The sequence below is a fragment of the Anolis carolinensis genome, chromosome 4 (genome assembly GCF_035594765.1).
Source record: "Anolis carolinensis isolate JA03-04 chromosome 4, rAnoCar3.1.pri, whole genome shotgun sequence".
Taxonomy (NCBI): Eukaryota; Metazoa; Chordata; class Lepidosauria; order Squamata; family Dactyloidae; genus Anolis; species Anolis carolinensis.
Window position 1 is genome coordinate 46261888 of NC_085844.1, and position 60948 is coordinate 46322835.

At 38.3% G+C, this 60948-nt stretch overlaps 4 protein-coding genes across 4 annotated transcripts in view; all 4 read left to right on the forward strand.

The window, feature by feature from the left end:
• LOC100556351 (epidermal retinol dehydrogenase 2) overlaps positions 1 to 2368 on the forward strand; it is an 11972-nt gene extending 9604 nt beyond the window's left edge. The window contains exon 6 of the mRNA XM_016998027.2: positions 908 to 2368. Coding sequence (XP_016853516.1) covers positions 908 to 959 — 52 coding nt within the window. The 3' untranslated portion in view covers positions 960 to 2368. The remainder of the gene's footprint in view (positions 1 to 907) is intronic.
• A 12409-nt stretch (positions 2369 to 14777) lies between these two features.
• LOC100557526 (epidermal retinol dehydrogenase 2) lies at positions 14778 to 25733 on the forward strand. The gene is made up of 6 exons (XM_008122187.3): positions 14778 to 15388; positions 17393 to 17524; positions 18020 to 18119; positions 20557 to 20701; positions 21581 to 21700; positions 25458 to 25733. Exons 1-6 carry the CDS (start codon positions 15062 to 15064, stop codon positions 25558 to 25560), a joined length of 927 nt encoding a protein of 308 aa, XP_008120394.2. The 5' UTR covers positions 14778 to 15061; the 3' UTR covers positions 25561 to 25733.
• Positions 25734 to 31934: 6201 nt separating this feature from the next.
• On the forward strand, positions 31935 to 42854 carry LOC100555957 (epidermal retinol dehydrogenase 2). The gene is made up of 7 exons (XM_016998028.2): positions 31935 to 32321; positions 34386 to 34517; positions 35726 to 35825; positions 36980 to 37124; positions 38359 to 38481; positions 41299 to 41416; positions 42523 to 42854. The coding sequence occupies exons 1-6, from the start codon at positions 31935 to 31937 to the stop codon at positions 41405 to 41407; spliced, it is 996 nt and encodes a 331-aa protein (XP_016853517.1). The 3' UTR covers positions 41408 to 41416; positions 42523 to 42854.
• Positions 42855 to 48677: 5823 nt separating this feature from the next.
• LOC100556742 (epidermal retinol dehydrogenase 2) lies at positions 48678 to 60436 on the forward strand. The gene is made up of 7 exons (XM_016998018.2): positions 48678 to 49073; positions 49787 to 49918; positions 52039 to 52138; positions 52963 to 53107; positions 55090 to 55212; positions 57640 to 57773; positions 60215 to 60436. The coding sequence occupies exons 1-6, from the start codon at positions 48687 to 48689 to the stop codon at positions 57749 to 57751; spliced, it is 999 nt and encodes a 332-aa protein (XP_016853507.1). The 5' UTR covers positions 48678 to 48686; the 3' UTR covers positions 57752 to 57773; positions 60215 to 60436.
• The last annotated feature ends 512 nt before the right edge of the window (positions 60437 to 60948 follow it).

A 60948-nucleotide genomic window follows, 5' to 3' on the forward strand; every position in this document is an offset into this window, starting at 1 on the left:
CTCTCACCTGTCTCACCAAAGGTGGATCTAAACTGACCCATAATCTACGCATGATCCTGAGTATAGTTACCATACCAACCCCAGCCACCCTCCATACTGCAGTGGCCTGCAGCCACAATACAAGTCCTGCTTGTCTGCCATCCTATACAGTGATATCAGCTGGACAATGGGGCATCAAGAGAGGAGGATTTCCACAGATATGCTTCCTTGTTTGAAAACTCATTTCAATTACTAAGCACATGATGTTGCTGTGTGCCTAAAGCTGACTCTGATTTATGGCCATCTTATTATAAGGGTTTCTGGGCAATATTTTTGCAAAGAAAGTTTCCTCTAATAATCTTATATAGCAGGTTTCCATGGCTAAGTAGAATCCCAGAATTTTAGTTCACTACTCAAATCACTTAAGCACACTTATCAAAGTGGTGAACATAGAACAGTGAAATATGTACATTAATGTGTTACAGGTGTTGTATGTGGGGATTTACATATTCTTTTTGGAAATTCAGCCATCAAGGATTTTACATAGTCCTCCTCAAGACTTGTTAGAAAAGACAATAATGCTCATCAATATAGAAGGTAATAAGAAAATAGGAAGACCATATCCTATCAAAGACATTTCCTTAGGTCAAAGGCTGCCAGACCTTCCAAACCACCAATATTTCATGTTGGGTGGGTTACAATGGAAGCAGCTATTTAAAACAAAGGGGAATAAGAAGGGGAAGCAAAAAAAGAAAACACAAATATCTTCCTGGACCAAGTTATTTTATGTTTTTCTTCTAAAATGCATGAAGTACTTCCTTAATTCCTCCAGCCTGAGGACTGGGCCAAGAATGTGGGGAAGTAATTAAGACCAGTTCTTAGAATATTCCAGAACTAATCAGAAATGTTTTGCTTGCTTCGTCCACAGATTTCTTCCTAAAAAAGTGGGTTTTCTTATTAATCAGTATCTCAGACCATAATGAGATGAGTTCAGAAGTCTGATTAGAAGAGGATATAAAGCAGCTGACTAAATAGATCCTGTACTACAAACTACAGCATTCTTCTTCTTTGGTATATTCCATCCTCATTGATCTACTTCATGTATTTCTGAGCATCATATTTTGTATGTCCTTCACATATATATATATATATATATATATATATATATATATATACACACATACATACATACAAACAGGAGTCAGAAAACTGTTGATATAATAATTGAGCAAATAAAACATTGTGTTGGCCATAAATGTCTTAGTATCCTTGGAATGATGCAATTCATACCCAGTTCTTATTTATACATAGATTGGGAATATATGTAAGATATTGGTTCCCACAGACAGCACAGCCTTTTCTCTTCTGCAGCTCAGGCAGTCTCTCAACTGTCTTAACTATTTATATAAAAATGGCAATAGATGTCTTAATCATAATGTAATCCAGGAGTTCTCACACTTTTTCAGCCTCAAAGCACCTTTTGAAGTAAAAGCTTCTCGTGGAGCCCCGAGAAAAAATTATATATTATATATTACCCCTCAGTATGCTTTGAAGAGCTCCAAGGGCTTCGCAGAGCACACTTTGAGAACCTCTGAAATCATACTAATTTGTTACAGATTTTTAATAAAAATATATACACAAATTTAGGTTGCTACTTTATTTGCACTTATCATTAAACTTAATTGCCTTCAGACCACAGGGTTATGCTCAGAAGGCAAGTGAGTTTAATAACATGTACATAAACTTGGTAAACAGTTGCTTCAGGCACCTGCTGGGCAGAGCAAGCCATCTGAAGCAGATGCTACGATTAGAGTTCAGCCGAGTACACCACCAAAGATGGAAGAACTTCCAGTTGAGTGGAGGTGTTTATCAAAGCATGCAAGTGTTACCTTGCACCTATATGTCTTTCTCCCAAATCAGAAGCAACACACTCAGCATCCAATAACAACCAAGGACAGAAGTTGGTTTAATTCTCCATGCAGTTCCACCCTTTGACATAGACAGTCGAATCACCACCTGAGATTCTGCTCTGACAAGTTGTAAACAGGTGGGGGAAAGAATGCCTTTTTTCTGGATTCTTAACACAACTTCTCTTAGTGGATATATGTCAATGTAGCACAGGCGGAAATGGGGTCTTTCCTCTCTAAATACAAATCCTGCCCCTGTCAGTGAAACTTTCAGTCGGTCCCCAAATTTCTAACAAAGCAGTAACTTAAAACTTTAGTTGAACTTTCAAAAGTACAGCTTTCTAAGGAAATGGGAGGTGAAAGGTGAGTAAAGGAATGTGAGCACAACAAACAGAAAGGTTTTCAATGTGCATAGTGTTCAAAGTCTCCCTCTCTGCAATGTGAAGAATTTATCAGCTTGCGGAGAGTTAATTCCCACTGAATGCTCCACTTTTGGCAAAAAATAATATATGATATTCAGCCAAGAATTGTAAAGGAGTGACAGAACCTCACCTTTTAAAATACTTAGGTGTAGGGAAAGGCATAAACAGCTGAACTTGAATATCTTGTCATATATCTGTGTAGGTCATGAGCATATCCCTGCATAATCTCTTGTCTGAATATTGTCTGTATAGTGAAACCTAATATCTTGTTATATATCTGTGTAAATGGAATTGGGAAACAGATCACATTAAATTTTGCATGTCTTGGCACGATTCTTGTTTTCTGGGACATTGATGAGGAAGATAACAAAAAAAAGCAAAGCTTGCCAAAGCCAATGGAGCTCTAGCTGTCTTCCTTTATACACACATCAAGTGTGATGTGGGCATAAGGAAAGAAATCTATGCAGATCAGATAAATATGGGGGATGTTACATTTTGAAACTATCATATATGATAACAAGTACTTAATCAAAGTATTTTTAGAAAATTGTATTGTGAAAATGGTGTAATTGTTGCAGAGGTTTAGGAAAGTTTAAAGAAAGACACAGCCAGTTTACAATCAGGTAAGACAAAATGTTTGGGTTCAATTCATTTTAGGGAAAGCTTAGAATCATAGAATCATAGAATTGTAGAGTTGGAAGAGACCTCACGGGCCATCCAGTCCAATCCCCTGCAAGAAGCAGGAAAATCTCATTCAAAGCACCCCCGACAGATGGCCATCCAGCCTCTGCTTAAAAGTCTCCAAAGAAGGAGTCTTGGAATGTGGAAAGGATTTTCTTCATGTTCCATACCAGTTCTTCAGTATTTGTACTTTACAAATGTTCATGGTGCTTCTCTCGGAGCAAAATAATGTTTTTGAATATACAGACCTTGGAGAAAGTCTCATATAACAATACCTCCTTTGCTGAAAAATGTACAAAATAGCTGGTCAAACAGTTGGAACTAACTATCTTGAGTAAGCATCCAACTAAAATGTAGAAATAAATGTACAGAACTTCTTTCAAATCATGGAATGGACAACATGAGCCACACAGATATTTGAACACAAAGTGACACACGAAAAGGTAAAAGAAACAGAAAATTAGAGAAACAAAAATTGATATATTTCTTCATTCCCAGTTGGAAACCAAATTTGCTGCTCAAAGTGGACAAACAATTTTTTAGGTTTTTTCTTTTCCATTGCATTTCCCATCCTCCAAAATCGGGGATGTGGGAGACTTGGAGGGTATGCATCCCAAAGGGTTAGCACTTAAATAATGAAAAGCACTGACCCATCATCTTTTCTAGAGATGGAATCTTCCAAAGTATCTTTGCTGATTTCACAAAGGGAAGCAAACTCTTGTGAAGTAATTTAACATTAGTTAAATTAAAATGTTATTAAGACAGCTTGGGACTAATTGTCAGGCTCCTATGGTGGTGAACATGGGTTCCCAGACTATGCTATCTCAAGGCAAAAGGGGTTGGATTGGATGGCCCATAAGGTCTCTTCCAACTCTATGATTCTATGATTCTAAGTGTTACTGTAAATATGCAAACCTTTTAAATTCTTGGTATGTTTAAAATAATTAAAGGCCATTTAGAGCTACAAGTATGCACACACACACAATAAATATTTTCAACTTCCTCAAAGTTCATTTCCAAGAATTTTAATGAGTAGACTGGAAGTAGATTAAAAGGTCGAGGTTTATATCTTAATCATTAATATTTACAACGTTTTGGGTGGGTGTGTCTGTTTTCACAGATTTACAGTAGATAAGAACAAGCTTTATAACAACCTGTTCACATTTATGTCTAAAACATCAAAACACTAGAATCAAGGTAGAGCTGGTTAGACTTGAATATCTTGTCACACATCCACATTAGTTTTGTATATAAAGCTTTTTAATTAAAACTACAATCTTTTTTCAATATTGTCTGTATAATAAAAATCTAATCATAAATTGGAGGAGTAGCTTAATTAGATTCTCATGTAACATTCTTAAATATGCAGAGTGCTTTGAAATATTTATCCCCACAATAGATTGGATAATGCATTTTCTTATTGGGAGGATGCGATAGAAGGTTCAACTCTAAAGTTTTAGAAAGAAAATTAGGAAACCTTTCAGGAAACAAACGATATGGCTTGTATTGAAATTACCAGATTTTTGTCTAATGTTTAAATTAGAAAATACATTCAAAAGAATCATGTTTATACAAAATAGCTTGGATACCATTGAATTTGTGATTTTGTTTATCTATTACTGTTTTGAAGCTTTCATTTTAATGTTTTCTTGTTTTCGAAAAAACGTTGCTGGCAAAATAGTGCTTATCACAGGATCAGCAAATGGAATTGGAAAACAGATTGCATTAAATTTTACATGTCTTGGCACAATTCTCGTTCTGTGGGACATTGATGAGGAAGGTAACAAAAAAAACCAGCAGAGCTTGTCAAAGCCAATGTGGCTGTAGCTGCTTATACCTACAGGTGTGATGTAATGGAAGAGATCTATGCAGTGGCAGATCAGGTAAACATTGTGGGGAGACATTTTACATTTTGGAAACGTCAGATATAACAGCAATTATTTAACCCAAAGTATCCTTAGAAAACTGAATAGTGGAAATGATGTGATTGTTGCATGGATAAAAGAAAGAATAAAGAAAGACACAACCAATTTACAATGATATAAAACAGAATGCCTGAACTGGCGAGATTTTATGCAGCAGTCATAAGGATTGGATTTAGGGCATAGGGATGATTATCTTCATTTCCCATTTTGATAGAATGTGTTTCAAATCACTGTGGGAACTGGAACATATAAAATATTTGTTCTGAACGAATGGTTGAACTTTATTAAAGCATTTGTATTTTGTTAAAAGTATTTATACTTTGTGGAAGATCATGATTTATCACCATATAAAATGTTTTTGAATGTTCAGACATTAGAGAAAGAAAGGGACAAAATGCAAACATTGGTGGAAAAGAAGACAAAACTGCTTTTCAAAGCACTGACAAGATTGTGTCCCTTTATATGAACAGCTTGATCGACCTTAGTATAGATTCAGACTATTATCAATCTGTTTGTTTTTTCGAGTGTTTGGACAAAAAAAAAACCTTAGGTATGGACTCCAGGACAATTAAAACTGAATGTTTTTTCCCTTAATAGCAAATCTTTTTCCTCCCATTACCACAATCAGAAAATCAGCTGGTCTCCACTATGTCCATGTGCTGGTTATTGGGGGTTTCTCTCGTACACAAATGCAGTTGAACATCTTGTTTCAATACAATAATAATTTCAGCAAGAATATCAAACAGAAAAGGGAATGGAGTACATCTAGGTTTATGAAACAGAAAATATTTTGTGTGTTTATATCTAATAGAACTAGAAGTCTATGAAAACACACTTTAGGCTATATTGATAAATCAAATTGTGCATTTCCCATAATATTTCAAGGTTTCCTTTTCACTGCAGGATAAAAAAGTAGGAGATGTACATATTCTAATCAATGATGCAGCTATATTCAGTCAGAAGAATTTAATTGATCATTGTGATTCTGATATAGAAGAAACAATAGAGGTCAACACTAAAGCACATTTTTGGGTAATTATTCTTTTGTGGGGATAACTATGATGGTGCTGGAATATTTAAATATTTATTTAGCTGAAAATCAAATGGTTTGGATTTGACTTCATTTGGAAACTCAATAAATGGGTAGTAATTATTTCCTTTTTATCCATCTGTTCACTCCTTTTTCTTAATTAAATCCTTCAATAAAGAATAGATATGCAGTAAAGAAAATATAAAGTTCACTATTTTCTCCAAAGTACCTAATTGTTTCAGTCTAGTTATTCAAGAGGTAAATTGCTGTAAAGATCCAAAATAATACTACTTCCTATTATAATTATTATAGCAACATATAGTAATGTAGTTTAACTTCTTGCTTTGATGGAGCAAATATGGGAATTATATAGAAAAAGCAGAATACTAATGAAAATTTACCAATCATATTATAGACTTGCAAAACTTTTCTGCTAGCCATGATTGCCCAAAACCAGGGACATTTGGTTACTATTGCAAGTCTAGCATCAGTGCTTGGAGGCAAAGAAGTTATAGGTCAATAAATGTGTTCATTTATTATCCATTTATTGTCAATCCAAGTATAGCAGAGATTTAAGGAATGTTGCATCAGAACCAGCATGCAAAAGAAACCCCCCTCATTTGTGGAGTAGACACTTGGAATCTGAGGAAGCTTGGTATGTCAACACATAGATAAGATCTAGTGACTCAAAGAATCTAGTTGCCTTGGGACAAGAAAAACAGCTGCTGAAGCACATAAGATTGAAAAGAGAGGGACCACAAACATGGCAAATTATTAAATAAAAATATGGCCACCTCATTTATTTATATCAGCTGTTAGAGTCTTAGCATGAATCATTGCATCAAGTAAGTCACAAGTGAGGAAGCTCTTTTCCACAGTCATTGTAAACAATGTGCTGGTGGGAAATAGGTCATACAGAGCCATACACTGTGAGAGCTCTCCATTGTCAGCAAATAGACTCAACAACCTGTTTGCTCTGTTTGGTTCACCCTAAGGCAGAGATTTCCAAACTGTGTGTCACAACAAGTTAGTGTTTCAACTGCAGTGTGCAGATGTGTTATGCAAGCCTAATGAGAAATGACAAAAATCTTGCAAGTGTTGTGTTATCTTACAAATCATATTTTTTAAAAATATGAATAAAAGGTTTCAATGAGATATGTTGTCTCCCCACATATTCTGTTATTACAATTGATGCATGTGTTAACATCTCATATTGGAGTCAGTTTAATTCAGTTTGCCATGAAAACTGAATTAATGTGTCGCAAAAATCGTGCGTGTCTAAAAAGTGCATCACCAATATGAAGTCTGGAAAGTTCTGTTTTAAGGGGATCCCTTAATGCATGCCCCTTTCCAAACCTGTGCTTGAAAATACTAATAGTAAAGAAATCCTTGTAATCAAACTAACCCTTGGGAAAGAAAGTGGAACAAAACGGGGGGGGGGGGTGGCACACTTGATCGTGGGACTGCATGAAAAACACGTGATAAAAAGATTTGCACAAAATCTGATATCAAGCAAAAAATGTGCTGCTACAGAGCACTGTATGTCTTAGTGCTTCCAAAATAACTAGACTTTCTTGCTGTATGCTAGTTAGACTGGTCCAGCACTTATCCTCATTTTGAAATCCTGAAACAGCTGACAGAGGAATTTAAACAGATGGAGCCACAGACACACAGGTGGCTAAATGGAAGCATGGGAGGAAAGCAATTTTCATGAGACATTTCTCCAACCATTACATATTTGTGAAAGGAAACAGAGCTTGAACTTAAACAGTGGGCACCAGCATGGTAGACAAGTGACCCCAAAGGGAAATAGTGTCCAATTCTCCCCCAACCACTGGAGGTGGACTGACATGTTCCCCTCCCACTGACCAGATCCTGACCACACAAAATTTGTATAAAAGCACAGTTGAACTTTCACACATGAAGACACAGCAGCACAGTAGCAAGAAAGGAGATCATTGATGAGATTTTTTTGTGTTAATAAAGACAAATCAAATCACATGGAAGAAGAACAGAAAAGAAATGACATCACTTGATAAGCTCCAACCAAACATTCTATCATCCTGATGTAATTGCAGCATACTGGCATCATGTCCAGAGTTTCGTAATGCCTCTACAATATAGCTATTTAAAGTCACTTAATGTATACTATGTATACTATGAAAGAGGCCTCTGCCCATAGTTAATTGTTTAAGGACCACATCACATTGAGGTCCAAATCTGTGGGGCAGCACGGGAAAAACATTACCCTGTGCTCTGCATCATCCACTGCACCTCTCACCTCAGGCCACAGAAGGAAGAGTCACTGCAATTCTTCTCTATGGAACACGGGAAGCCATCTGTGTTCCCAGGGAAGCGTCCAAGCATGCTGCCAGGATGCTTCCTCTACGGAGCCTCACCAGAAGTAGGGATGGCATTTGGGGGGGGGGGGGGGGTCCATGAAGGAAACATCCTAGATGCAAATTTCTCTCCATGTGATGAAGTGGTAACTCTTTGCATATGTTTTTAATTATATTGCAATCATTTGAATTTGAAATCCCCTGAGATTTCTAGGACCTCATCATACAGATGCCCGCTACCATAACTTGTTCCATTTTGCCAGGATCATCAGTGAAATGGAAGGTGCAGGTTTTGCCTCGCAATGACCCACATATCCTCCCTCTTTCCCTCATCACATGGGGACATCAGGACAAGGTGTGTCAGTGTTCTGTCCCTTCCCCCATCAAACAGGGGAAATTGTGGCAACACGCAACGCCGCATTGCCGTTTCCACTATCAGATGGAGGAAAGGCCGAAAACAGCAGGTAAACTTAATTTATCTACCATTGTTGGTGCGGAACCCGGCCATCAATGGGGTGGGACTATGGCCTATGTCATGTCATGGTGCTCAGCAGGATCCATGGCCAAAGAGGAGTAAGGGGTCCAAAACCCCTTGTGTGATGAGGTGACAAGACTTGGGGAAAAACTTAGGGAATAGACAGATAATTTTGTTATTCTTTGCGAGCATCTAAAATGTAATGCAATTCAACTCAATCAGGATTCAGTTGAGCTCATCCATAATTGGTGGAAGTTGGACACACTTAAGATGAAGGAAAGAAATGTGATTGGCTCTCTTTAAAGAGGAAGAAAATTAGGAAGTGAGCTTTTAGCAAATGGGCGAGGCTGGAAGACATACATCTTCAAACTCTTATTTAGTTAAGTAATGCTGTGGTCTTCTAGCTGAATAGTCAACTGTGTAACCAAAAGACTGGAATTCTGACTATAGTAACTAAATATAGGGGGACTTACCTCTGATATTTTTGTAGGCTCTCAAGAAGTCAGCCTGAGGCAGTAAGTATGAATCTTGTGGTTCATACTGCTATTGAGATGTGGCCATTGTTCCTCCTTCTCATTTGGAATATCATGCCAGACTTGACCAATATTCAGTTCACACAGTGACCTGCCAGATCACTATGTGTCGCCCATATACTAAACAAGTGGAATGTTTTTATTGATATTATTATTATTAAATTTATATGTTCTTTTACATTAATAAAAACACAGAGTAGGGCACTTCTGACAGATGGATGGCCATCTGCCAGGGGGTGCTTTGATTGTGTATTTCTGCACACAGTGGGTTGGACTTTATTTATATACCTCCCTATCTCCTCAAGAGACTCAGAGTGGTTTTCAACATTAAAAAACATACAGTCAGTTAAAATACAGCAATTTAAAACATTGGACACAATAACAGATGTGTGTAATAAATAATCAAGAAAACATGTAATCCACCATTTAAAACATAATAACAGATCTCCATCAATGAGTCCAAATACAGTGGCCAAGATTTAGCGTTGGAATGGCCAACTATAAAGTGCTAATTGTGCTACGTATTCCAATACCGGGTAGGCAAGGGTGGATAAAAAGCTAAACAAAGGCATAGCTGGAGGGTCTAAGGGCTCTATTCAAAAATTTGCTTAAACCACCAGGTTTTCAGTTCTTTACGGAATGAGAGCAAAGTGGAGGCTTGCCTAATCCCTCTAGGGAGGGCATTCCAGAGCCAGGGAGCTGCTACCGAGAAGGCCCACTTAGATCTCCAGCAACAGCTATAGAGAAATATAAAATAGATAGGATATTTTAGAAGGTAAAAAAATGACCGGGCTTTTTTCTTGGTTTCTTTTTACATTTTTTTTAGTCTAGCATCCATTCTGAAACTCCATCTGTAAGCACAAATCAGCAGCAAATTTCCTGATAAAGCATATCTGAATTTTGAACACTAGGTGGTGGAAGAACACATTTTACACTCAGGTTCACAGCTCACTAAAGTACATTCATTGCTCATTTGGAATAGTGTAATGATAAAAGGTCTGTTCTGATTTTTTACATGCAGAGAAAGCAGATGCAGTGTATTCATCTACAGGAAAAATAGCTAGATGCTTCTTCCTGCTCTGCAACAAAATAGAAGATCCTTTTGGAGGGACTGCACCACTTATAAGGTGCCTGGGTGGAGGGAGTTTGAATAAAATCCCGAACAACCATTTTTATTGCGATTGTATTAAGTCAGAGATAGTGTTGTGTGATATTTCTGGCATACAGTGAACCTCTCCCAGGGTTTTCTTGGGAAGATTTGTTCAAAGATGGGTTTTCCTTTTGCCTTTCCTTGGACTAATGTCATCCACTGAATTTCCATAACCCAACAAAGATATGTCATAGTACTGTGTTCAAACCAATTCCACATAATGCCTCCCAAAATCTGAGTTTTGCCATCCTAATAAATCAATAAAATCAATAAAATTCTTACTACTCTAGGGTTGTTGTATGTCTTGTTCCAGAAGTATTTTCTCCTGATGTTTCACCCACATCTATGGCAGGCATCCTCAGAGGCTGTGTGGCAGGCATCCACACAGCCTCTGAGGATGCCTGCCATAGATGTGGGCGAAACGTCAGGAGAAAGACACAACCCGAAAGACATACAACCACCCTATGAGCCCGGCCATGAAAGCCTTCAACAACACATTCTTACTACTCTCTTAGCTTTTAGTTTTCCCCTTCATATAGACTATACAATAAACAAAGTTGTGCTTCAGATATTTATGATAAACATAACTCTATTAGATATATTTTATAATTTAAATGTTATATAATATTTTAGTAATATTAATGTATATTGTAATTATTTTTTCTGGAAACATTTAGTTTTTGCAAGTCGCTTCTGGTGTGAGAGAATTGGCCGTCTGCAAGGATGTTGCCCAGGGTACACCCAGATGTTTTGATGTTTTTACCATCCTTGTCGGAGGCTTCTCTCATGTCCCCGCATGGAGCTGGAGCTAATAGAGGGAGCTAATCCGTGCTCTCCTGGGTTGGATTCGAGCCTGGCAGCCTTCAGGTCAGCAACCCAACCTTCATGTCACAAGGCTTTAACCCACTGTGCCACCAGGGGCTCCTATCTTTAGTAATTCTCTTTCTAAAACTTGATCCTTCTGTGTCAACCTTCAGCTACTGTCTAATTGGTTATGGGCATATATATTTCAAAGCACACAGTGAGTTCCATTTGTCCTTATACTTACGATTAGGTTCATTACACAGACAATATTGAGACTTTAATTTAGTAGGATTGGTTGTGCACTTTAGCAGCACAAAAAAGTGTTTTCAGACCAAAAGAGAGACACTCCTTGAAGATATTATCAAACTGACGTGGCACACCCCGAACCGCGAAGAGGAAGCTGTGGATGTTTGTAGTACAATTCAACCTTACCTGAAGGATTTACTTTTAAGTTGTATGTCAAAGGTAGAGTGTTCAATGCTAGGTGCGATGATTGTCACATGTCTGTATTTCATCATCTAATAAAATACCTTCTTCTACACAACCATTAAAGAGATAGATGCCCTTTCCAGGTTTCAATCTGGCAACTATTTATCTATGTTTGGAATTGAAATTCCATCTTTTTCAAGTACTTTCAGGGAAAGAGGAAATTTCTTGGTCCATAGATTTAAAAACTTCATATCACAAATTGTCAACAGAGAGAATACCATATTTAATCTCTGCTTTAGAACTTTCCTAGTTGCCACCTTGGATACAACTCACTTTTTTCTGAGCAAGTGAAGATGGTAATATTCAAAATGTCTTGCCAAATAATAATTTGAAACATCTTATTATGGCACTAAAATGGACAGAATGTAATGCAGTTCCAGTTCCATTGACAATACTGAAGCAAACCACCTCTGAAATCTCATGCCTCATCTCATGAGAGACCATCAGTGTCTTCCTTAGGTGGATCTGTAAATGACTGTGAAAACATATTCTGGATCTCCACAGTCTTTCACTTTGAGGACATAGATTTCCAGATAGAAGGTGGCCACAAGGGTTCACTTGATGTGCCTTTGTCTTGGCATATTTCTTCCTTTTGTCCTGCATTCGTGCCTTTTCAAAATCCATAGCTCTCTTGGTAACAGGTGACCTCCTATTACAATGCTTGAGTGCCAGGGCTTCTCAGTTCTTGGTGTCTATGCTGCTGCTCAGTCTTTTAATAGTCTCCGACTCTTCGTGACCTCATGGACCAGTCCACGCCAGAGCTCCGTCAGTCGTCACCGCCCCCAGTTCCTTCAAGGTCAACCCAGTCACTTCAAGGATACCGTCCATCCATCTTGCCCTTGGTCGGCCTCTCTTCCTTTTTCCTTCCATTTTCCCCAGCATCGTGATCTTTTCCAAGCTTTCTTGTCTCCTCATGATGTGGCCAAAATACTTCAGTTTTGCCTCTAATATCCTTCCCTCCAGTGAGCAGCCGGGCATTATTTCCTGGAGGACGGACTGGTTGGATCTTTTTGCGGTCCAAGGCACTCTCAGGATTTTCCTCCAGCACCACAGTTCAAAAGTGTCTATCTTCCTTCACTCAGCCTTCCTTATGGTCCAGCTCTCGCATCCATAGGTTACTATGGGGAATACCATTGCTTTGACTATGCGGACCTTCGTTGCCTGTGTGATGTCTCTGCTCTTCACTATTTTATCGAGGTTGGCCATTGCTCTCCTCCCAAGAAGTAAACGTCTTCTGATTTCCTGGCTGCAGTCTGCATCTACAGTGATCTTCGTGCCTAGAAATACAAAGTCTGTCACTGCCTCCACGTTTTCTCCCTCTATTTGCCAGTTATCAATAGGTGTAGTTGCTATGATCTTGGTTTTCTTGACGTTTAACTGCAACCCAGCTTTTGCACTTTCTTCTTTGGTGTCTATACCATATTTTAAAGGTTAACTTTAAGCCCATTTTAATTTTTTTTTGTTCACTGACAACAATAGCACTTTTGAAGTGCACAGCAATATTGTTTTTAACACAATTAATATTAAATGAAGGTCTAATAATAAAACTGCATGATCTAACAGGGACTGAATTCTTCTAATTTTGAATAAATAATGAAGCTGGATTTCTGGCAAGGGGTAGGTTGCATTTCTCAGTAGTTGATAGAAAGGTTTTTGTTACTAATGTACAAAGCATGGAAAACAAATAAAATCACCAAATCACTAAAGAAGAATTGATATGAATAGCAAGTATCTGTAGGGATAAAGTCAGAAAAGCCAGACTTCAGGATAATCTTGAGTTTGAATTTAGACTAGGATTGTGGATATGAAGGGTCCTTCCTGGTAAGCATTCATTCTAACAGTCCAAAGTTACAGATTAGAGAAAACACTCCCCTCCCTGATTAGACAGCAGAGAAACTGGTCTGAAGCAGTGCCCTGACTGGATGGCACTTTAGTTATGTAGCCACCTCCAGGCAAGGATTCTCCGGTGGAGGGGAGGAAATGAAGGACTGGCTGGGAGGGCCAATCAGCTTGGGGGGCAGCTCTTCCAAGAGGAGGTGAGCCCCCGAAAGTTCATGCCCATATTGGGAACTGTAAATTAGTCCTTGATTGGTTTTAATTGTTTAGTCCTTGGTGATGAGAAAATATTCTGGGGGGAAAACAGGAGCAAGTGATCTTGAATCAAAAGGCAATTATCTCATGTAATCAAACTTTGGATGTCAAATAAAGGAATTCAAATGGGAATGCATATTGTGAGTCCCTGTTTCTGCTGCTAGGAATTTCTCAACCTAGCTTAGGCAATCAACTGAGCAAATATCAGCGAGTGTTATCAGATCAGGGGCAGAAACTGCCAGTTGATTCACACATGAACACAATAGGTTTTAATTGTCCCCTTTGTCTAGGGTTATTGGAGAACTTGAGTAGCCCCATAAATCCAGGAAATTCCAGCAGGATCAGCAAGGAGGTGAGGACCCCTGTGGCTAGCTTAGACAGACATCTTATGTTTGATACATAATTTGATACAAGGGCAAAGCAGGGCAGCAAACATCAGAATGGCACCAAGGGACATCCTTGGGAATTCTCTGGAGCTCCATAGCCACAGCTACAACCATATTTTGAGATTGCTTGGATTATGTTTTTTGCATGACAGGCAGTTGAACTGAATGTCCTTATAGTATCTTAACTCTGACAGTGTGATTCATCCTAATAATGAAGATAATTATGTCAAATTCAAAGCAGATTATATCTACCTTGATATTCTGGGTTATATGGCTGTTTGGAAGAGTCTTCAGATGCTTCTTCCAACAATTCCACCACAAGCTACTGTAGCTTCCTCTTTGATGTCCCTAACATTAAGGTGTGCCAAGGCAATCTGAAAACATAATCCAGGATTTATGTAAGATTCTGTCTCCTTTTTTGCTTTCAAATCACACATCCAGCTTGTCAAGTGCAATCCTGCTAAATTAAAGCCATAGTCCAACCTTTGTTTGAGTACCATCTGTGTAAGAAAATGCAAGTTGAAGAGGACAAACAGGTGAGGACAAACAATACAAGTGAATTAGTACATATTCCTCTAGGGCTGGGTGGAGGGGGGAAGGGGGCATGCACCTGCCTGGCTACCTAAGGAAAGCTTACCTAGCACTGAATGCTCTACTCTTGGCATGAAATGTAACATTAATTTTTGTAATTATTTTGATGCATTTTTTTCAGGAGCTGCAGGATCTTCCCTTCTGAAGTACTTAAGTATAGGGCAAGGAAGGGCCAGCTGGACTTGAATAAGAGTGTGTCTACCACTCTCTTCCTCTGTGTATTTTCTCTTTTAAATTAGAAAATATATTCAAAAACATCATGTTTCCAATAATAAATATTTTGGACACCATTGAATTTATCATTTTATTTATTTATTATTGCTTTGAAGCATTTATTTTAATGTTTTTTAATTATCGAAAAAATGTTGCTGGGAAAATAGTACTTGTCACAGGATCTGCAAATGGAATTGGAAAAGAAATTGCCAAAAATTTTGCACTTCTTGGCTCAATCCTTGTTCTCTTGGACATTGACGAAGAAGGTAACAGTGAAACAGCAGAGCTTGCCAAAGCCAATGGAGCCCTAGCCGTTTATACCTACAAGTGTGATTTGCGCAAAAGAGAAGAAATATACGCAGTGGCAGATCAGGTAAGCCTTTGCTTGTGGTTCAAAAAGGTTGCCTACAATGGTTGCCCTTTAAGGAAGAAAGAGGGTTTTTTTTCCAGACTGAACTGAATGTTATTTAACTGTTTTGTGAGCCCAATAAAATTTACAAGTTAAGTAAGAGATAGCATTTGGATTTAAATAATTTTGGATGGGTTCATAAAGTTTAAAGTTTGGGAAAAATTTCAATCATTGCATGGTTTAATAATAATTTATCAAACGTACACTTTCCTTAATAGGAATACAATGGATTAGAATAGCCTCAGTATCTGCACATAATAGAATTTTTCAGTACAATTTTGAAAATTCAATATCTTTGCAACAATTCTTACATTAGAGCAAGGTAAATACTGACAGGTCTCAATCAATTTCCCTCTCTGCAATTTTTAAACAAAATATTTCAAAATGTGTATTTTCATTAAAATATGAAGCATGCCTATCTTTACAGGAGAATTGTGCTTTCTGGAATTTTCCAGGATTATATTAGTTCTTCTTGCATATATATGAACCAAAATACCTTTGAGTCTTCTTTTCATATTTAAGAACCAATCTTTCTTTCATTAAGAGATATGAATATAAATTTGAATGGAGTAGATGTGATAAGTTAGAGACTTCAGCTTGGTAAAGTCTATGAATGATGATGATGATAATAATAATAATAATAATAATTTATTTCTAACCCAGTCTTTCTCCCCAAAGGGACTCAGTGTGGTTTACACATATAAAAGGCAAATATTCAACGCTGTATACAATAATAAAAACAGAAGCAAATATATATAAATACATAACACAATAAACGATAAAATACAGATCATAATTAAAAGCACATATAAAATAAGCTCTATTGGAGAGGTGACATTTGAGCCTATGTTTATCACTACTATAATTACCATATATGTAACTGCTATATATTGCCATATGTAATCAATAGAAGTTGATCTCATGTATAAGTTATGGACAGGTTTGAGGGTCAAATTTTGGGATTTGATATAACTTGCCTCTATCTGCCACTACTGCCAATTTCCTGTTCATGGATTCAAAAAGGTCTAGTATAATGCTATGTATTTATTACTTCTGTTGTTTACTTGTGTCTTTGCTGACGCTTTTCTCACAGGATGTACTAAGATACCTGCCTTCTGGATTGCTCAGAGCTGGGAGGGTAATTTATTCATGAGAAAGAAAGAGAAACATCGCTTTGCCCCTTTTTGCCCAGGCTGTTTCCCATCTCAACCATTGGTGCCATCACTGCTCTCTCTCTCTCTTCAGCTGGCGAAGGCCTGCACTCATCTCCTATATCAACTTCTTCTCTGGTTCTGGTGGTGATGTGCTCTCCTCCTCTGCCTCTTGGCTACCTGTTATGCCATAGGGTGGCTCCAGAACCATCACCACTTTGGCCATATTGCTGATCAGGAACTGAAGGAAAGGAGCATACAGCTGCTATTGCAACAGATCTAGATCAGGAGTGCAAGCACAGAGCCTCATCAGCCAAACAGGAAATCGCAGCAGTGGCCACAGCAGCCACAATGGCTGAGATGGTTGGTGGCCTGGCAAAGGGGGAAACCAAGTAAACCACCCCTTCCCCAATCAGAGCAGCTCAGAAGAAAGGCAACTTAGTCCATCCCCATCTGCTCTCTGACATGAAGGGAAGTACCAAAGAGCCACAACCACAAGGCCAGAAGTGGTGACACAGCAGGCAAAGGTGTTGCATTAACTCATTTATAAACTGATCCAGCCAATTTTCTTGTAAAAATGTTTTCATTTATACATGAATATGTATGATAAATTTGATTTTATACAAATATAATATTCCAGGGTTTGAAGGGATACATGTATTCTCTGCCCCAGTTCACTGGGGTCCTGCAGAAAACCACAACTTGGCTTTCAGGATCCTATGGAATCCTCTATCCATATTTTGCCCGTTCCTTTTCTAAGCTGTGTCAGAGCATGTATTGGAGATAACATCGTAAGTTTTCTTTTTTACTTCTGTAGGTTAAAAAAGAAGTAGGAGATCCAGAGATGCTAATCAATAATGCAGGTATAGTAAAGGGAATGATCTTTGAGGATCTTACTGACTCGGATATACAAGAAACACTGGAAGTCAATACTGAAGCCCATTTCTGGGTAATCATTTTTTTTCTTGTAATCATAAAACAATCTTGAATTTGTGTTTTAAAAAACTGATATATTTTAATTTAAGCATATCTGAGAAATCAAGGTGCTGCTAGTGTTAGAAAATAAAAGTCCACAAATTCTCTGTTTTCATTAGCATTGTCATACTAAGTAATGTATAACAACATTTTTGTGGTTATGATTAGTAATGACGGAACTGGTTTCTCTGCTGTTTTTTTCCTTGAGGTGTAGAATAGCAAGCCCAAGTATTGGGAATACACTTAGGGTCCCCATCAACACCAACGGAGACACTGAGCACTTTTAGTCAAAAATCAAGGGTCTATATGAGGATTGCTAACAAGTTCTGGATCAATCTTTATAAAAACCTGACTAATACCAGCATATGTCCTTTAACTGCAATGATTTGTCTCATGATTCTGCTAAATCGAATATGGAAGTGACATGAAGCATACCTGCTATTAATGATGATTTACAATTATACCACAGACCTGCAAAGCCTTTCTTCCAGCTATGATTGCCAACAACCAAGGCCATTTGGTTACTATTTCTAGTTTATCAGCCTTATTTGGGGCCACGAAACTCACAGGTCAGTAAACTATATATCTATTCATTTTATGTACAGTTATAAGTATATGTTAAAAGATAATTGTGATAATTTGATTGGAATCAGTGCAAGCCAAGCATCTTGCCACCTCTTCGCACAAAGCTTTTTTGCCCCGTTTTGCTGCTTGCTTCACAGCAAGGACGAGGCCTGCCATGCGCCATCACATGATGCATGGCAGGCCCCACCCACTTTCCTCCCAAAGTCAGGGGAAGGGCAGAAAGGTGCTTTCCCCATGACTATGGGGAGGAAAGTGTATTTTGGGTAGCTCCAATGGAGCTACATGCACTTTCCCTTCCATTTCCCCGTGTGATGGAGGAAAGGGCAGCAGGGCAACACTTCTTGCCACATGTTGCCTCCCTTTCTGCCATCTGATGGTGTAATGGGAAAGAGACACAAAGCACCCTCCCCTGTCCCATGTGATAATGGGAGGAGGGAGGGTGCCTTGGGCGCCACAAGCCACCCCACATGCCTTCCCTTTCACCGGCAATTGCCAGCACAACGTCACAGCCCAAAAGGGTCACATGAAGAGGTCCTTAATTTGTAAAAGTAGTTACTAGAGGAAGGAGTTAATTTGGTAAAGAATTGGGAGAGTATATCTGTATATATATGGGGGTGTAATATTCCTTTTTGATAATAAAAACATTTTAATCAGCATATATTAGGACAGGGAGCACCGAACATCTATTAAAAGCAAAAAAAGCACAATCATAAATCAATAAAAGGCAGTAATATAATCATGAAGCCAGTGGAAATCCCCAATCAAGTGATCCAGTTCAATTACAAGTTTGGTAACAGTTACACCTTTGTAGAGATAATATTTAAGAAATAGTTAGCAAGCATACTATAAATAAAAGGTGTTGTGAGATTCCTAGTGAGAATAATCTGATCCCATTTCCCTACACATATTAATGTTCTAGCAGAGACATTCTGTGCTACTTGAAATACGTAGTTATTTTTAACACAAATTACATTTTGGTATTAGATGTACTTGAGAGTAAACTCCTTCATAAAAATGACAGTTACACCTGACTGGTGATGCAATAGATCTCAATTGTTATCAAACAAGCAAACTTGCATTCTAGATCCAATGTGCTCCAAATTCTACAGCACCCATTCCTGCACTCTGTCAGTGTGCTGAGAGACATCAATTGGCATCCTGTTGGCTAGTCCTAACCAGAGTAGACCAATGGAATCAATATTTGAAAGGCAAGTCAACACATAGATAAAACCAAATTATTTAATGAGACTTCCCTAGTCAGGCCTAATAGGATTTAGGCCAGGGGTTCTTAACCAGGGAATCATGGGCCCCTTGGGGATGCATGGAAAGATTCCAGAGAGTCCGTGAAATTGAACCAAAAAAGAAAATCAACTTATTATCTTTATTTTCTCTGATCTCTAACTAAAATCTTGCATTTCCTTCAATTATGAGTGCATGCAATAATTTGCAGTAGTATTCATTTCATTTCACATTACAGTACATGTCTCAAAAATCGTTTATGCTCATCTATGCTTTGAAATTACAGTATTTGTTAGAACCAACACTAGATTACATGTGATCAGAATCCTGCTGTGTGCACAATCTATTGTGCAATATAGTTGGCCAACAACCTTGCAACCGAGAATAGTATCACGTTCCCTCTTCACTTGTGGCACAGAGCCCACTGGCTCGCATCTCACTTTCAGCAATGCTCTGTGGCTCTTCATTTAGGCCATTAATTTGATACATAAATTCCCTACAAAAAGAAACTAACAATAATGTATGCACAGAAAGGTTAGTATGCTATATTTTTGGCAATCCTCTCCCCAGGTGGAACAAATTTTAAAGTGGTAGGAGTTAACACAGAATAACATTCAAACATATCTATGCAGGAAAAGTTAAGTCACACATGACCCCTGAACATCTGAAGAAATCCTCAGATACTCAACACATGAAAGAAAGGGAATGCTAACTGTCTATGTCCCACTTGTATTCCTCAAAAGCTTTCAATCAGGGCATGAAAATAGATCCAGCCCACCATTGTTCTCAGTTTCTGGTACTAGGATAGTGTCTATAGATCATTATCATCATCATCTTTATTTCTATCCTGCTCCATCTCCCTGAAAAGACTCGGGGTGGCTCACAACATAAATAAAACACAGTAAACAATATATACAAAGTAAATAACAAATTAAAAAGGAAAACAAATAAAACAAAATAACAATTAAAGAGTAATATATACATAGAAGTTTCCCTTCGCTCTTATAGCCATTAGTCAGCATACTGTCTGTTGTTTAATCTTTTTTAAAGGCTATCTGCGACATTTTTAAAAAGTCTGTCTGGAAGCAAATTTTATAAATGAATCTGATTCTATATTTTTCATAATATTTCTATACGTATCATGTATATTCATTCTTTTTTTCTCCTTCCTGCATTTTTCAGATTATTGTGCTAGTAAATGTGCAGCATCTGGGTTTTTGGAATCTCTTGCTTTTGAAATGACAGCTGCGGGAAAGAAAGGTATTAAAGCCACCATTGTCATTCCTTCTTTTGTGGAAACAGGATTCGTTACTGGGGTAAAAGCCAGGTAAGCACTGTATTTTGAAGTAACTTATAATTGTGGATGTTTACATAGAATTCAATAGCTATTCACAGTGTTTGGCTGTATATGAAAGGAATTAAAATACTGTATCTTAATTTCTAAATAGATTTGCTATGATCATGAGATTCCCCTTCTCAAGCAACAAAAGTAAAAAGTGACATGGATGTACAGAGTCCTTGTGGGTTTTGACTTTGAATATCAAATGTGTAGATGACACCAAACTGGAAGAGGGAAGCAAATTTTGTCCAAGATCACAATTTACAACAATTTTGATAGATTGGATGCTGAGCCAAAAGTAACAAAAGTCTCTGCTGATGTTAGCACAGGGCTCTCACAATGGCCAGGATCACACACAGATCTGTGCTGATGTTAGCACAGGGCTCTCACAATGGCCAGGATCACACACAGATCTCTGCAGACATTTAAGAGTTGTGGTGGCCATGGCCTGGGCACTGTCCATCTGTAATACCTGCACTGATGAGCACAGAGAAAAGGCAATGGTAGCAGTGTCCTATTTGGGCAGTGGACTTGTCTGAATCAAATTCAGTCCTGTTATCCATACTGCCCCAAAGATGCAAGGTTACCCTGGAGTTACAAGCAAACTCTGGACTTTACCCCGGAGTTTCAAGCAAACATGCTCTGACTTTTTCTAATGCCAACTAAACCAGATTAAACTGTTTTAACTCATGTTTTACCAAAAATTGTGAAACACTGAGGAGACAGCCAGAACGGAGCTCAGTGTGAGTCTAGATTAGCCATAGGAGTTCCCTGTCAGCCATAGGAGTTCCCTGTCAGACCTATGTATTTTTATAGATATGGGAAATTTTCAGATTATTGAGTGAATTTTTTAATATCTTTCTCCAGCAGGCCACAGCTGTTTCCTGTCTCGGTAAACTATGTGGTAAAGAAGATTGTGGATGGTATTCTGAAAGAGAAACTTTACGTGGTCCTGCCATCATATGCAAGACTAAATGTTTTGAAACTGTAAGAACGTATTCCTCTTGACACTTGTTTTCTTTACGTTCAAATACAAAGATGATATGGTGTAATGATACAGCAGGGTTTCATAACTGAAGCATTGGACTGTGACTCCAGGATTTGAATGCCTGCTCAGCCAGGGAATCCCACTGTGTGATCTTGAGCAAATCGTACTCTCTCAGCCTCAGAGAATGGACAAGGATTTTTTTTTAAATTCCTAACTAAGCACAGAATTATGAATAGCCTAAACCTAACCAAATTGACAAGAAAAAAATGTTTTCTTTCTTTCAGAAATAGTGTTTTATGGATTTATAGTCCATAAAGCCCATGTTTATATTTTAGAAATACAGCAAACAGGGTTGTTGTGTGTTTTCCAGGCTGTATGGCCATGTTCCAGAAGTATTCTCTCCTGATGTTTCACCCACATCTATGGCAGGCATCCTCAGGTTGTGAGGTATAGACGTGGGTGAAACGTCAGGAGAGAATACTTCTGGAACATGGCCATACAGCCCGGAAAACACACAACAACCCTGTGATTCTGCCCATGAAAGCCTTCGACAACACAATGCAGCAAACCTTTTTAACCTGAATATATGGTTCAAATTATGGACTACATATACAGTTACCATATTTTTGACAAAACTGCTTTGCCAAGTGGTTAAAGATGTCTGTCTATCATAACATGTGGTTTTCCTTAAAATATTCATCCTTAATTTTGGATTTGATCCCTAGATGTGAAATTGAGGCTTCAATGGCAAGTCTGATTGCTGAAATGTCTATTTCTGAGGAAATCACATTGTGAAAGGGAAATGGGGCAACTACACTCTTCCTTTCACTACTAAATTGACACATTCACTGCCCTAGAAAATTACACAACTCTGCACTCCATAAGCAGTTAAAGTGGAATAGTTAGTGTTATAATTATGAAAAGGAAAGAGTCTTGAGCATTTTTGTACAAATTTTACTAATTGTGGAGGGCGGTTTGAACAAAACACTTTGTTCTTATGAAAAATTCCAAAGCTTTGAACAAAGCCTTTATTTTTTGCCAAATATTTAGCATAATATTTTAACTGCAGTCCTACCTCCAAACTTGTATCTCATGCCACAACTCTTGTTCCCTTTCACAGTGGAGGGTTATAGCACTACATTGGATGCCATGGACAGCCCTATAGATTCGTGGATTTTACAGTGTAGGGAGAGGTGTTTTTTTTTTTTTTTTGCCCAAAAGCTCTGCCTGATCAAATTATAAATCTGAAGAATCTGTGAGATGCAGTTTTGGCAGTCAAACCATAATGCTATTGCTATGTATTTTATCACATATCTCTGTCATAAGATTTCTTGAAGTTTTGCTGACTTGTTGTTTTTTTTCTATTTCTCTGCCAAATGATACACCCCCTAGACATATAAGAATACAATTACATGTTTTCCACCTACAGGAAAAAGATGAAAGGATTCTGCTACTTATTACCCAAAAGAGAAAACCTTCAGGAGCCAGTCTGAAAAATTACTTGAAGCTACCTATGGCTAATATCATTAACGACAGTTGTCTTATAATCATAGGGTTACACAGAACATCTAGTTTATGTCTTATGACAAATTACATTCTGTGTGAAAATTGTTCAAGGATGGGAATAACGATGTTAGTCTGATGCAGCACAAATAACAAAGAGTCATAGGGAATCCTAAAAATTAATCAGTGTTCTTTGGAATAAATATTGCAAGGCTTCAGGTTGCATTCTACTTGCCTAATATGATTATATTATGTATGGATGTAAGTATGATAAGCAAGTGGCCACTTTAAGTGCTTCATCATAACTTTCTTTTTCATTGGCAACATTATTTGATACCATAGAACTGTCACAATTGTTGTATGAACTTATGTGTAAGTCAACCTCATGTATAAGTTGAGGGAGGGTTTTAGGGCCAAAATTATGGTGTGTTAAAGCGCTGAGCTGCTGAACTAGCGGACCAAAAGGTGCCAGGTTCAAATCCCGGGAGCGGAATGAGCGCCCACTGTTAGCCCCAGCTCCTGCCAACCTAGCAGTTCGAAAACATGCAAATGTGAGTAGATCAATAGGTACTGCTCCGGCGGGAAGGTAACAGCACTCCATGCAGTCATGCCAGCCACATGACCTTGGAGATGTCTATGGACAATGCTGGCTCTTCGGCCTAGAAATGGAGATGAGCACCAACCCCCAGAGTCGGTCACGACTGAACTTAACGCCAGGGGAAAACCTTTACCTTTACTATGACTCATGAAGCTAAGGGTAAAACTTAGTCAAGGGTAAAATTCCATTTAAAAATGCATAGAGGGGGCATTATTTAGGAAGAGCTAATGAAAAGGAGAAGATCTGTTTATTTGAAGACATGCAATGGGGGAGTTGCCTGAGTGAAGAGTAGAGGCATCACATGGCAATGAAGGTCCACATAGTAAAAGCAATGGTATTCCCCGTAGTAACCTATGGATGTGAGAGCTGGACCATAAGGAAGGCTGAGTGAAAGAAGATAGATGCTTTTGAACTGTGGTGTTGGAGGAAAATTCTGAGACTGCCTTGGACTGCAAGAAAATCAAACCAGTCCATACTCCAGGAAATAATGTCTGACTACTCACTGGAAGGAAGGATATTAGAGGCAAAGATGAAGAGGGGCCGACCAAGGGCAAGTTGTTATCCTTGAAGTAACTGGCTTGACCTTGAAGGAGCTGGGGGTAGCAACGGCTGAAAGGGAGCTCTGGCATGGGCTGGTCCATGAGGTCATGAAGAATAAGAAGTGACTGAACGAATAAACAACAAACAATGGGGGAGTGTTGTTTTCATTGTTGGTCTTAAGTTGTCTGCATCTATACAACTACAGAGAAGGAAAGGACTATAAAGAGGAAGAAGAGTGAAAATACAGCCTGAAAAAAGGGGGAGGAAGAAGACCACAGAAAGCCACCTGCCTCTATAAGGGACCCAACAAGAAGGCAGTGACAAGAGGGAAAGGTGAGAGGCTAATGCTTCAATAGCCCTCTCTTGCTCAAAGGGGAGGGAAAAAACAGCCCTCCTTCCTCCCCTCTTTCCTTCCCTTCTTTTTTCAAACTGAGCAAAATTCATCCTCAATCTCATTTTGGGCACTTGAGAAGAGGAGGAGCAATGGTGGTCATTTTAATAAGTGCTTTCTTCATAACTTTCTCTCTTTTAAAATAAAGGGGCTGATCTTTTGTTGTGTAGAATGGAATACAGCAACACAATCAGTGATAATTCTTTTTAAAAAGAAACAAAACACTTTTCCATTATTTAAGTAATTTTTGGAAGAGAGTTTCCTACAGTGGCCTTATTCCTCTTCTTTCGATAGTTACCTCATCTTGCATTGTGTTTCCTCTTCAAATGGACAGTCTTGACGGAAAAAGATACCAGTCCCCCAAAGACACATGTACTGTTTATAGCAGCACCATAGCAACACTACAAAAAATAAATTGGAAATATCTAAAAACAAAAGGACACTGTGCTTCTTCTCTAGTTATAAAAATATGATTTGGAGCTAGAAAGAGTAAGAGTTTTTTTAATGGAACAATGTGATTATTCCACTGGTTCTTGCTACTGGAAACTTAAATTAGTCATCCTGGGAAGGTACCTGAAATTCTCCAGTTTATCCTCTAATATGCAAATGTGATTTCTTACTTTCACAGCCTGGGATCAGGAATGGAATGAGCAACTTCCTGGCCTGTTCTACAAATAACTTCTTTTTTCCAGAGCTGATCAGAAATATTGTATTTTCTCCCCAGATTTCTGCCTACAAAGGTGGTTTTCCTTATTGCAGAGTTTTACGGACGTTTCAAGAACTTAGATAACTACAAAGGCAGTGTTCGAAGAGGAACAAAGGATTGAGAAATGGTGCACAATCTCCTACATTAGAATTCCTCTTCTTGGTAATTAATGGACTTGATAGCTGTATGATTGGCTGCTTCAGATGCTTCCTCCAGACCAGCTTTTGTCTTTCACTTATCCTATAGATGTGTAACGTCAAATGATTAAAACAATTAAAATGTACTATTAATAACATTTGACTTCATTTCTTTATAAAAGGTTGACATCCAATCTCTTTATATGTACAGCTGGGATTTTCTTTGCCACTGATTCATCATTTCCCACTTGTTTTCACTTAATTTTCACTTTTTTATATCCCATCTCCATAGTTTATTAAGATCCTTTTGGAACACTTTACAATATATTTTTGTTATTGATACCCTAAATATTTTATTTTCACTGCCTAACATGACTTCACTAGACATTCCTAAAACCAATGTTTGTGTCAGTCTTAGCAGATACATGTTTTACATTCTTAGTGTATCCTCCCATTACCCCCCAGCTAGTGTGGCAGGGGTGATGGGAACCACATTCAAGCAATTCAACAAGCTTTCTATGATTGCCACCACACTCATTACTCATAACATTTTTCCAAAGGGTTTTGTGTTGTTACCACATTGTTAGCAAAGAGAAGATTCTTAGCATATGTATGTTAGCATGAAATTTTGTTTGTATTCCACCCCTTATTATGACTAATGTTATGAGACTTATAAATGGTAGACTAATGGAGACATTAAACAGTAGTTTTTCATGGAGTTGCAGTGTGGATGGAAAAAAGGATTCCTCAGCTGAATCTCATCCCTCCACACTGCATTCTCAGGCAAAGAATCCTGAGCAGTAGTATAATAACATGAAGGGCTAAACATCTGGGACTATTCTTACTGTACGGCCATGCCATTGAGCCATATGTGGAGGAGACAAGCCTTGCCTACCCCTTCATCTCCTTTCATGGTCCCCGCTCTATGCTTCAATTCAAGCCACAGATACATAGAAGAAAGGACAGAAGGGTTGCAGAGACAAGTGGAATAAGGGGAGGCTGGTACTCATGGGGAGCAAGGTATCCATGGCAGGCACCCAAGGAAAAAAAAGAAACCAAATGCTGGGTCTCAAAGTCCACCGTTCATGGTGGTACCCCTTCTTTCCCTTTAGGCATATTCCTGCTACCACTTGTCCCACATGGCTTCCTACAGGGGCTTGCTTGCATACACTACAGTAAATTCAAACAACTTTCAGGTGTACAGTTTAGGCCTTGAATGACAGTGAGGGTGAAAAGTTACTAAGGGAATGTGAACACAGCAAGCAGAGTTCTCTGCAGTGCTAAGTATATGGAGACTTGAAGGAAGAGAACACTTCTGGGAAAGAGGCAGAATTCTTATCTGGATGGCATTTTCCTGATTTTACAATGTCACACTTTTCTGCAGGCTCACCTCTGGGTGTTTCCAATTGAATCCCAAACTATGTGTGTCTTTAGAGCAGGCATTTTCAAAGTGCAGCCCTCCAGCTGTTTTGGCCTCCAGTTCCTAGAAGCCTTAGCCAGCTTGTTCAATGGTCAGGAGTTCTGGGAGCTGGAGGTTCAAACAGCTGGAGGACTGCAGTTTGAGGACGTCTGCTTTAGAGCTTGTGAGAGTGAACAAAAAGTAAATGGCAGCCATAGGTTGAAAAATTCCCTTTTCAAAACATTTCCAGATGGGATTACTGATTATGGAAAATTGTGAGGGGAAGCAAGGGAACCTCTGGAACATAAGCAGATTCACTATCCTAAGGTCATTCAGTTTTGGAATGAGATCATTACCAAATTATTCAAACTATAGGGCAAGATAGACAGTTTTGAGATACTTTAATAAATTATGTTGACATTGTTGCAGACAATAAAGGTTTACCACATAGAGTATTCATCTCTATAATGCTTGGTGCTGCTTGAGCAGAGGTGTCAAGAGTGTCTATGAATTATGAGATTGATAGACAGCCCTGATGAAAAGAAAAATTAACCTTTCATGGTCACATAAACAAAGGAGAATTTTTTTAAAAGACAGCCCATTCATCAACTACACTACAGATTATCACTCAATACAAGGTCCACCATCAACTCCTTTTAAATATGGGGAACAACAGGCTATGAACTCTAGTTAATTTTAGACTCTAGACCCAGCATTTGGTTTTCTCTGTGTGTGATGACGGATAACTGAAGTTTATTATAAGCAGGGATATAAAGGGGATTGGGGGAGAGGGAGGTACATATGTGTGTGTGTGTGTGTGTGTGCGTGTGTATATATATAGGGCTAATAGCAGGGGTCCCCAAACTAAGGCCCGGGGGCCGGATGCGGCCCACTGAAGCCATTTATCCGGCCCCCACGGCACAAGGGCAGAAGGGGGTTGGGCTAAATGACCCAAGGGTTCTCTTCTTCTCTTACAACCACTATTATTATTATTATTATTATTATTATTATTATTATTATTATTATTAACATTAAGGCTGGGTGGCCATCTGTCAGGGGTGCTTTGCTTGTGTTTTTGGTCCGCAGAGGCAGAAGGGAGTTGGACAAAATGGCCCAAGGGGTCTCTTCCAACCCTCTTTATTATTATTATTATTATTATTATTATTATTATTATTATTATTATTATTATTATTTATTAACATTGAGGTTGGGTGGCCATCTGTCAGGGGTGCTTTGCTTGTGCTTTCGGTGCACAAAGGCAGAAGGGGATTGGATTCAATGGCCCAAAGGGTCTCTTCCAACCCTCTTTATTATTATTATTATTATTGCTGTTGTTGTTGTTGTTGTTGTTGTTGTTATTAACATTGAGGCTGGGTGGCCATCTGTCAGGGGTGCTTTGCTTGTGCTTTCGGTGCACAAAAGCAGAAGAGGATTGGATTCAATGGCCCAAAGGGTCTCTTCCAACCCTCTTTATTATTATTATTGCTGTTGTTGTTGTTGTTGTTGTTGTTGTTATTTTATTATGACACAGCAAACAAGATAGATATGCTAGATTTCATATCACAAAATCACAAGTCGAACACTTCCCAAGTGTCTAGGACTGTGTGATTATTATTATTATTATTATTATTATTATTATTATTATTAACATTGAGGCTGGGTGGCCATCTGTCAGGGGTGCTTTGCTTGTGCTTTCGGTGCACAAAGGCAGAAGGGGATTGGACTCAATGGCCCAAAGGATCTCTTCCAACTCTCTTTTTATTATTATTGCTGTTGTTGTTGTTGTTGTTGTTGTTGTTGTTGTTATTATTATTGCTCGGTGGCCAACTATAGTCCGGCCCTCCAATGGTCCGAAGGATTGTGAACTGGCCCCCTGTTTTAAAAGTTTGGGGACCCCTGGCTAATAGGGTTACTACCACTGTGGCGTTTGATTTTCTGTCTGTGGCCATGTTCAGAAGATTTCACCTCACATTCTGTCCCTGTGATCATTGGATTTGGAAAAAAAATGGCTTGTTGTGAAAACAAGGATTAGTGATTAAGCTTCAGTGGAGACACCTTTTCCCCATGACAACTCTTTCAGGAGTACATTTTATTAAGGTACATGGGCTAAGTTCCTACAGGATTACTACTATGTATGTGTTGAAAAGGAAAAAAAACACCTTGATTAATCACAATTCTCAGGTTGTGTAATTGGACTAACTATCTGGTTGTGGGTCACTTCCTAAGGGTATAATTGCAGAGTGTTTCGTATGTAACACTAGGCTTACTGAAGGTTTGCTCCAGGGTGGAAGCTCTTGACTTGCTGCCCATTTTGAAACTGCAAGCATTGCCTTCTCTGGACAAGAAAGAAGATATACTCTTGTGATGGACAGCATATGCATGAAGTAATGCAAAGGACTATGTGTAAGTGTCCACAGGAAGACTTTGACTGTTTATGCTGAAGTTGCTGTATTCATATTTTGGGACTCTGATACTCAAGAGTTAATTTTTAAATTCTTCATCTATTTTGTGTTGCTCAATTTTCTTTTGGATTAAGTTTTCTTCTTGTTTGTTCGCTGGCCTGCACGCATACACAAACTGCAACAATTTTCCCTATCCCTTTGTGTTGTCTCATCCCCTTTCTTAACTATGAGTCATTTGTAAATTAGTTGTTTGTAACTCAGGGACTGCCTTTATGGCTAATTTTTCTTTACAAAAAAGATGCAGAGAAGGGATGGTGGTATAATTATTGTATTTCCACTGGAAGGGCTAACTAGATGCCATCTTTGTGAGATGGATATTTATGGGTGTATTTATAAAACACAGGGCCCTAGACTCAGGGCCTTCCATACAGCCATATAATCCAGAATATCAAGGCAAAATCCTACAATATCTGTTTGAGTGGGGTTATCTGAGTTCACACGGCCATATATTCCAAATCAAAGCAGAAAATGTAGGATTTTATTCAGCTGTGTGAAAAGGGCCTCAGGCAGCTTGGAGAAGAGAAATGGCACTTCCAGTCTCCCTCTCCCTGCCCCCCATTTTCCTCTCAATTTACTGAAGGAAGGCTCTGACTGAAGCCTGAAGCATTTTTCCCTCTCCCTCGAACAGCTAACAAAGTGCCTTGGAGGAGGAATCCCTCTTCCCCTCCCCAAACAACACCTAAGGGTTATCTACCCATGGAACACCCTGAAAATGTTGAGGAACACTGGAATAAACTGAAGACCTCTATCATTACAGCCTGTGAATAAATCATTGGATACCAAACTAAAAAAAAAAATCAAGATTAGTTAGCTGAGAATTATAATGAGATACAACAAATAAAATATAAGAAAAGGAAAACCTTCAAAATATTGCAAAGAGACATTAACTGTTCCGCTAAGAAAAAAGATCTATGCTCGTGCAAAAGCTGAAATACAAAGAAGAACTAGAGAACTGGTGACCAAAAAAAAAAAAAGTTCCAGAAACTCAGCACTTTGCAGTTGTTCACAATGCACAAGGATTTTTAAAAGCCACAAAGGTCATTTATGGTCCATCAAATCATGGCATATAGCCTCTATGTTCATTTGTTATACTTTAGAACCAAAATTCTAAAGAACAAAAAAATCAATGCACTATATTGGAAATATTATTACCATCACCTCCTTACTCACAGTTCCAGTGTGGCTGAAGAGTTTTGTTCACAAATCCCACAACAACAAACCAGGGATAAGCTTGTAGCAGTAGTTTGAAAAAGGTCAGTAAAGCCATTTAGTAATTTAAAAATAACAAAGCTAGCAGACCTGATGGAATCCCTTCTTTCTATAGCCCAAGCTGGCACAAGAACTCCATAACCTTAGTGAAAAAATGTGGATCACCACGAAGATCACAGCAGACTTCAGGGATGTCATTCCCTGGAGGACAGACTGTGAGAACTATTGAGGTATCTCCTCTTTACCCTTCATCAGAAAAAATCCTTGCAAGCCTTCTGCCTCTTTCATAGGACATACTCCCTGAATCCCAAAATGACTTCTGCCCCTCCAGAGGAACAATTGATATGATTTTCATTGCATGACTTCTCCAAGAAAAATGTAGAGAATATGGACAAGCCTTGTTCATGGCATTCATTGACATTGCAAAGGCCTTCGACATGGTGAATCATAATGTCTCTGGACCATCCTCTTGATAATCAGATGCCCTGATAAATTTGTGAACACCCTGTGGCAACACCACAAAGACATGGTGGCGGCAGTTTTAGACAGCAACAGTTCCTGAAGAGACCCATTTAAAATGTGATCAGGTGTCAAACAGGGATGCGTGATTGCCCCAACATTATTTTCTATCTTCATCACATGATTCAACATCTATATGTGCGAACAAACTTGCAGCTACCTGTACACGTAGATTAGGTGCCTTAGCAGTATTGTAAAGAACTACATTGTAGTTTTGCCAGTTCAGTAACTATTCAACATGTGAATATTTTAATTGCTTTCTCCTGCACCAGTATAGGTCAATTAGCAGAACTATTTCTATAACAGATGGGAAAGGAGGAAGGGAGAGGTCACACACCTGAATTCCTACCTGGGGAGATCTAATCCAGGATATAATACTCTGCTTTCATATAAAATGTAATATGAAATTCAGCAAATGACTCTGAGGCTTTTCCTCTTTATTTATAAGGAGTGGCAGGACTATCCTTTTGGAGGCACTTAAGTGCAGAATAAGACAGGGCCAGCTTGAATATCTTGTCACAAATCCATGTGCATAAATCCTGCTAAATTATAGTCTCAACCCATTGTTTGAATGTTGTCTTTATAATGAAATCTAATTGTAAGTGGGAGGAGAAAAAATGGGTTTCCTAAGGACATTCTCAAATAAGTGGTGCTTGAAATATTTGTCACCGCACCAGATTGACAGTAACAGCTCATACTGAGAAGCCGAGTCCAAAGAGTCAACTGCAAAGTTCTTATGAAAGCAAACTTTTCAAGAATAAAATAATTAATGCTAATATTACTAGTTAATTATCTAATTTTTAAATTAGAGAATAGATTCAACAGAGTCATGTTAATCATAAGAAGTATCTTGGACACCATTGAATTTCTGATTTTATTTTGCTATTACTGTTTGGAGGCATTCATTTTAATGTTTTTTTGTCTTCGGAAAAATGTTGCTGGGAAAATAGTGCTTGTCACAGGATCTGCAAATGGAATTGGAAGAGAGATTTCCATAAATTTGGCACGTCTTGGTTCCATCCTCATTCTCTGGGATATTGACGAAGAAGGTAACAGTAAAACAGCAGATCTTGCCAAAGCCAATGGAGCTCTGGCTGTTTATACCTACAAGTGTGACCTGCGCAAAAGAGAAGAAATATACACAGTGGCAGAACAGGTAAAGCTTTATTTATGGTTCAAAAATGGCATGTATAACTATTGCACTTTTAATCAAACACGTGTTTGGAAAATTGAACTGGGGAAATTATTTGATTATTCTTTCAGTCAGGGATGCCTCCAGTTGATAAGACAGGTAAGAGAAAGAACGTATATGTAAAACATATTAGGCTGCAGCCATAATAACTAGCTTTTGGAAGATTTCATTTCATTTCACTTCCCATTTTGATGACAATTTATCCAATGTGCCAAATATTATGTGGATTCAAATGCAAACATTTTTGGAGGCTTTTGGATAATTGTAATAATGAATATAACAAAGCTTGGTAAATAAAAGGTTATTTGCCCAGTGACAAAATTCCAGTTCCACAACAGGGTGTGGCTTTTGTGATTATTTTAAACAATAAAATAAGACATTTTAATAATTGGGCAGTTTTTACATCCTTTGTTCATCTTCCTTCCTCCTATACACATAGTTTCAAACTTTATTCAGTTTCTCCTTCTCTCCGCCGCCCTTCTGCCTTAAATAGCCCTTTATGGAAAAAGGAAATGCAAAATTCATTTAACAAAACAAATGAAGTCTGTATGTTAACTAACACCTTTGAAAAATGTTCATATATACTCTACACATGTACAGGCAGTCCCCTAGTTACAAACATCTGATGTACAAATGACTCATTGTTACAAACAGGGGTGAGACAACAGGAACTGAGAGAAATCTACCCCTCAGAAAGGGAAATTCACTTCTGAAAGAGTTATCATGGGTAAGATGTGTCGCCACTGAAGCTCTTTCACCAATCCTTATTTCTACAACAAGCCTTTTTTTCAGAATCCAATGATCACATGAATAGAAAGTGAGGTGCAATCTTCTGAACAGGGCACAGACAGCAAAACAAACAACACGTGGGTATTAACCCTTCCATATTCTATCCAAAGCTAAAGAATATATATTTTGGCTGAAGTTCACTTTAAAATTGTTTCAATTTACAAACAAATTCTACTTAAAAACAACCAGTAGCTCACCTTGACATCAGACAGGCATTGAAGGAGGAGAACCTATCTTGTTCCTATCTAATTTGGAAATTGCCTGTTTATAGTTGGGCATCTGAAGGTAAGGTCTGTGTCATCTAAATTGATAATTCTTCATACGAACGTAACTTTTGAATGAAGTAGATCATGGCCTCATCTACACTGATCCCTGCTTCAGAGTTGATCTGGTGTGCTAGATGCTGGATGCTGAATTGGACTCAAAAGGATTCCCCCAGGTGGGAGATGGGAGGGAATCCCCACTAACCAATGTTGCCAAACAGGGTTCGGCGCCACTAGGGGGAAACCTTACACTTCTTTTCCTTGGCCCCTGTGTCATAATGGTGTCCAACTATCACACACCACTTACCTTTTCTCAGTAGCTCACCTTGACATCAGACAGGCACTGAAGGAGGAGAAGAGACAGAGAGGAGAAAATCCCCCCTACTGTCATGGTTGCTGTCAAGGTGAATAACAGGAAAAAGATAGGTGTCATCTCATGACTGGAGACTGTCACACCAAGGGAGGTGAAGGGGCAGAGATGGCCATCTGTTTCACAGGCCATCTGAATGTAGGGAAAGTGGGGTGGCAGTCAGGACAATTACAGCCACTTCTGGTTTAGAAATGTCTCATCTGTCCTTATTGCCAATAAGTCAGCAGAAAACCCAAATTCTGGAGCAAGATTTCAAATTTCCCCCAACTTTGGATAACATTAGCGTGGCCGTGCCCAACATTACCATAGATCAGCAATATGCTGTTTCACTTCTATACCAATCAAAAGTGGAAAGTGTAGATGTACCCAAATTGTGTAAAGTTTTTGAATTTGGTAAAGCCAAAAATTGATGTCATTTGTGTTTAATACAATTGTTTATGCCGGATTAAGCAACCTCCAGGGGTCATTAGTGCTGTCTCACAAGACCCCATAGAAGACTCCTAGGGACTCAGTGCTACTCTTTACCTTACCCTTGTATAGGCTACTTTAATAAATCAGGGTAAGTATTGAACATGACTACTCAATATTTCCTTTTTATTTTTTTAGGTTAAAAGGGAAGTGGGTGATGTAGAAATCTTAATCAACAATGCAGGTGTTCTGAAAGGAAAGACTTTTGTTGATCTTCTTGACTCAGATATGGAAGAAACATTAGAAGTGAACACTGCTGCTCATTTCTGGGTAATTTTTTCCCCTTTAAAACTACATAGGATTGTTTTACCAGTAAATATGTGGTTGAAGTTTGGCATTTGGCATAGTGGTTTGAGTATAAGACTATAATTCTGGATTATTGGACTTTGATTTCATGGCGAATTCCCACATTGCCATGAAAACCCAACAGTTTGTTTTGGAAAGACCATACACAATTATTCTCAGAAGGTACCGTAATAGTGGGCACATCTACAGTGGCCCTTTATCACAGTGGTGATCAGCCCCATGGCAGCTGAATGAAACATGGAAGTTTTTCAGGCTAACATAGGTCAGGTCTGCTTATCATGGACTTGCTCTAAATTCTCCCCCATGAGTCTGGAGAAAACCATGCAATCTTGGAGTCTGAAGCATTGTGTCTTGAACTTCCCTGGCTCTATCCTGGAAGCATCCTACGACGGAGCCCAGAGAACATGGGAGGCTTCCTGTGTTCTCATTGCTTAAAATGGGGGCAGTGCAGGGAGAAACTGGGTGGTGATGCTTTCCCCCGTGTGATGGGGTAAGCAGTGATGCATATGATGTGGGGTATAGGGCGACAGTTTCTCTGCTGCCCCACAGATTCATTATGCTACCCAGCAACCCCCCCCCCCCCAACTGTCATCTGCATTTGGGGCCTAGATGTTATGAGCTCCTTAAAGGCCACAGTGGGTATGAGGCTGACACATAGCATTTTGGACATTTATGAAGGAGGTGGTCAGAATCTGGAATCCCAGAGCCTGGTGTTCTGGATCTCTTCGAATGGAAGATCTCCCTTGCTACTCTATCAATCTTGCTTAATACCACACAGGACTGATATGATACAGAAACACATGACAAGCCAGGCAGACATGTGGTGGTAATGAGATACATTCTCTTTTTATAACATTAAGTCCACTTCCTTCACAACAAAAAATATGGGGGAAATCCAACTATTGTATTTTGTTCATTGCATATTTTCAGATACTACTTATGTTCAATTTTCATCATTATGAATTACAAGTATGGTGTTACTTTTTTAATATACTACTTCCCAGCATGGAGTAAATTGGCATAAAGACCCCGAAGAAGTAAGCCACCGTATGTCCTTTACTGTAATGTTTTATTTCTTGAATCTGAAAAGGCAAATACAAAACATGCCTAATATTGCATGTCTGATATTAAGCATGTCCAATTTTAATAATGATTTACTAATTGTGTCACAGACTTGCAAAGCCTTTCTTCCAGCCATGATTGATCGCAATGAAGGTCATTTGGTTTCTATTGCTAGTGTAGGAGCACTAGCAGGGAGCAATAAACTTACAGGTCAGTAAGCGATATATTTCTTCTTTCTCCATGCTATCAAAGCATAGATTCAAGGAAAACTAGTATAACTGGAATTTAGTCTGTGCAAACCATAGCATCTTAATTTAGGAGAAAATTGGGGAAACATACAATTAGATTAATGAGCCAGTGTGGTGCAGCTATTTGAGTGTTGGACTAGGACTTCAGTAGAAATGGGTCACATATCCACCCGCCCATGGAAACCCATTGGGTGGCCTTAGACTAGTCTTTTTTAGCCTCGGAGGACAGAGACATACCTCTTTAAAATCTTGTTAACTTTTTCCAGAGACTTTGTAGATGAAATATGTGGCCATACACAGCAGATGCCCCAAACAGAATACATATTTGTATCAGTCTTATTTAGGCTTAAGCATATTTGAGCTCTGGCGTGGACTGGTCCATGAGGTCACGAAGAGTCGGAGACGACTAAACGACTGAGCAGCAGCATATTTGAAGATAATCACAGCTATATTTCAGAAAAATGTGTGAAGTTTGACTTACTGCAAAAGAAGGAAACATCTATAAAGAAACACACAGAATATTAAAACTGAGAAAATAGCATGTCGTGATTTTTATGTGGTTAGCATGCATGCTATGACTTCGTTCCTTTTCAGAAGGCCATGGTTTTCAAGGGGAGAGGGGTAAGTTTTGGAAGGGAATATTTAAATATGAAGTACTTGCAATTCACAGGAAAAATTGTAACAAATGTCACTCCTGAACATTTATATAAGCCATCAGAACACAACCTGTAAAATAGTTCTATTGTTCTTTATGCTGCCAACACATTTCAGAAGCTTCCACAATTATTTTCAGAATCTATTAGAGGTGTGTATGTAAACACTCTCCTCTCCTCCTTAGTCATTAAGTAGTCTATTTTCCTTTGTCCAGTACTTTTTAAAGGTATTTCTATTATTTTAGCATGAATTTCTGGAAGTCAACTGCAAAAATATCAGTTGAATGTAGCAACAATTTCCTACTCCAATGTTGGTTGCATATTTGCTTGTATTGTGCTTAAGTCTATTTTTGAGACAATGTTAAAAATGTCATCTGCCTTCATATTTTTCACATTAGTTCTATACATTTGATTAAAAATATAACATTTTCATCCTTTTGGTTCTTTTTCCTGAATGTTTCAGATTATAGTGCAAGTAAGTCTGCAGCATTTGGATTTTTGGAATCACTTGCTTTTGAAATGAGAGCTGCAGGAAAGAAAGGCATTAAAACCACAATTGTCTTACCTCCATATGTCTACACACAATTGGTTACAGGAGTACAAACAATGTAAGTACTGAATTTAAGGAGTGGCACTTTCACAGATGTTACCATTATCTAAGCACAGAGCTCAGATACATATAATGGGATCTGTGATTTATCAAGAATTGCATTTGTAATCGGGGTGGGGCCTCATATACATGTACAGAAAAATCTGGGACTTGTCTGAAGCATTTCTGCTCTGTGCCAGCCCAGATTCCCTGAAGCTGTTTAAATGCTCCACTCCTGAACTGCAGCAGCAGGAGTGGGAGCAAAGACCTGACCAAACCCAGAGCTACCTCACTGGATGGTTAGCCTTCCAACCTCCTCATACTGACTAATTTTCCTGTCATTTGCCACTTGCTCTCCCCTTATGCCATGAAGCCCATTATACACGACGTACATTGAATTCCAGCAAGGCTCCGAGGCAAAAGGAGAGAGCAAGCAGCATATGCCAGTGAGGCAGCAACACGGGAGGCTTGTAACAATGGGGGGAAACCGGGCGGCAAAAGCTTCCCCCATGGGATGGGGCCAGCGGTAAATCAGGTTCTCCATGCCCCCCACCAGGACCCCATGTGTGGCAAATCCAAACCTTACTGTGATAAGGTCCATAACTTGGCTTGTCACTGCTGCTGCCGTAGTAGCCAGAGATGGAATTCCAAAGCAATCAGGAACAGACATTTTTAACCCAGGAACAGCACCCTGTTATTCCATGGCACAACAACATGACCAAATCTGTCTGCACAGATGGCCAGGCGCAAGGTCAAATAATAATGGCAAAGTTCTGTTCCTGACTTGAAAGTGTGTGTTCTTGTTTGATTGTGTAGTGATGACTTGGTCAGAAGTGGTTTTATTCCTCAAACTTTATTTGTGTGCCAGAAACTTCATTAAACATGTCAAGGGCAAAGTTTCTCTGACCAGGACAAGGAATTGAAGTTTTGCAGCAATTTGCATATCTGCAACTTGAGTTTAAAAAAAAAAAACCGCTGAAGTTTCCAGTGGATATCCTGTGGTGGACATTTTGGGAACCTCTAAATCTCACAACAAAGCATCAAGTGTGGATGACAGAGGCAGAAATCCCGGGACCAACAGGTCTGTACATGGACCTCTTCTGAAGTCCCGGGATTTTTTGCCCTTCACTTAAAACCCATGATTTGGTGCTGTTTTGAAGCACCCTAAGAGCTCCTTGGCAGAACTATGTCGGTTTTTCGTTACTCAAACCTTTCAATCTTATTAAGTCAACTTTTTCAATATCCTCTTGCAGCCGGCCATTTATACTTCCTATCTTGGATGTAGGTGATGCTGGGAAGAAGATTGTGGATGGCATTCTGAAAGAGAAACTTTATGTTGTCTTGCCATCATATGCTCGATTCATTGCTCTTAAAATGTAAGAATCTCTTCTGTCACCTACTACCTTTGTGTTCAGATATGGAACCTTTAGCATTTTGAGATCTTTATATGGAAAAAGGATTCTCCTGGGCCCTGGCATGACCTTGCAGATACACTTCAAGAAAGCGAAAAAGCCATGAGGATTGGTAACACCCAGTGGAAGTGATGTAGAGAAGAAAAAAAGTCTCAAGAAATTGGAAAAAATATTTTTATTTCCATTTAGCCCAACACATTTTAGCCTAGTAAGATTTAATGGCCTTCATCAAAGGCGGATGAAAAAACTAGAAAAAATTAAAAAGGAACAATAAATAAATTAAAAATATATAAAATAAGACAAGTTACAATTTGTTGTATCAGTTATATGTACCCTGTATACACTCATTTATAAGCCTAGAAACGTTAATCAAAAAGTCAAAACCCAAAAAACTGGTTTGACTTATCCACAGTATCAATGGAAGTACTGAAGCTTATCTGAACCCTACTGTACTTCATAACTATAGATCAGTTCCCATTCTTCCATTTCTCTGCAAGGTACTGGAGTATTTGATGGTCTCCCAACTCCAGGGGCTTCTAGATGAAATTGATTTTCCATTTCAGTCTGGTTTCAAACCTGGCTATGGGACAGAGACAGTTTTTGTTACCTTGGTGGATGACCTACACAGAGAACTGTATGTGGGAGTGGGCCTTTCAGTGGTTTTCAATATCGACCATGATATTCTTCTGGGCCACCTCATGGATATGGATACACTATTTTACAGTAGCTTTGTTTCTTTCTGGAGGGGCAAACCCAGAAGATGGTACAGGGATTCTCCTGCTCAAACCCCTGGCCCTCAGGTCTTTGTTTTGTCCCCCCATGCTGTTTAATATCTACAGAAAACCACTTGGACAGGTCTTATAGTGTGTTGAAGTGTAGTGCCATCTACATGCAGACAATACCCAACTCTTCTACTCCTTGGCACCCAGTGAAGCTATCCTGGTCCAAGATAAGAACTTGTCATTAATAATGAACTGGATATGGACACACAAATTGAAGCTTAATCCAGACAAGATAGAGATGCTCCTGGCTAGTCAGAAGGCAGATCGGGGAATAGGGATCCAGCCTGTATTAGAGATATATGAAAGTAAATGGATTTGGCCTACACTTAGATCATAGAGGACCCATACGCAATACCTCAATATCCAATCAATGTCATTTTTAAACAGAGTCCTCTCATTTTGGGAAGTTTTCTCTAGCACCCAAAAGTGCACATCCTTAAAGGGAGTGAGTGCGTTCCAGAAAATGGTCAACCCATACCATTAAAAGATATGAGGCTTTTTCTGTACTTTTTAATTAAAAGGGAAAACAGGAAGTGAGGCTACAGCTAGGAGTACCCACAAAACATGCAGGAGTTGTTTACTTCTGCCTTGGATGTATGGTGGAGACAGGGCAGGTAGCATTAAAATAATTAGTGAGGTTGAAAATACTGTCAGACAAATGTTGATGCCTGTGTAAAAGAAAATGAGCCAAACAGAGCAGAGTCTTTCAAGAGGTCTTTCAAGTTGGGGATTCCAACGATTTCTATTTAACATTAAAAAGTCTAAATAAATAATTTTTCATCTTATTTTTTCAACCTTAATATTAAAATGTCCCAGTTCCACTTAATTCAGTAGGGGGGAAAGGAGAGAAGGGAGAAAGGTTTTATTTTTCTATAAGTATCTGAAAGAAGCAAACTACTACTACCTCACCTAACTTGTTTATTCATCCTTATTTTTGATGTTTTAATGAACATTTCCATTTTTTCCACACAAAAAGAGGGTGGGTGAGAAAGTCGGGGGAGAGGGTAAAAAGAGAATGAAAGAAGGTGGGATAGTGGAGTTATTGTTAGTGAAACAAGCGTTTACAAATATCTAGTGTTGTGCAGCGGGAGAGTGAAGGGATCGGAGGGAAAGGGAAACACTGTACAAGTTAAAATGATATATCTATTTCTTCATATCAGTTACAATTAGACACATTACCCAAAACATTAAAAATTCTTTATATACTCTATACCAAAGAGTGGAGAAATATTGTCCTCCGACTTTAAGTCTGATCTTCGTATCTTCTTGTATTATCCTGTGTTCTTCCTGTCTTCTCCCCCAGCTCTTCACCATTAAAAGTTCATCTTTATTATTCTTATGAGATGAGATTGTTTATTTTAAATCTTTTATCTGATTTTAATTATTACCTAATAAATCTAACAGTTTGATTTGATCTGTTTGTTAATGTACTGTGTGAGCAAACATTTACAATGTTTCACTATCATCCTTTCTTCTCTTTTTAAACATTACACAAAGCTTATGTATTCCAAAAAAACACAACCCAAATCTAATTGGGATGTACTAACAAATCAGTTATCTAAAAACTCTTAAATGTAAATTAAAGTACATTTATGTAAAATAACTAAGTAGGTAGGTAGGTAGGTACCTCACCTCACACTACACCTGGGGTTAGTTGTCAGATGTAATATGACATAAGCTGGTCCTGACAGAGGGAAAACTTGGTACTTGCTATCACAAGAAAACATCAAGAAAAATATGTTTGAAGCAAGAAAGAGTGGGAGGTTTCAAAAGGAATAGCATGACTATGTGCTACTATTTCTTATTCCTATAAGACCTTGTCAATGAAAGTATTTGTGATGTTAAGTTCATTTCTCAAAAACAGAAAGAACTTCATTACTTTTACAACTTGGGACTGAGAATGTAAAGGGGAGGGGGGATAGCTGTCTAACAAGTCCTAAGAATACAGATGGGTTTTTTCCCGAGCTAATCTAAAATACAACATTGTTTTCCTCCACAGATTTCTTCCCAATAAAGTAGTTTTCCTTCTTGTACAATATCTTGGTTTCTTCAATAATCTAGATCACTTCAGAGGTGAGGTTCGTAGAGGACAGACAACAAAGGACTAAATGAGAATGGTATGTTTGATACATATTTATTTAAGATTATTATTTATGAGTTTTAAGATGTAGAATTAATGCAATTTGACACAGCTTTTAACTGCCAACCGCTTCAGATAGATATTGAATACCTTGGGGGCAAGATAGAACCCTGCCGTACCCCACAGTTTGACGGCCAGAAGACTTAACAGGAAACCCATAATGCTATTGTCTGGAAGAAGCTCACTGGGAGGACCAGAACCACTAGACCTAGTACTTCCTAATGTAATCCAATTGAGTCTGTACAACACATTTGAATGCATTATAAGCCACTGAGGGAGCCAGAAAGATGAATAGGTGATATTCTCTATTTTTCATCAAAAGTAGTGAGTCAGAATGGCTTGTGCCCAATTTTTTTATTTTTTTTTTCGTGTCAGGAGCAACCGGAGTTGCTTCTGGAGTGAGAGAATTGGCCGTCTGCAAGGACGTTGCCATGGGGACGCCCGGATGTTTTGATGTTTTTACCATCCTTGTGGGAGGCTTCTCTCGTGTCCCCGCATGGAGCTGGAGCTGATAGAGGGAGCTCATCCACACTCTCCCCAGGTGGGATTCGAACCTGGCAGCTTTCAGGGCAGCAACCCAACCTTCAAGTCACTTACTCCACTACGCTATTGGGGGCTCTGTGCCCAATCTACACTTACCATTTAATGCAGTCTGAACCATAGTTTCACCTTCACCATCCGTGCCTTAAATCATTTCCAGGATTTCTTATGAAATCATCTGCACAGCAAAAAGACTTTATTCAATTCTGGCTTGAAACTTTATTAAATGATCAGTGTAGATGGGACCTAAGGATAATATCAGAAAGGTGTGAAGATAATCTGTTTCATCCAAAAACATCTGAAATTGTCCAGTCACTGGACACAGATGTACCTACTACCAATGGAATGATAGTTATCACAAATTCATAGGGATTCTTTTAAAGAGGGTATACTATCACCTCATTCAAATCAGCAGTCACTATGAGGCATTTACCACCTACCTGAACAATCTACCTCTGCTAGACTTTGTCCATCAAAACATGAAAGGCAAAAGCTTGCAAGCAGTGTAATAGACTAATTCAAACATCTTGTCTATATCATCAGGATTCAGCAAATGACCCCAAGAAAACTGATCAGATGGAGGACTGGATACTTGCTGATTTTGCAATAAACATAGCAACAAGTTCTAAGTGAATATGAGCCATTCCATCCTCAAAGTGTCTGGCAAACTTCTTACAGCAGGAAATCAAGGGTTCTATTGGTGGTTTCTCTCAGCCTCATCCCAATCAGCTTTCCACCACTTAGAATAACAACAGTGGGTGACATGTTGTGGTTGAAAGAGTGGAAGCAGGGTTTGGGGGTTGGTTTTTTTTGGTAACAATGTATTTGTCTTTAAAAAAACACATCTCAAAGCAATAAACACACAATTGAAATACTCATTTATCACCAGCACTATTTGTTGTTTGTCTCCCCTTCCCTCTTCTCCAGTCCTTTTCTTTTCTATTGCTTTCTCCCATCTACGAGGGCTATCCAGAAATTAGATTACGTTTGGGAATTTAAAATGAACAAAGTATAGGAGAAAACATTTACCATATGCAGTTGAAAGCCACATCCAAATACCACTTCTCAACATAATCAGCATTCAGATCTAGGCAGTTATCATAGCAATGAATGAGCTTGGAAAGTTTTCCCCCACAAAACCTTCCCGCTTGCGTCCTCAACCCCTTTCCGCAGCTCCGCAGCGTCACCAAAACGCTGTGTTGCCGCTTGGTTGAGGACGCTACCATTAGCCCAGAAAAGCCATGCCATTTCCCAAAAAGAGCTTGATTATTGGGGGGCAGGGCTGAGATGAGAAGAGGGGCGAAGCCCAAAAGAGGCCAAAGCCTTGAACCCTCGGAGGCCGATCCCCACGTGGGCCCCTCCCTCCAGGGTCTGCCACTCACCTTTCCAGTCCTGGCGCGGTCCAAGGGAGAGGAAGGTCCATTTGGTTGGGGTGATCCATCCAGCCCCTCCATCCTGCGTGCCTCCTCCACACCGCCTGTTCTTTGCCTTGGATAGGCCCGTCCACCCGGCCCCCTTCCTCCCGCCGCTGTGCGTGGCTCCTGTGACCGCACCAGGACTGGAAAGGCAAGTGGCAGGCCCTCGAGGGAGGGGCCACATGTGGGGACCAGCCTCTGAGGGTGCAGGGCCTCAGCCTCTTCTGAGCTTCTCCCCTCTTCTCATCTCAGCCTTGCCCCCCAATAATCAAGCTCTTTTTGGGAAGTGGCGTGGATTTCTGGGTTAATGGTAGCATCCTCAACCAAGCGGCAACACAGCATTTTGGTGACACTGCGCAGCTGCGGAAAGGGGTTGAGAACGCAAGCGGGAAGGTTTTGTGGGGGAAAACTTTCCAAGCTCATTCATTTCTATGATAACTGTCTAGATTTGAATGGTGACTATGTTGAGAAGTGGTATTTGGATGTGGCTTTCAACTGCATATGGTAAATGTTTTCTCCTATACTTTGTTCATTTTTAATTCCAAAACGTAATCTACTTTCTGGATAGCCCTCGTATTTCTGTCCAAGACCACATGGGGAGAAGGATAGGTGTAGCCAGTAGTTTAAAATATGAATCAAATGAATCTGCATAATGAAAAGCCAGATCTGTACATAATATCTCCCAATTTGGAGAGATTGTATTGTAATGCTTCATAAGTTATTTCTATTGTAAACACCCTAGATAATTTAGCAGAAGCAGCAGCATCCACACCACTTCAATAATCACATAAAATTCCAGGTAATTCCTAAATCAACGGAAAAGAGCCAGACTTTCTAAAAATTCTCCAGATGGGTATGCTACATTCTCTGTCTGAAAGCTTTAGAGCCTCATCAAAATACAAACCTCAGGAATCTGTGAGATGCCGCATTGGCAGTAAAATCATAATGGGCTGGGCTGTAGCACAGCTGGTAAATCACCAGCTATAATAAGATCTACCAATCAAAAGTGGACAGTTCGAAGCCCAGTCGGGGTGAGCACTCAACTGTCAAGCCCAGCTCACTCTTTACCTATGCAGTTTGAAAACAGCTTAGAGCTGTAAATTGAGAAATTAAGTACCACTAATTAACTGGGGAGGTATTTTACGACACCATAAAGAACAAGACCAGAAATGTGATGACCAAAAGGAAGGTAAAAGGAGGAAGTCCTGATGGTTTTTCATCATAGAAAATGGAGCAACAGTATCCCCCTGTGACTGAATCCAAACTCAACCTCCAAGGCATTGAAAATGGACTTTGAGACAAAATACCTCCTTTCTGTGTGTTCTGTTCTGCTCTGTCCTGTCTGTCCAAACTGCATTGAATTTTTGCCATGTATGTGTACTGTGATCTACCCTAAGTCTCCTTGGGGAGATGGGGTGGAATATAAATAAAGTGTTGTTGTTATTACTGGGTATCAAATCCCTTATCCCTGTCATAAGTTTTCTTGAAAATTTGCTGACTTGGTTTTTTTTTTTTCTATTTCTCTGCCAAATGATACAACTTCTAGATATCTAAGAATGCAATTACATGTTTTTTCCCTACAGCAAAAAAAGATGAAAGGATTCTGTGACTTATTTTCCCAAAGAGAAACCCTTCAGGAGCTACCTATGGCTAATATGCACTATATCTTTAATGATAGTTTTCTCATAGTCATGGGGTTTCATTAAACAGCTAGTTTTTTTTTCTCTTGAGAAATTGCATTCTGGGTAAAATTGTTTAAATTTGGGAATAGCCATATTAGTCTGAGACAGCACAAATAACAAAGAATCTGGGGGAATCATAACAATTAAATGGTTTTCTATTATTTTTCATTTTTTATTATTATTCCTCTTGGGAGAGCCCTGTGCATGTACTACAGGCGCCAAGGATGGCCTGGTGGAAGAAGCCTAAGGGGCTGCATCTGGCCCATGTGCCTGAGTTTGCCCATACTTGGTCTAGTGCTAGATAGGAATGATTCAGAGCTTAGAAATGTTTAATTTAAACTATGATTCCCAGAATCTTCTAGGAAGTATGACAATTAGCCTGCTGATTGAGGATACTGGGAACCTTTGTTCAAAACAGCAACATTTCAAAAAAAATCTAGAAATATTTGATATAAACGATACATTGTTGGTTTTCTGTGCAGTGATGTATGGCATGTTTGCTTGCATGAGCAAATAATGTTTTGAAAATGCTAACTGGGGAAAAAACATTCCCTTGAATGAAGTGCTTCCCTATTGTCTTCAGGAGACATCTGTAGAAGACCTTGTCTTTTGGGGACCAGGTTTTTATTCTAGGCAAACAACAGTGTATTTAACATTAAACACATAAATCTCAGAAAAAGCCTGATATACCACTTCTCCATCAATATAAATTCAGCCCTCTCAGTGGAAAGTGTTGTAAAATCTGCATACAGATGGCATCTTTATCATGTCAAACTGCAACATATTAATATACCTTTGTTTGATTTTTACCGGAGAAGTTGTACAGGGAAAATATCTCTGTAACTTACATGAACTGACTCTTAAAATTCTTCAAATTGTGGAGTATGATTCTTTCCTGCATTACTCAAATGATAAGGCAAGATACTCAGTAAAGGTAAAGGTTTCCCCTGAGTCCAGTCATGTCTGACTCTGGGGGTTGGTGCTCATCTCCATTTCTAAGCCGAAGAGCCAGCGTTGTCCGTAGACACCTCCAAGGTCATGTGGCCAGCATGACTGCGTGGAGCACCGTTACCTTCCTGCTGGAGTGGTACCTATTGATCTACTCACATTGGCATGTTTTCGAACTGCTAGGTTGGCAGAAGCTGAAACAACAGCGGACGCTCACTCCGCTCCCGGGATTTGAACTTAGGACCTTTCGGTCTGCAAGTTCAGCAGCTCAGTGCTTTAACACACTTTGCCACCGGGGTTCCTTATAAGATATTCAACACTGAGATATTTTATTCATTCTGTTGATTTTTAATGCAGGAGATACAGATTTACCACATAAGCAATTAATCCATATAATGCTAGATGCCACTTTTTTGTATGTGTCAGGAGCAACCAGAGTTGCTTCTGGAGAGAATTGGCCGTCTGCAAGGACGTTGCCCAGGGGACGCCCGGATGTTTTGATGTTTTTACAATCATTGTAGGAGGCTTCTTTCATGTCCCCACATGGAGCTGGAGCTGATAGAGGGAGCTCATCCGCAGTCTCCCCAGGTGGGATTTGAACCTGGCAGCCTTCAGGTCAGCAACCCAACCTTCAAGTCACAAGGCTTTTATCTCCTAGGCCACCGGAGCAGAGATGTCAAGAAGATCTATCAAACAAGGTGATGACTAGACAGACTCTGGTGGGCTATCTTGGAATGTAACCGCCCATGCTCAGTTAAACAGAGGAACCATTTTTAAAAGGCACCTTTATGAAACTTTGGTCCCATTCATCTACCACACTACAGAATATCACAGGGTCCGTCATCAATCCCATCTACAGTTTCTGGAACATGCTATGAAGTCTGACTGATTTTGCTCTGTATGAGATGAGTGATCACTAAACTGTATTATAAGCAGGAATAGGGAAGCGAGGAGCCATAATTATAATCAATGTATGGTTATCTTTTCTTTTAAAAAACGGGTCCAGAGAAGAAGAGATGGTGATCATATTATTTCATTTCCACAAAAAGTCCTAACTAGGTGTCATCTTAGTGAGGCAGATATTTAAGGGTGTATTTACACACAGAGATCATGAGAATCAAGTCCTTTGGACATAATAGCACCCATCAAAAGAAGATGTTGGAATGATAGCCTGGGGCAAGTGTTATTATGAACATGCTGACCTTTTAAATTCTTGATATGTTTAAAAGTAATTCAAAAATTATGTGTTCACACATACACAGCAAAAAATCCAACTCTTTCAAGGTATCTTTTCAAGAATGGTTTTAAACAGATTTTATGTAGCAGAAGTGGTTATGGTTTATCCCCACATTGGACATGTTTTACAGATATGCAATAGATAAGAACAGATTCTAGAATAAATTGCTCAGTGTTGCTTGTAAAAGCCTCCATTCATTAGTAGCAATAGCCATACATTTACTTGTCAGAGTTGCCAACAAAAATCAAATACTGTATTTTATCGCATAATAATCACCATCGTATGATAGTAGCATTCCCATTTTCAAAACAATTTTTTTTTAATTCTCCACATAATAGTCGCAGCCTTAGATCACTCACCCATGCAAGTGAATGAAGCGTGCAACTACCATTTTGGAACCAAAGAGAGGGGGCAGGTACATAGGAGAGTGAATTCAGATACATTTTCATTTAAACAATGTTAAGATTGAGAGAAAGTGGACTTTTTCCTTAAATTAGTGTGAGATAGCATTATGATCACTACTGTATTGCCCTTTTAGCACCAGGACTTGCAAGTTTTACAGAAATGATCACAATACAATTCGATGCTGATTCAGGAGAAAAGGCCATTTTCCTAAGTCTTAACATGGTTTATATGAAAACGTAAACTTGCACCTCAACTATATTAGGTAATCCAAATAATTTCTTTTACAAAATATCACAACAAATAGTAGTGAATTAGTTAATTTTGATATGCTATAGGAGAGATGAGTGAAGACACATACATACATACATTATTAATAATATAATTCAGATACATATGAATGAATCTGCAGTTTATATGTTTACATCTTGTATACATAGAACATGTGACTTAGCACTATTATACGGAAACAATTTAGCCACTGTTCAACATGTGAATATTTTTAATTATTTTCTCCTGCAATAATACAGGGCACTTAAAAGAACTATATCACCTGGGGATGCGAGAGAGGTATCACACACCGGAGTTCCTACCTGAGGAGATCTAATCCAGGATATCATGTACTGCTTTCATGTAAAATGTAATATGAAATTCAATAAATGACTTTGAAGTGGTTGTTCTTCTCCTCCTCCTTCTTTTAAGGAGTGGCAGCACCTTCATTTTAGAGGAACTTAAGTGTAGGATAAGATAGGGCCAACTGTACTTGAATATCTTGCCACATATCCATGCTGGCAATATAAATAATTCTGCTAAATTATAGCCTTAACCCTTTGTTGAACATTGTCTATATAATCAAATCTAATTGTAAGTGGGAGGAGAAGAAAGTGGGCCTCCCGTGGACATTTTCAAATATGCAGATTTGAAAATACTTATACCCAAAGTAGAATAGACAGTACCATTTCCTGTTGCAAGGCTGAGATAGAAGGAGCCACTCCAAAATCATTAAAGAAAATAGCAAACTTCATGTTGATATTACCAGTGAATTATCTAATTTTTAAATTAGAGAATAGATTCAACAGAGTCATGTTAATCATAAGAAGTATCTTGAGCACCATTGAATTTCTGATTTTATTTTGCTTTTATTGTTTGGAGGCATTTATTTTAATGTTTTTTAGTCATCGGAAAAATATTGCTGGGAAAATAGTACTTGTCACAGGATCTGCAAATGGAATTGGAAGAGAGATTTCCATAAATTTGGCACGTCTTGGTTCCATCCTCATTCTCTGGGACATTGACGAAGAAGGTAACAGTGAAACAGCAGAGCTTGCCAAAGCCAATGGGGCTCTAGCCGTTTATACCTACAAGTGTGACCTGCGCAAAAGAGAAGAAATCTACACAGTGGCAGAACAGGTAAAGTTTTATTTATGGTTCCAAAATGTTGGGTGCAATTGTTGTCCCTTTAAGCAACAAAGTGTTCGGCAAAGAGAACTGTAAAAATGATCTTACTGTTTTGTAAACCAGGATACATGTTTTATAGTTCAGATAAAAGAGAATACATGTGGTGTATATCTATTGTAGAAATAATGGAGTTTGACAACACTTTAACTACCATGGTTCAATGCTATGTAATAATGTAAGTTGTAGTTTTACAAGATCTTTAATCATCTCTGCCAGAGTGCTTGTTCCTCACCAAACTACAAATCCTATAGTTATATAGCATTACTCTCTGGTCTGAGAGAATTGGCCGTCTGCAAAGACATGGCTCAGGGAACGCCCAGATGTTTTGATATTGTTACCATCCTTGTGGGAGGCTTCTGCCATGTCCCCGCATGGAGCTGGAGCTGATGTAATGATATAAAGTATTTTTTTACATTTATTAATAGATGTAATGTGTAAAGTATTTATTTTGGTAAGGTAATTTCACACATGAGGAAACGGGCAACTTTCAAGAGTACAGAGATGATATATGTATCATCCCCACAAGACCTCAAAAGAGACTCAAAGGAGACCAAAAACTGCTTTCAGGGTTTGTTGCTAGCCTTTTTCTGCACTCCCCCAGGCTATTAATAAATTAGGATAAGTCTTGGACATTACATCTCAAGTTTTGCTTTTTATTTTTATAGGTTAAAAGTGAAGTTGGTGATGTAGAAATTCTAATCAACAATGCAGGTGTTCTGAAAGGAAAGGGTTTCCTTGATCTTCCCGACTCTGATATGGATGAAACACTAGATGTGAACACTAAAGCACACTTCTGGGTAATCATTTTACCAGTACTCTTTTACCAGTAAATGCATGGTTTGAATTTAGGCATATGGTAAAGTAGTTTGAGCATTGGATTATGACTCACTAGAGCAGTGGATCTCAACCTGTGGGTCCCCAAATATTTTGGCCTTCAACTCCCAGAAATCCTAGCAGTTGGTAAACTGGCTGGGATTTCTGGGCGTTGTAGTCCAAAACACCTGGGGACCCACAGGTTGAGAACCAGTGCACTAGAGCAACATTTGAATTCCCACTCAGCCGTGAAATCCCACTGGTTTACTAAGTGAGCTACTCATACACTTTTAGCCTCAGAAACCCCTGTGATTGAGTCACCTTTGGGTCATCATAAGTCTATAACAATTTGAAGACACTCAATAACCACAATATTTGAGAAATAAATCTGTCATTGTGGTGAGAAATGTAATTTCCATGCTCTTCAACAATGACATTAATTTATAAAATGTTACTTCTGCTAGTATGCAATCTTTTTTCATTCCTATTAAAATTCCTTAATGCAGACATAAGTTAACTTAAACATCCTGAAATCAATGTGTTCAAAAAGTTTTACATTTTCTTTAATTAAAGTAATTGTTCAAATGTAGGGTTTAAAAAAATAAACTTGCAAATGACTCAAAAATTTAATTTGTTACATTATAATGCTACAAACCTCATTATCATCATTATGGTAATACTTTATAACAGTCTTCCATTTTCTACAAAAAATTGCTTCAGTAGAAGTTCAAAAGTGGTGTGGTTTTTATTATAAATCACCACCACAGAGTTGGTTTTTACAACTAAAGTTTGGAGCAAATAAAGGAACAAAGCTTACCACTCAAGTTATCAACTATCAATCTATTCAATAGCAGGACTATCACTTTATGTAGTAGCCTGGAGCAATACCATTCTGCACTAAAGCTTCTCCTATATATTCCCTGTCTCCAGATCTGAGACATTCACTCATCCCCATTTATATTAACATTCTCCAATTAGAACAAGTATAAAATGGCTAATGTAACATTCTTGATTGCTTTCCATCATATTGTATTAACCGGTAAACCTACTCATTGGCTTTGATACATATAACCCAATTATGCTTATTATTTTTCAAACTTATTTCTATTAATTGTTAGGCAGGCTATAGAGTTGGAACTAGCATATGACTAATATACCGCTCATAATATACCACTATCTTGCCCACAAGCATTCCAGCTTCAGCAACTAAACATAAACAACTTAATTTGTCGAGGTTATGGGAGCTGAATGCACTGGGTCCAAAATCATAATTAATCTGGGAGACTGCAATGAGTATGAGGCTAATACACAACCTTTTTGGATCCTAGAAGCTAGTGCCCTGGGTCTTTTCCTATTCAAGGTAGTTGCATTAAAGTAACGAGATTCAGAAATGGCTTTTAATACAGGCAGTTTGAAACTTTTAAAGCAAATCATGAAGAGTGGTTCCAAAATGAAAAATAATTTAGAAATCAGGCTCTATTGATAAACTTCAGTGGACACTCATGAGGATATGATTAACCAGTTAAAATTCATGAGTAAACCAGGTTTTTTTAAAAGCCTGAAAAAATTGGGGGGGGGGGGAGGTTGAACCCCTCCCCTTGACTACAGCCCTGAATACAGTCCAAATTAAAACCAATACATTTCTCTTCAAACGCAACAAAAGCACAATGGCCTCTCTTGATGCTCCATTAATCTTGCTTGATACCACACAAGAGTGACATGAAATGGCAGCACATGACAAGCCATGCAATGGCAATAGGATTCTTTCTCTTTTACATTTAGTCCACTCCCTCCACAATGTCAAAGATGAGAAAATCTCATTCTTATGTTTGAAGAGAAATGTAATTCATTTTGTTCATTGTATCTTTCATATACTGTTTCAGTTCAATTCTTATCAGCTGGTTAAAAAATGAATTGCAAGTAATGGGTTAATATTTTAATGTACTTCCTAGCACTGAGTAAATTGGCATAAAATTTTCAAGAAAAAGTATGTCAGTAAAAGCTCTTTAACTGTAATGTTTTATCTCATGACTCAGAGCAAGCAAATACAAGAGTTACATGAAACATGGCTAATATTAATATTGATTTACCAACTGTGCCACAGACTTGCAAAGCCTTTCTTCCAGCCATGATTGCCCGCAATGAAGGTCATTTGGTTTCTACTGCTAGTATATCAGCACTAGCAGGGACCAATAAACTAACAGGTCAGTATGCTATATAACTATTCCTTATTCATCTATTAAAGATAAATTTTGGTTAAAATATCTGGTCATATACAGCTAATGCCCCAAACAGAATACATTTTTATATCAGACTTACTTGGGAATAAACACATTTGAAAATAATCACAGGAATAGCTAAGTAAATATGTGTGAGATTTGACTTAACAATAAAAGAAGGAAAGAAACAAACCATAATATCGAACTAGAAAGATAACATGTTATGCTGTTTGTCCAGCTAGCATGCATGCTATGACTTCTTTCCTTTTCAGATGGACCAGGTTTTAAAGTGGAGGAAATGAGTTATAGGGGGGAACCTTCAAACATGAAATAATCATATCTGCAAGGGAAAAGTTGTACCAAACATTATTCCTGAACATTTGAACAAGCCATCAGAACACAATCTGAAACATCATTCTGTCATTCTATGTCCTGCCCATACTTTTCAAAAGCTTCCGCAATTTTCAGAATATGTTAGAGATGTGTATGTAAATTCTCTACATAGAAGTTTCCCTTCTCCTCCTTAGTCATTAGGTAGTCTATTTTCGTTTGTCCAGTTCTTTTTAAAAGGCATCTCCATCATTTTACATTTTTGGAAGCCAATTGCAAAAATAACAGTTGAATATGGTAACAATTTGCTACTACAACATTGATTGCATCAGTACCTCAGTTATTTTCAGAACCTGTTTATAAAGGTATAAAGTCACATGTAAATTCTCTGAATGTATGTTTACCTTCTCTCCCTGAGTTATATTAATAGAAAAGATAACATTTTTCATCCTTTTGGTTCTTTTTTCTGAATTTTTCAGATGCTTGTGCAAGTAAAGCTGCAGCATTTGGGTTTTTGGAATCCCTTGCATTTGAAATGAGAGCTGCAGGGAAAAAAGGCATTAAAACCACTATTATTTGTCCTTCATATGTGAATACAGAATTAGTTAGAGGAGTACAAACATCGTAAGTAATGAATTTCAGGTAGCAGCACATTAAAAATATGATCATTGCCTAGACACAGAGCTTGGGTCCTGTGATATATAAGGGACTGCTTTTATAAGCAGGGGTGGTGGGACCTCATATACATATATAGAAAAATCTGGGACCAGTCTGGAACATTTCTACTCCGGTTTGGCCCTGGATTCCATGAAGTTATTCAAATGTTATTCTCCCAATATGCTACAGCAGGAAAAACAAAGTTCAGACCACTCAGTCAGACCAAAGCCAGGGCAACCTCATTGGATGTCCACCCTTACCTGGCCTGTTGTTACTATGACTGTAGCAACCAGTGATTGAGTTCTGAAGAGCTCTTGCCATCACCAGTTATCTTTGCTTTATTTATTTCATGTCAAAAGCATTACATAACAAATACATTTTAAAATGATGGGGGGGGGGGGGGAGAGGAAATCACAAGCAACTAAATAGTTTTAGACCAAAAGCTGGCAACAGCAACCGCATTGTCCATAGCTTTAAACAACTCCTCCTCCGTACATGAGGCAGGACATTGTGGGTAAGCATACATATGCGGAGTTGTTTGTTCTGCTCCACAGTCACACAAGGTGGAGGATTCCTCCAGGTAGTCCCACCTTGCCAAGTTGTCTTTAGATCTGCCCACTCCACTTCTGAGTATGTTCAGGGACTTCCGAGTTGCCCATTCTTGGTTTGCCGCTGGAGGAAGACCCTCATGGGTGGCCATCCAATTAGAATTGCCACGTTTAGCTGCCCAGAGGGACACCCTTGCTGTTGCTGGAGAAACATGAAGAGGAGTGGTGGTTCTCATGAAGCCCTTCCTTGATTTGAGTCTGGTGGGAGGAGGCTGATAGTCATGCAGTGGGTGGCTTTCACAATGTTCGACCTTATTTCTCTCGCAGTTAGCAGCAACTTCCCGTCGCACGTCAGGAGGGGCAATGCCAGCTAACTTGTAGAGTTTATCAACAGGTGTAGGTTTAAGGAATCCTGTGATGATTCCGCATGTTTTGTTTAGTGCTATGTCCACCTGCTTCGCATGGGCAGACTTTTGCCAGACAGGACAGGCGTACTCAGCAGTTGAGAAAGACAAGGCCAGGGCTGATAGGAGCAAAGAGAGGGATTGTTCCAATAGCCTCTTGGATGCCATTGTTGATGTTTTGGCAACATAAATGATATGGCATTAATCTGTTGATTCCCTGCCCTGAATGCAGGGAAGAACTTTGGACCATTTCTCTACTACACCTAATACAAGGAAAAATGGAGACCCTTTCTAATAATTTCTAATAATTCACTGTCAAATAATTCAATTCAAAACAGATAATCTGGATTTTATATGGCAGTGTAGAAGGGGCCTGAGATAACTGTTTTACACCCATGCTATAGACCTGAGGTCCCTAGACATCAACTCAATGTCCAGAGTCAATTTCGAATTAAAAATGGAGTACAAGGCTAATGGAGACAAATTTTAAAATAGATGCCCCATGTGCTCATGCAACAAATGTCAAAACCTACATGAGTGCAGGAACTGGAGAATCCTTTTCAGAGGCCCCTTATACACTGCCAAATAAAATCCAGATTATCTGCTTTGAACTAGATTATCTGATAGTGTAGACTCATCTAATCCAGTTCAAATCAGATAATGTGGATTATCTGCTTTGATAATCTGGATTTTATGGCAGTGTGGAATGGACTAGAGTCAATTTTTTTACTAAATAAAAGAGATTGCACTTGAACATTAAGAAAAGGCTTATTTATTTAGGAACTGCTTGACAGTGGAATAGACATCCTTAAAGGGTGATGAACTCACTATTCTAAACAGAGGCATTTTTCAGAAGTGCTTTAGTTCTGTATTCCTGCATGGCCCCTTCCAGATCAGCGATTGTATGAAATAAGAGCTCCTTCGCAGAACTATATGGGTGTTAGAAATGACAATGTTTCAAGTTTATTCCATCAACTTCTTAAATATCATCCTACAGCCGGCCGTTACTACTTCCTATTTTGGATGTCGTCTACGTTGGGAAGAAGATTGTGGATGGGATTCTTAAAGAGAAATTGTATGTGCTCTTACCACCATATGTTGGACTCATTGTCCTTAAAATGTAAGAATCTTTCTTGTGTCACTTGCTATTTTTGTGTTCAAATATTGAGTCAGTATAGTGCAGAGAATAAATGTGGCTTAGAGCACTGAAAATTGGATTATGCAGGAGGCATTTTACGTTCAAATATTCCTAAATAACATAATCAAACAACTGAAATTGTGTGGAACTGAAATATGAATGCAGCTTTTGACATTTGCTAAATTCATCTTGGGGCTCATATTCTTGATTTATTATTTGGTTCTCTTGAAAATAATAATTTACTTCAGACTTATGTATGAGACTTACCTTTCTTTCTTTTTAAAAAAAGGTTATTTCCCACAATAGCCTTGATAATTTTTCATCAATAACTACCTTACTTCTGAATGCACCTGAGGGTGATTATCAGATATAATATTAGAGGGCCCTGACAAAATAGAAAAACTTTACTGTCATTGCACTATTATACACACAAAAACAACATACCCATCTCTCCACATCCCAACCAACACTTCACAGCCCTCAATGCCACACCATGGAGTTCAACATAGCTACAGCTCTAGAATATCTGCCATCATAAGAAATTTGGGGGGGGAGGGAGGTGATCTACATTTGCAAAAAAGAAAAATTAACAAGACAAGGATTTTTACATTACCTACTTGCTTTTATTCTAGCTTTGGAAGTACCAGTAAAAGAAATAAGACAAAGAGAAGTGATTAAAGACTTGAAGATAAAAATAATTTATACAATTAAGACATTTTGCAGATAATATAATAATTATATTAGAAGATCTGTTGGAAATTATAATTTCTCTCATGAGATCTTTGAAACAATATGGTGAAGTGGCAGGTTTCAGAGTAAATAAACAAAAACACAAATGTTAACAAAGAATATAATAAAAGAACATGGCCATACAGACCGGAAAACTCACAGCAACCCAATAAAAGAAGTGTTGTGGTTGGAAAAGCTATCTGGTAAAAAGAATAAATATTTAGTAATAAAGTTATTGAATAGAAATTCAACATTATTTCAAGATAATTATGAAAAAACATTGAAAAAAATAAACTTGTATAATTGAAAATCTCTCACTATTAGGAAGTATATCTAAAATAAAGATACATATTTTGCCAAAAATGCTATTTCTTTTTCAAACAATTCTCATCTTGATAAAATGAAAGGAAATAAAGACATCAACAACCATTTTGTAAGAAGATATATATGAAGAATTTGGAATAAATTTAAATCAAGATCAGGCAATAAAATACCACTTTGGATTTCCACTCAGGAGACAATGTAAGATGGACAACATACAGTGATTTAGTAGTATTTGAAAAGGATCAACACAGATTTCAAACACAACATTGCTGAAAGGAGTGGGATTCAGTTGGTACAAACATAAACTAATATGGATAAAATATTTGAATTTGAAGAAAACAAAAAAGAATTTGAAATCAATTTATGCACAGATGTTGTTCACTTAATTGGGGAAAATGTCCAAATTTTTTACTAAAAATGGAATTAGAGAAAGAACAATTGGCAAATAATATTGGCAGAATATAAAGGTGGGAGAGAATGTCTTCAAAGAATTAAAAGATACTCTAAGTTTTGTCTTGAAAGAGAATGTCTATAAAATTATGTATAGATGGTACCTTACTCCAGTGAAAGAGGTGAAGAAGTACAAGGACACTAAAAATTTAGACTGAAAATCCAAATCATACAAAGGTACTTTTATCATATGTGGTGAACATGTAACAAAACAAATAGTGATGATTAATTAAAAATTGTTACAAAATATATTTAAAATCAGATTACAACTAAATCCAACATTATTTCTACTGGGACTTCCAAAAGAACAAAGAAAAAATGACAACTTTCAAATGGTTACAATATATGCTTATTGAAGCAAGACTACTCTATATACAAAATGAAAAACTGAAACACTACTCCTAAAAGAAAATTAAATTACAAAAAAATCTATAATAATAATTTTATAACTGGGAGAAATTGACAAATTATCTTGTTTGATAAAGGACAAGTAAACTGATAAGTTATTAAAGAATGAGAAGAACCATTTATATAATTTATTTAAAAAATGAGAAATGCTTGCGGGTTTTTAAGATTAAGCAAAATATTGAGACAGTATGGTAGAATGAAAACACTGTCTAAAATTATAGATTAGTAGAATTATAATATATTTTCATTGTGTGTCTTTGAGGTGGGAAGTCAATTTTAATATTTTAATTTTATCATTTCAATTATTGCTTTCAGTTATGAATACGGGGGGAAATAATTTAAAGTGAGATATATAGTGACAGAAGTCATATAGGAAAAGTTTTGCCTTATCAATTGTATAACATTACTTACATTGCTGGAAAAATAATAAATAATACAGATAAAAAATAAAGATATGTTTTAGAGGTAACCTAAATTACTATATTGTTCTCTCCCCAGATTTTTTCCTAAGAAAGTGGTTTTCCTTCTTATAGAATATCTTGGAATCTTCAATAATTTAGATGACTTTAGAGGTGAGGTTCGTAGAGGACAGCCACAAAGGACTAAATGAGAAATCTTCCTCTTAACAACTGGTATGTTTAATACTTTAGTGGACTGTTGTCTTACTTATTTAAGAATGTTTTTATTGTATCATATATCCTATAGGTGCATAAAATTATATGTATGTCAGATATTCTGTTAAAGCAAGAAAAATTTGACATTCGGGTTTTTATTTCCTTGTAAAAGCATAATACTGCCATCCAGGCTGTCGATTGCTTCTGAGAGCAGTTTTATGCTCATGCTAGTCACACAGATCTTAGGTGAAACTTCTCCAGCCAATGAGAGGTGGGGGGAGTCCAGACTTACCTCATTCCTGGACACAGTTAACACTCCCCCCCCCCAAGTAAAGATGCTAGATAAAGAACAATATTTCACTCTTAACACCCACACTCATGGATCTTGGGTGAAGTTTCTCCAGCCAAATCCTTGGTGGGGATCCAGATTAATTCCACATGGGCTTTCTGGATACAGTGACATTGAACTACAACCGAGTTGCCCATTGGAAAAGGAACCCTACCTTTAACACTCGCTTGTTTAGCTGGTGGAGGTAGTGGGGGATGAATTGTTTTTCAAATAACAATTTATCCGACTAGTCTTTAAATCTCTAGGCTTTCAGGGAGTAAGGCAATGAAAATAGAATTTAAAAATAACTTAGATCTGCAAAAATGTTTTCTGTAATATAAAAAAATATTTAGGGGTAAAATATTTAGGGGAAAGAATTTAGTCCATCAGTCACTAAATTGGGAACATTTCAGGGAGTAAGGCAATGAAAGTAGAACACTTAAAATAACTTTATTACAGTCCAAAGTATTTTATAAAACAGAACATTTTGGGAGAAAATTACAAACAATGACAATATGTGTGTGTGTGTGTTACTTATCATCCTGTTTTCTGAATCTCAGTGGATTTGGAAGATACATCTACCACTGCAACCCCCTACATTTCAGAACATTTGGGTCATCTGTTGATTTATAGGAAATTTTCTAAGGAGAGAGATTCAAAGAGATGAACTAACAAGAAGGGCTTGAGGTGTAGGCACACGTAAGCCAGAAGGTAAGGTTGGGGAGGGTATAGCAGAGACTGAGAGTCAAAGAGGTGAAAGGGAGGAGGGAGCAACTTAATTGAATATATTTTAGTCTGTCTTTTATTTTACTGATAATTTTTCTAGAGAGGCATAGCCAACCTTCTCCTTTCTAATGAAATTACTGGTAAAATAAAAGAAGGACTGAAAGATATTAAACAAAAAATGCAGAAGAAAAAGGAATGCTCAAAAAGCAATTCATTCCCAAACACTAAATGTAAACAGCAGCACTGAGACACATAGAGCTAGACATCTCTCCCTCTCAAACGCCAGCTTTGCAAAAAGACATGTGATTTGCTTTCTTTTTCTGATTGGTTCTGGCAAGGCTAAAGGGAAAGAGGAAAATACCATGCATGGCTGCTCTTCTCTCACATCAGCCAAATGCAACTGATGCAGCCAAAGACCGGCCTCTGCCTGCCCTGTTATTGCCGATCTCTGGCTGGCCCCACCTATCCACCCCGTTACCGGGGATTTGGCTGCCAGATCAGCGACATCCTATAATCCGGAATAGCGATCCAATATCACACACACCCCTATTTTAGCAAAGGAGCGGTAGTTATCACAAGTCCATACAGGTTTTTTAAAGAGAGGGTGCACCACGACAGGACAGGACAGCAGTTACCTGAACAATCTACCTCTGCTAGATTTTATTCACCAAAATGTGAATGGGTAAGGATTGCATATGGTGGAATAGACTAAGTATTTTGTCCACATCAACAGGCTGCAGCAAATGAAAGTGACCCCAAGAAATTGACCAGGTGGAGCATTAGATTCTGGATATTCTAGAATAAACATGGCATCAAGTTAAAAGTGAATATGAGCAATTCCATCCTCAAAGTGTCATCCAAGATTATTTAGCAGCAGCAGTCAAAATAACCACTTCATTGATCACATATAATTCCATCTCGCTCCTAAACAACTGAAACTAATGACACTCAGCAATATACTGGAGAATTCACTATTTCCTCTGTTGGGAAGACAGATCATTTTATTCCTAATATTTGCTTTTAGTTCTTCAGCCATGCTACTGGCTATCTTCTCCCAACTCATTTCCCTTCTACTAAAGGAGTCACGAGCATACACACTTACGAGGGGGACATTTATCTTTGGTTGAAGGAGTTGGCCATTCTTGTGGATGGGTATGATTTTTTTCTATATTCATTTAACTCTATATTCATATTGAATGCTCTACTTTTGACATTCAGGCATAATTTTGACATTTACGCTTCTTTTTCCAAAGCTACTAGAGAGCCCATCAATCAGCATCAAAGCCCAGCCTGCCTTTTCTTCGTGGTTCAGTAACATGTCTGCAGTAAATGTTGCAAAAATGTAATAAAGAAACTTGAGTTGGAAAAGAAAAGAATTGTAATTTAGTTGATTTTCTGCCCACAGCAGGCAAAAGAAACTGCAGCTGCCACCAAAATCCTTTACTGAACATGTAAGAATCAGCAAAACAGAAAGAAAACAACAGAAAGAGAAAAGTCATCCCTCATCTTTAGAAATGCAAAATGTTTTTCTTTACTTACAAAAGGCTTCACTGAAACTATCTATTTTATATTTTATGTGCATATTGTTAGTTCTGAATAAACGTTTTGCTGAAATGTGTTGACCTACCTTTTTCTGTCTTTCTCTCTTTTGTTTATTTAAAGCAAGCCTTCACAATATATGGCCCACTGAACCAGTTGGTGTAGCCCATCAAGCGCTGCTGCCCTCCTGGCCCCCATTCCTGTCACCTGCTACCACTTGTGCCCCCACTACTCTGCACCACCACCTATCACCTTTTGTGTCTCCCATTCACCAAGCTTGTGCCATTCCCATGGGAATGGTGTGAGCCTGATGAACCTGCAAAGAGACTGGGCTGTCCTTCACAAATAGGGAAAGGAATGGAGGGAGGGAAATAAATCAATCAAGTTAGGAAAAAGAGAGGGAAGGGCAGAGAAAGGAGGGATGAAAGGAAAGGAAAGGAAAGGAAAGGAAAGGAAAGGAAAGGAAAGGAAAGGAAAGGAAAGGAAAGGAAAGGAAAGGAAAGGAAAGGAAAGGAAAGGAAAGGAAAGGAAAGAAAAGGAGGGATGGAAATAAATAAATAAATCAAGATAGGAAAAAGAGAGGGAAGGAAAGAAAGAAAG

What these genes read in the sequence shown, in the direction of transcription:
- LOC100556742 (XM_016998018.2), top strand. Translation starts at nt 48,687, where the DNA reads ATGTTGATATTACCAGTGAATTATCTAATTTTTAAATTAGAGAATAGA. An exon ending in AGGGACCAATAAACTAACAG is followed by an intron (nt 52,139 to 52,962) that starts GTCAGTATGCTA and finishes TGAATTTTTCAG; the next exon opens with ATGCTTGTGCAAGTAAAGCT. An exon ending in GTTAGAGGAGTACAAACATC is followed by an intron (nt 53,108 to 55,089) that starts GTAAGTAATGAA and finishes ATCATCCTACAG; the next exon opens with CCGGCCGTTACTACTTCCTA.
- LOC100555957 (XM_016998028.2), top strand. Translation starts at nt 31,935, where the DNA reads ATGCTAATATTACTAGTTAATTATCTAATTTTTAAATTAGAGAATAGA. An exon ending in ACACTGCTGCTCATTTCTGG is followed by an intron (nt 34,518 to 35,725) that starts GTAATTTTTTCC and finishes ATTGTGTCACAG; the next exon opens with ACTTGCAAAGCCTTTCTTCC. An exon ending in AGGGAGCAATAAACTTACAG is followed by an intron (nt 35,826 to 36,979) that starts GTCAGTAAGCGA and finishes TGAATGTTTCAG; the next exon opens with ATTATAGTGCAAGTAAGTCT.
- LOC100557526 (XM_008122187.3), top strand. Translation starts at nt 15,062, where the DNA reads ATGTTTCCAATAATAAATATTTTGGACACCATTGAATTTATCATTTTA. An exon ending in TATACGCAGTGGCAGATCAG is followed by an intron (nt 15,389 to 17,392) that starts GTAAGCCTTTGC and finishes TTACTTCTGTAG; the next exon opens with GTTAAAAAAGAAGTAGGAGA. An exon ending in ATACTGAAGCCCATTTCTGG is followed by an intron (nt 17,525 to 18,019) that starts GTAATCATTTTT and finishes ATTATACCACAG; the next exon opens with ACCTGCAAAGCCTTTCTTCC.